Raw genomic sequence first — 72,089 nt, 5'->3', positions numbered from 1 at the left:
ATAGTAACTGCACAATACACAATTAGGGTTTGCAAAAGCATTGTATAAAATGTGTGTACGGCATATCTACTACATGAAAGAAACAAAAAGGCTATATTTCAAAACTTGGCATTTCATTTTAGTAAAGGTGTACACTGCTATTCTTAAAATACTCTGTGCTCCTGATGTATCTTTCATAGGCATATAGTATATGTCGACACTGCAGTTTTGATAGAGTAATATTATTTTTCACTGTTGGTTCACAATGTACACTATTATGTAATTTTCATATTTATATAAAAATATAATAAATACATTTACAGTAAAATGCAATGAAGAAAATTAATCAACTTTTGCTTCATATATACGTATATATGTATATATATGCCTAAATTTTTGTTTAAAAGTTTAAACGTTATTAGTCGTGGTTCTATTCATTAGAGTTCCTTCAGAAACTTTCTAAGGACAATTATAAAAATTATTTTTTTCCTGAATACTATTAATATAAAAATAGTTGGCAGTGTTTTTATACCCTTATAATTTGATATTTTCTCAATCTCTGGGTGGTACATTTATACCATAATTCCCAGAGAAGTGTTTTCAAAATATTTGGAATTATGACTGACTCTTTCCCCACAACACACACACACAGACTAAAAATGTGGTAGATCATTACTGACTCATAAAATGCATGCGTCCTGTAAAGACTGGATTTCTTTGTTTTCTTTGTTTTGTTGTTGTTGTTTATCTTTAAGAGGATAAAAAGTCTTCATTCTTTATTAAAGTAATATTTTTTAATTTTTCCAGAACTTCTCCAAATATTTGGACTATATAAAAACAGGTTACTAAATGTACATATAAATATGTGAAACTTGCTAAATAAGCAAGTTAGAAATGATAGTTATAACCAGATATTTTCTTTTTTTTTTTAATTAAAGTTTATTGGGGTGACAATTATTAGTAAAGTTACATAGATTTCAGGTGTATAATTCTGTATTACATCATCTATAAATCCCATTGTGTGTTCACTACCCAGAGTCAGTTCTCCTTCCATCACCATATATTTGATCCTCTTTACCATCATATACCACCCCTCTCCCCCTTAACCTCTGGTAACCACTAAACTATTGTCTGTGTCTATGAGTTTTTGTTTCTCATTTGTTTGTCTTGTTCTTTTGTTGTTTTTGGTTTATATACCACATATCAGTGAAATCATAGGGTTCTCTGCTTTTTCTGTCTGACTTGTTTTGCTTAGCATCATACTCTCAAGATCCATCCATGTTGTCACAAATGTTCCTATATCATTTTTTCTACTCCAAATTGTGTATATATACCACAACTTCTTTATCCATTCATCTATCGAAGGACATTTTGGTTGTTTCACTGTCTTGGCCACCATAAATAAAGCTGCAATGAACATTGGAGCACAGGTATCTTTATGTATAAATGTTTTCAGATTTTTTGGGTAGATACCCAGGAGAGGGATTGCTGGGTCATATGGTAATTCTATTCGTAATTTTTTGAGGAACCTCCACACTGCCTTCCATAACAGCTGCACCAGTCTGCATTCCCACCAACAGTGTATGAGGGTTCCTTTATCTCCACAGCCTCTCCAACACTTGTGACTATTTGTCTTGTTGATAATAGCCATTCTGACTGGGGTGAGGTGATATCTCATTGTGGTTTTTATTTGCAATTCTCTGATGATTAGTGATGTTGAGCATTTTTTCATATGTCTATTTGCCATTTGTATGTCCTCTTTGGAGAAATATCTCTTCAAGTCCTCTGCCCATTTTTCAATTGAGTTGTTTGTTTTTTTGTTGAGTTGCACGAGTTCCTTGTATATTTTGGATATTAGCCCCTTATCAGAGGCACTGTTTGCAAAACTCTTCTCCCTTTCAGTTGGTTGCATCTGTAGTTTGTTGATGGTTTCTTTTGCTGTGCAGAAGCTTTTAAGTTTGATATAATCCCATTCATTTATTTTAGCTTTTACTTCCCTTGCCTTTGGAGTCAAATTCATTAAATGCTCTTTGAACCCAAGGTCCATAAGTTTACTACCTATGTTTTCTTCTATGCAGTTTATTGTTCCAGGTGTTATGCTTAAGTCTTTGATCCATTTTGAATTAATTTTGGTACGTGGTGACAAATAGCAGTCCAGTTTCATTCTTTTGCATGTGGTTTTCCAGTTCTCCCAGCACCATTTATTGAAGAGACTGTCTTTTCTCCATTGTATGTTTTTTGCTTCTTTGTCAAAAATCGTCTGCCAATATTAATGCGGTTTTATTTCTGAGTTCTCATATCTATCCCATTGGTCTAGGTCTGTTTTTTTCTGCCAGTACCATGCTGTTTTGATTATTGTTGCCCTGTAGTACAAGCTAAAGTCAGGGAGTTTCATACCTCCAGCATTGTTCTTTTTTCTTAAGATTGCTTTGGCTATTCGGGGTTTTTTTTGTTCCAAATAAATCTGATGGTTTTTTCTTCTATTTCTTTAAAAAATGCCATTGGGATTTTGATGTGGAATGCATTAAATCTGTATATTGCTTTGGATAATATGGCCATTTTAACCATGTTGATTCTTCCAATCCATGAGCATGGAATATCTTTCCATTTTTTTATGTCTTCTTCAATTTCTTTTAAAAATGTCTTCCGGTTTTCATCATATAGGTCTTTCATATTCTTGGTTAAGTTTATTCCTAGGTATTTTATTCTTTTTGCTACAATTGCAAAAGGAATTGTTTTTGTTTTGTTTTTCTAATTTCTTTTTCTGAGATTTCATTGTTAGTATATAGGAAGGAATGCAATGGACTTTTGTACATTAATTTGTAGCCAGCAACTTTACTGTATTCCTTGATTGTTTCTAAGAGCTTTTTGGTGGAGTCTTTATGGTTTTCTATATATAGCATCATGTCATCTGCAAAGAGTGACAATTTAATTTCTTCATTCCCAATTTGGATGCCTTTTATTTCTTTCGCTTGCCTGATTGCTCTGGCGAGGGCTTCCAACAACACTATGTTGAAAAGAAGAGGTGATAGGGGACAGCCCTGTCATGTTCCTGAATGTAGAGCAAAGAGCTTCAGTTTTTCACCATTAATTATGAGATTAGCTGAGGGTTTCTCATAGATGGCCTTTATTATGTTGAGGTATTTTCCTTCTATACCTATTTTATTAAGTCTTTTAATCATAAATGGATGTTGTATCTTGTCAAATGCTTTTTCTGCATCAATTGATATAATCATATGATTTGTGTCCTTTATTTAGTTTATGTGATGTATCACATTGATGGATTTGCCTATGTTGAATCATCCTTGTGCCCCTGGGATGAACCCCACTTCATCGTGATGAATAATCTTTTTAATGCATTGTTGGATTCGATTTGCTAAAATTTGGTTTAGGATTTTTGCATCTGTATTCATCAGAGATATTGGTCCGTAGTTCTCTTTTTTTGTGTTGTCCCTACTAGGTTTTGGTATCAGGGTAATGTTGGCCTCATAAAATGAGTTAGGGAGTGCTGTCTCTTCTTCAATTTTTTGGAGGATTTTGAGCAGGATTGGTGTCAGATTCTCTTTGAAGGTTTGGTGGAATTCACTAGTGAAGCCATCTGGTCCCTTTTGGGAAAACCTTTTGGGAAGGTTTTGGATGACTGATTCAATTTCATTGCTGGTCATTAGTCTGTTAAATTTTTCCAGCTCTTCATGGTTCATCCTAGGAAGGCTATATGTTTCTAAGAACTTGTCCATTTCTTCTAGGCTATTTTATTTGGTGTCATATAGTCCTTCATAGTATTCTTGCATGATCCTTTGTATTTCTGTGGCATCCGTGATAACTTCCCCTTTTTTATTTCTGATTTTGTTTATTAGTGTCTTCTCTCTTTTTATCTCAGTGAGCCTAGCCAAGGGTTTGTCAATTTTTTTAATCTTTTCAAAGAACCAGTTCTTTGTAACTTTAATTTTTTCTGTTGTCTTTTTGTTCTCTATTTCATTTAGTTCTGCTCTGATTTTTATTATTTTCTTTCTTCTGCTGACCTTGGGTTTCACTTGTTCAACTTTTTCTAGTTCTTTAAGGTGTAACATGAGGTTATTTATTTGGGATTTTTCTTGTTTCTTGAGATAGGCCTGTAATGATATAAATTTCCATCTTAAAACTGCTTTCGCTGCATCCCAAAAATTTTAGTAGGATGTATTTTCATTGTCATTTGTTTTGTGTATCTTTTGATCTATCCTCTTATCTCTTCTTTGACCCGGTCTTTCTTTAAAAATATGTTGTTTAATCTCCATATATTTGTGGTTTTTCCTGCTTTCTTTTTGCAGTTGATATCCAATTTCAAAACCTTTTGATCGGAGCATATGCTTGGTATGATTTCAATCTTCTTAAATTTGCTGAGGTTAGTTTTATGTCCCAATGTATGGTCTATCCTTGAGATCGTTCCATGTACACTAGAAAAAAATGTATAGTCTGATGTTTTAGGATGAAGTGCTCTATATATGTCAATTATGTCCATTTCATCTAATGTGTCATTTAGGGCTGCTATTTCGTTATTTATTTTCTGTTTGGATGATCTATCCACAGCTGTCAATGATGTATTGAAGTCCCCTAGTATAATTATGTTTTGGTCAATTTCTCCCTTTAGTTCTGTTAGTTGTTACTTGGTATATTGGCGCATAAATATTGATGACTGTGATGTCTTCTTGTTGCATGGTCCCCTTTACTGTTACAAAATGTCTATCTTTGTCTCTTGTTACGTTTTGCAACCTGAAGTATGTTTCATCTGATGTCAGTATAGCTACACCTGATTTTCTCTGGATACCATTTGCTTGGATGTCAATTTCCACCCTTTCACTTTAAGTCTATGCTTGTCCTTGTAGCTGAGAGGTGTCTCTTGGAGATTGCATATCATTGCATTTAGTTTTTTTGTTGTTGTTGTTGTTTTTTTATCCAATCTGCTACTCGTTGCCTTTTTATTGGTGAGTTCGGTCCATTTACATTTAGGGTGATTATTGATATGTAAGAATTTCCTATAATTTTATCTTTAGTTTTCCGGTAAGGCTGTTTCTCCATTGTTTTTTTGCCTTTTTGTTGTCTATTATTTTTGTGTGGTGGTATTCTATGATGTTTCTCTCTGTTTCTTCTTTTATTACAGTATATATTTCAGTTCTGGATTTTTTTTGAGTGGTTACCCTTAAGTTTATGTAAAAAAAAGTTTGATATTTAGAGTATTCCATTTTGTTCAGCATACCTTCTTTCTCCATTCCCATATTCCTGTTCAGGTCTTTACTCTCCTCCGTTTTATATTTGGTTACCACAAATTGTCCCATTTGATGGTGGTCAAATAGCCTCCTTCAGTATTTTTTAGTATTTTTTGTAGTGCAGGTCGTGTTTCGAAAATTCCCTCAGTTTCTGTATGTCTGGACAGGTCTTTATTCCTCCTTCATATCTAAAGGATATCTTTGCTGGGTATATTATCTGTGTCTCATAATTTCTCTCTTTCAATAGTTTGAATATTTGGTTCCACTCCCTCCTGGCTTGTAGAGCTTCTGCTGAAAAATCTGGTGATAATCTAATGGGCTTTCCTATGTAGGTTACTGTCTTTGTTTCCCTGGCTGCCTTGAGGATTCTTTCTTTGTCGTTGATTTTTGACAGCTTCAATACAGTGTGCCTTGGAGAAGGACTGTTGGGGTTGGGGTAATTATGTGTTCTATTCTTGGATTTGAGGATCCAGTTCTTTCCACAAGTTTGGGGAATTCTCATCTACTATTGGTTTGAATATACTCTCTGTTCCCGTCTCTCTTTCTTCTCCTTCTGGTCTACCCATTATTCTTATATTGCTCTTTTTGATGGAGTCAGAAAGTTCTTGTAGAGTTCTTTCATTTCTTTTTAGTCTCAAGTCTCTGTCTTCTTCCACCTGTGTAATTACCAGGTTTCTATCTTCTATGCCACTGATTCTATCCTCCTTCTGGTCAACTCTACTACCTAAGCTGGCTATTTCATTCTTAATTTCTTCTATTGAGTTCTTAATCTCCAGAAATTCTATTTCGTTCTTTTTTTAAATTTCAATCTCTTTCGTAAAATACTCATGTTTTTCTTTGATTGTGTTTCTGAGTTCATTAAACTGCCTTTCTGTGTTTCTTGCATCTCGTTGAGTTTTTTCAGAACTGCAATCTTGAATTCTCTGTCATTTAAGTTACATATATCCATATCTTTACGTTCATTTTCTGGAGACTTTCACTTTCTTTCTGAGCTGTCTTGTATCCTTGGTTATTCATGGCAATTAATGATTTATTATTTCTCTTTTAGACATCTACAAGAGTTGGTTCTGCAACAGATTGATAGGAAGATGTCTTTCTTTTGTTTTCCAGTACGTTTTGTAGAATGTTTCATTTTCTCTCCGACTGCAGCCTTTTTTCTCTCTCTCACACTGTAGTGTTATGTTTTCTCTACACTATTCCCTCTTTTCACACAATGGGGGGATTTCCTGGAAGGCAAGCTTCTTTCTGCTTTCTTAACAGTTCACCTGGGTCATAGGGCACTGGCATTCCTCTGGGGATGCGGAGAATTTTTGAAGTTCCAAAGTTCTTCCTGCACCAGATTCAGAGCTCGTGTATTTCAGCAGTTCTGTTTACTTCTGTAGAAATACACCCAGATAGGTAGAGACGGGCGGGGTGAGTTGTGAGAATTGGCCCAGACCAATGGAGGCGACCACCACCACAGCTGGTCCTGCTTCCACAGCTCCTTCCCCTTTGCTGAAACTAGTTGGGCTGCGAATCTGTGTCTGCAGTCCACAGTTCTCAGAACAGCAAATATTCTGTTCTTTCGATCTGACACTGCTACTGTTCTGCTTCTAGCAACGGGCAGGTGGGGATGGGCGAGCTCTGGGAGGGAGGGAGGGGGCGCCTAGGCTCATTGCCTAAGGCTTCCATTCTCTACTTGGCAGTAATGCTTTAAACCACCATTTTCAGCCTTCTTTCCTCCGTCTTTGCTCCAATGTCTCTTCCATGAGCTTTGGGTTCAGCCATATTATATGTTGTCCCTCAGCCCTGTGGACCATAAACGGAGCTCTAGCAGCCCAAGTTCTTCCCTCTCCTGCAGCTGCAGTCATTCTGGGATGCAGCAAGCTCGGAGCACTGAGCTAGGTCTGTGTCCCGTGCCCGTATGCCTCGGTCTCTGCACTTCTCCTTTCCCTCCTCCCCTGCTCATGCAATTTGCCCACCTTTAGGTGAATTCAGTAGTGAGACTCTTTGTCTTGCCTGTCTGGGAATCCTTGTGGAGTTACAGTTTTTTCAATTTGTTGTAAATTCCAGGGGAGATTTCCAGAGGCTCACCTCATGCTGCCGTTTGGATGACGTCCGACATTTTCTAGTTACTCAGTTAAATGTTTCCTCTTTCTTAATCTATATTGCAACATAATGATAAAATACTACAGTTTCTTGTCATGTGTGAGGTTATGTATCCTAAAGTTGTTTGTCTAGTTATACAAACCTGGATCATTTAGAATAAAGCAGAGCATCTGTTCCCAGATATAGCTGATGATTGATTTTCTCCTATACCATCTTGTGCCTCATCAATGAAACCTTGGTTATTGGGTTAATCACCAGTATAAACCTGTCCATCGCCACTCCCCTAGAGAATAATGGTACTGTTGGGCATGGTCTAAAATCAATTTTATTCACTTCTAATAACACTGACACTTGACAAATATGAAGGAAGTATTTTGTCTCCAATGTTTTAGGATCTAGAGAGGTGGAAGCTTAGAGTATCCAAACAGTTACTAAAGTGTTGTCTTCCAAGAGCAAGGAGTAGCTGAAGCTTTACTTCCTTTGTAGCACAGAAATCAACCTAAGGTCAGTGTCTTATAACAAAAGCAACATGACGAGAGTGTTTGTATGAAGGAAGACTCATTGAAGCCCTACTTATTGGTGGTTCCAGGTAGTAAGGCTTCAGGCACATAAATTTAAAGATGGCAGCAACAGGATGGTCTATCTTAAACCCTTTCCATAAGAGCACAAAAATAGGACAGCAGGCCAGTGTCAAAAGAAGTAACTATCTCAGTTTCTCAAAATCCTATGACAATAAGATGACTTTGGCTTGTTTCCTGGCTTGAAACTCTTGGTTACTTCTGAAGGTTGTGAGACCCAAGGGAGACACCTAAAGAACCAAAAATTGAAATTATATAAGATTTAGGAGGTCTTTGGCCATTAATCCACATTATTACTTGCAAATCTTATATATTTGACTTTTAAACACATTTCAAGCATATATTAAGAACAATCTTGAAAATTTGCAGGAACCTAATATCTAGATATGGAGAAACATAAACCAAATTGATTCCCATAATTTGTTCATACACATGCTTTTATTTATATTCAATAGTAGTAGATAAATTTCCCAAATAATGAAAAATGATGAGGACCTTCAGTCTTTCTGAATAGTAATAGAATTATGTGTCTACAATTTATTCATTTTCCCCATTATATTTGTAAAATGCAAAATGCATGATTACTGGACATTTTAGGCCAATTCTGTTTTCCATAATAAGATATAACATGGTGGTATTATATAATTACTACTGTAAACTCATAGTGCTACGAAAGCATACTGGATGGAAAACGTCCATGTCTTCCTACAATGATCAAACTGCCACAAGGAATACCCACATACCAGTCTCAGCACCTAACATGTTGACATGTTGATGGATCCAAGGAACAGCTCTAGAACATAATGACAAATCAAGGTTTTAAGAAGGTTGGAGTGTTTGGTGTCAAGTCCAGTCAAATGCAGAGAGAAAAGAGTACAGTTAGGGCACACACACAAAACAAAAAAGGTAAAGGAAAGTGAATATCTGTATTAAGTACTAACCCAAAGTTCAGAATACAGAGATATAATGATAGAAAAATGCCAAGTATGGCACAGGGATGGTACAATGTTTGAAGTAATTAGCTATAAAAATATATAGCATCCTTTTCATCCAAAGTAGATAAGATTTGCTCAACTTTCTTTCACCCATATATCACTAATTCCTTTCATTTTTCATCCTCCTGTTCTGATTCTTTACCTTCTTTTTTCAGCTCCTAAATTATTTCCCTCCTCTCTCATACCCAATCTTTCAGTCAAGCAGCATTTTTTATAGGCCCTGCTCATCCCCAAGACTAATACTTAGGGATAAAGGGATTGTTCTTCAAGAGCCCTCAGGAATAGGATGGGAGCTTGGAAATCATTCCTTACAAATTAAAGCTTTCCACAAATCATTTTATAATCTATTTTGATAACAAAGACAGTGTGCCGGAATCATTCTAAAAAAGAAAGTAAACTGTTTCTATTAAAATTGCAAGGAAGATCTGGAATAGACCATGAAATAGAAAGTAAGAATATAATACTTGAGAAAAGTGTAAATTCAAATTATATAGGAAATTGTGAATGAATTAAAGAAAAAAAGAGATAACTGAGAAATGGAAACAAAGGACAAATCCAAAGGCTGAAAACACCACCAGAAAACAAGAATATTGCAGTCATATGAAAAGGAGTACCTCTTAATAACCTTTAGAAGACTTATTTCATGTGAAGAATTTATTTTAAGTAAATATGAAGAATTTACTTCAAGAAATGGATTGTGACTTATTAGTTCAAAAGATTATAGGGATGTTAAATGTGTCCCAGAAATAAAGGTAAAAATAATGGAACCACTACCCAATCTGAGCAGTATTTATAGTCACTCAGGAAGATCACAAAGTAGCATCAGAAGTTAAAAAATGAGATTGTGGAAGGAGCCCAAAAGGACTGGCAAGAAACAGCGAGAATTTAATAAGGTAGCAGGGGAAAAAATCAGACTCTCTATTTCCAGAGGTGCAGTTGTAGGTGTAGCTATTTGGTATTAATCCTCAATTGTTCTACTTCTTGACAGTGTGATATGTGTAGGAATTTAGAAAGAAGGGAATAAAATGTCTCCCTTATGGCTGAAGACTTGTTTTCATATGTCTGAGTTTTATATGATTTGACGGCTCCAAAGGCTAGTTTAAAATTGGCGTAGTCATGTTCAATACTTGACCTTTGCAGGACTTGCTAGTGGCCTGAAAACACAAAACACATTGTATTACATTCTCCCCTTACCCATGCTGTCATCTGTCACCCTGGCACTTGTTTAGAAAAGAAAGAAATAAAAATACAAGGAGCGTTTTTATATATGACAACATCACTTTTCAAACAATAGTCTTTACCACATACAACATACTGTCTAATCAATGCTTTAGGTGTTATGTAGATCAATAAACAATTTTACATTCTTGATTTTAAAATCCTGTTGGCTTATTTGGTACTCTAGACTTATAAATCCCAACTATGCCAAGTTTTTTAACCTCTCTGAGCCTTAGATTACCCATGTATCATACAAAAAATAATCTATCCCTATAGATTTTGCAAAGATTAAATGAGATTCTTTTAACAGAAAGTTTAAACACAAAGTGAGATTCAAAGACAAAGTTTGGCATATTGTAAAACTGAAATAATTGGCAGCATTTGTTATTCTTACTGCTGTTATTGTGGTTGATATTCTTAAATTTTATCCCAGAGAGTACACATGCATATGAGTATTCGTGTGCATTAAGGTATACATTCAAGACTTTACAGGAAAGATTTTGAAATATAATAGGCTAAAAAATGGTCTTCAGGAAAAAAGATGTAATAACACAATGATTTTAAAACTTCCTTAAGGTACTTACTTTGCATGCAGTCTATAAATATGGATGTTTTATTGTCTTTGAGCTTTATTAATTTGGAATTATTACTTTCTATCTTTCTTTGCAAAAAGTGGAAGGGAAAAAATAAAATCATCAAAATTCTTACTTACATCTTAAAGTAAAATATATGAACACATCAATTTATTTATTGGTTAAAAAAATACTTTCACACACACATACCTCACATGTGCACACATTTCTTGCCTTGATCAAATGCAGTTTTATGATCTTGGAAAAGTCTTTTAACATTTAAGTCTTAATGTTTTGACTCATACAATCAAGTCAAACAAATTATTTTTGATGATACTAGTTTGCCACTCAAATTAGATCATATATATACATATATACACACACACACACACATGGCTGTGTAATTTAAGGAAGTTCAATGCAAATGCTTGCCCTTACCCATAACTGAAGAGGAGAAAATAGATTGTCTGTAAAAAGTACCAGATGATCCATTAGATCTGTACCTCTTCTGTGAGGAAATCATATTTACCTATAAAAATGATCATTGAAATAATACAATGTAAGTTTAATTTCCACTTGAAGCGTATCACTCACTACAGTAGTAAGACATTTGCTGTCAGAGAGATCAGTCATCACAAAAGGAGGCCGACCACGAGAGAGAATCACGTTCCAGCACATGGATTCCACTTTATTAGCCCTGTTTCAGGATGTTCTCTCCTCTGCTCCCTCCATCTCCTAACCTTTGTTCAAATCTTCTCAGATCGTTTTCCAGATACTCAGACTGCACCATCCTCTCCTTTTCAGTTGCTTCAACAAAGTACGTACACCATCTGGAGAAGTAAAAAATTATTCTCAATCAATTCCAGGCATTTTACATTCTTTGACCCTTATCTCCTTAGGAGTAATCAGAATGGCCCTGTACTATATGGAAAATATATTTCTACAAAAGACAACTTAAACAAAGATCAATTGTTCCTACACATTCTCCAAAACATTATTTTACTACTGATAGTTTTACATCAAGTTGAAACTTCATGCAGTTACAAAATGGAGTAAACTGTATGTCTAAATTACCTCCAGTAGTTCTATATTCATTCAAATCATACTTAGAATGCTTTAAGACTTTTTTTCCCTTTTTTATGTAGAAACAGCCTGAGCACTGGTATTTTTTTTTTAATTAAAAGGAAATAATCATGCTTGTTCTTAACTGTATAGGACTGGGACATGCGTTGTATGCAGTTCTAAAATAAACAAGATCTCCCACATTCTACATCTCTGGACACTTAAAAATACATTTTCCTATTTGAATAGTTTTAGTAACTCATAGAGAATGTGAAGGGAAACTTCTGCAAACTTTCCTTGGACAACTTTGGCAAGTTTAACTTCTATACCCAAGAAATAGATGCAAATCCCAAAGGGATAGTAATTCCCATAAACCAAATCATTTCACCTAAGAACTGGCAGCTGTTGACATTATACTAATAATACCTTGCAAGAGTGCTTATAGCTTTACATGGTGATCATTGTTAATATACATAACTGCAAAATAATAATGAGTTGCCTACGTGAAAAGGAAAGATCTGGAATAATTACAAATAAATAATGTGAGTCTGAATTGCCAGTTTTAAGATAGGATGGTTCTACTTAATAGAAACTACTTTTGAGAGATGCAGCAGATTATAAAACGACTAATTATCACATCCTATCCTAGTAAGAATGAGTATTTCAAAAACACCCGGCGGCATATACAGTCATCAGCCAAAAATTGATTAGTCACAGGTGGATTGCCCACATTGCAGTCTCCAGGCAGAGCAGGTTTCCTTGCTCAGCTGCTTCACATCACCTCAGGCAATCTGCTCTGCAGTGGAACATTTATGCTGCCTGATCAGGCTGCCCTACCCTTTACAAATTCTGCAAAGTCTTAGATAACCCAATCCTCATGCTCCAGCTTTAAAAATTCCAATCAACCCCTCCAACCTTCCACAGCCTTTGTAGTCTCAGGTGGCCCTCCCAGATCTATATGTAAGTACATGCTCCAAAACATTTCTATTCCATCTTCCATTAGGAATCTCAATTGTTCCCTAAAGAGCCCTGTGCACAAATGTAAATCTTCTAATCCCCTCTTGTTCCAGCTTCCCAGAACAATACCTAGCCAGGGGATTGGGAGAGTGTAAACTGACCTAGAGACACTTCTGGTAATAAGCAATTTTTAGAGGCTGCCCTGCAAAAGACAAGGAGCTCAATAATAGCAAAACAGAAAATCAGAAAGCCTTCATATAATTCCAGTAAGGACCAGGATAACATTTTAGGGACACGTATCCTTGAGGAGTCCTAATATTTACATAATCACCACATAGTCAAGAACTTAGAACAATTAAAATCAAGCAGTCATGTAATTTTTCAAACTACTGCTATATTTAAGGCTTCACAAAGCTAAGAACTATTCATATCTATGCTGCTCCTGTATTTCTTTCTAATGGCTAACATGACACCTAGGGCAAAATGAGCTCAACAAGGAACTATTAAATGCATAAAGACTATTCATGTAGAGAAATGATGTATTCATGTAGAGAAATGATGTGCTTTTGTTGACAGCTTATGAGAAATCCTAATTTGACTCAGTAAAGAAAAAAAAAAATCAGCTGGTTGATAGTAGCTAATGAAACACTTGAAATGGTAAACACCCCCCAAAATACTCCTCCAAATTATTTCCTGTAATTTATGGAGTTGATTGGAATTCAATTTGATTCCCCAATTGGAATGAGAGATTTTTTGGGGAAAAAAATCTTACAAATATCACAGTGAATTTATTTTTCTTATAAGGCTAGGTTCTCTTTTTTATTTCATCACTAATGAGAGCTCTATACTATCTTGTTTAGTCCTTTCTTCCTTCTTTTTGCTCCTTTTATTCATTCAGTATTTACTGGGAGTTAATTCCATACCAAGCACTAAGCAAAACTAAAATACTCCCTATAGCAAATTCTCAATGTTATAAAAACATCACATAGAGAGCATAATTTTTCTGGACATCAGGAAAAGCTGTCCTGAGTAAGTGACATTTAAACTGAGGCCTGCAAAAGTAGTACGTTCTGTTCCCCAGGATCTAGAATAGTACCTGGAAAAAGATAAATCCTCAATAAATATTTGCCAAACAAAGTAATATAGGTCTAGAACTCAGTGGGAGAAAGTATAGATTGAAAAAGGAGATCTGTGGTAGATAGTGATAATAATGGTCCACAATTAGTCTTAATTCCCAGTGTTCACACTCTCTGGTGTTGTGATATCACCACTCTTCTTATCAAGAGGTAAAGCATATTTCCACATCACTTTAAATTTGATGGGCCTTGTGAATTGTTTTGACCAATAAAGTTTGACTAAAATGGCTTTGTGCAAATCCCAGAGCCTAAACCTCAAGATAGAGTTTCACTTTTGCACTGTTGAGGTACAAACACTATGTAAAGTGTGAACAAAACTACTGAATGATAAGAGACGATGTAGAGAAAAATGCCCCAGAAACCCACCTATTCCTGCCAAGCCTCTGGACATGAGAAGGAAGTTATCCCTTACATTATAGGTCCAGACTTCTCAGATGAATAAAGACATATGACTGAGTCCAAGAAATGCATGAGAAAAATTATTCAGTCAACATACAGAATCATGAGAAATGAGTTGTTGTTTTAAGGCATTAAATTTTGTGATGGTTTCTTTTATGCATAATTCAAACAAAAGTTTAGGACAAAGCACTGAGATTCTCCAAAATTCAATTGCTAAACAGAGGAAAGTTAGATTGCATGGGACAGTAACAACTAGCAGTCAGAGAGGTAAAATAAAAGTTAGGATATGTTATGGAATACAAAGAGAGAGAGAGAGAGAAAGAGAGAGAGAGAGAGAGAGAGAGAGAGAGAGAGAGAAAGAGAGAGAGAGAAAGAGAGAGAGAGAGATGTGTCAATGAAAATGTTATCAATATGTCAAATACTGCTGAGAAATAAATGAGGCCTGAAAAATGACCACAGGTTTAAGGGTATTTGATCAATGATGACTTAGTGAGAACGGTTCTAGTAGAGTGATAGAGGGGAAGTCAACTCAGAACAGACGGAGGAAGGGGTGAGAAGGTAATAAATAGAGACAATTAGTACCAATAATTCTTTTGAGATTTCTTACTGTGAAATGTGGGAGGAAAATACAGTGGCAACTAGAAGGACTTACGGACTCAGAGATGGTTCTTTTCAGTGTTTATGGATTTTTGTTTTCATTGTTGTTGTTGTTGTTGTTGTTAGTTTACTATGATCTATAATTTTAATCTACCTAGGATGACCCAGAGAAAGTTTAAATGTATAGGAGAGAGCAGACATAATTGACAGTGTCTGGTTTCTTAACAGGTGAGCTAGATAGAAGAAGCACAGTTAGAGGAAGTGGTGGCAAGTGAGAAAAGGGACTACCTCCATTATTATAAAATCAAGGAAGGAGGACATGATAGGTACAGATATAAGACTATTACAAAAGTTTTTGGAAAGAAAGTTGGAATTTCCAATTAATAGCAACCCCTGTCCATTTTTTTCCCCTGTAAACTAGGACGCATATTCATTTGCTAAAAACTAAAAGAATTGTGGGTGGGAACAGGGAGGTTTGGAGACTAATTAAGAAAGTTTGAAATAATTACCAACCATTTGAGGGATTGAACTGAAATGACCAAAGGAAGATATAAAGACTTCTGAGCAATGTAAAGATTTCAACTGTGGTAGGAAATTATTAATTATTATTGTTAGGTCAGCTACGGGCATGGTCAAAGCGTCCGGGAGCCAAGTCATACCCCTCTGCCAAGGCAGACCCCTCCTCGCATAACAGAAACTGGAGCCCCTGGCGTTTCCCAGAAAAGGCAGCAGACAACTGGTGCCATAAGAAACTCCTGGACACAGCAGCTCGTGCCCGATCTGCGCTGGGGGGCCTGCTCATCTGCCACTTCACTCAGCCAACTCCCTCCCCAAAAATCTCATATATGCCTCTCTCCTTCTACCCTGGACGCGACTTCACCGGACCCATCTGAGGACCGGTGAACCTTCCCCGGGAGCGCACAATAAAGCACTCACTTTTCTCAACCTGCCTGACTCTCTTAGCTTCATTATCTCACCGCAAGCCTTGTTTTTTTGTTTGTTTTTTTTTTTTTTGCTTTTATTTTCCCTTATTAATCTTCTCCAAAAGTATTCAGTGCTCACGTACACACATAGAGAAAGTATAGTTGCATTCAATCAGGATTAGAGTTTTTCCACATAGGTGAGAAGACAAAAGGACAAAGGAGTTTCAAATATTAACAATAACATGGTGAAAGACGCATGAACTCTAAACTGGATAAAAAATATAAAGGGAGAAAGGAATAAGGATGACAATCTGGAAGAAAACCAAGGCTTGAATAGACAGGAGGCCTTGAAAAAGTCAAAATGTTAGTAGGAGAAGCTGAACAAGCAATGTAGAATAATAGTAGGTTGTAGCTAAATAGTGCAAAAAAATAAAGCCCTTTTGGAATTAGAGAAATTTAGTGTTTCTTGTTTATCTTCAGGAGTGGTCGCTTGAGTGAGAAAAAATGTTGAAGAAATTCACAAGAGTTGAGGTTTAAAATACTGAGAAACTGTAAAGTTTATCTACAGGAATATTGAAATCATTCAGCATGAAGTAGGTGCCAGAATGTTCTCAAAAGGAAGGAGAATGCTTGAAAACTATGCATAAAGTGTAACAACTATTTACTTAGTAGTTCTTGGAACCATGGTCTCTGAGAAATGCTGGTTATATAGGAGTAAGAATGAAGCTTCTATTTCTCTACAGAAATCTGGGGAAGAGCTACAACTCATGGGCATCAAGTTAATCTATTGTCATGTAGGTCCTGTTGCCCATAGGTCAAGTTCCTTTCTGTGTAATGTGCAGACTGTCAGATAGACCCACCTTATTGAGAGGACCACTCCTTGGAAGTCATTTTGTTTCTGTTTTGTAATGCTCATTGTAATGTATAAGAAATGTATTTCAAGATTTAATCATTTTTGGACAAACTGCATATTTCACTTCTTCCTTAAAGATCATCACATGATACAAAATTCTGAAATATCCCAAAGACTTTTAAAAAAATCCCCATGTGAAATGGGGATTTAACTCTGGAACCCATTTTTTACCTTATATCTATTGAAATGCTGTAGCAATAAGCATTGCGACAGGATAACAATAAGAAATATAATTTAGTATTCACCTTGACTAGATAGTGTGTTTTACAAAGTATTTCATCAAATCCACACAGTAAATTATAAAGTAGGTGAAATACATAGCACAGAGCAGGCATAATCTTATAGATGAAGAAACGGAGGTTTAAAAGTCACTTACCTAAAATGTGATGGAACCAGAATTTAAACTCCAAATAGTCTGATTCCAAAGCTTTTTATATACTACACAGAACACCCTCCATAATCTGAGGGACTCATCGCAAAATTAAAATGCATGACCTCTAGTTCAAAAAAAAAATTATTAAGAATTTCAAGACAGCAACAGCAGAACAGGAAGCCGTGTATAGCTGAACAGATGGCACCCCCACAAAGCTACCTTTGTCATTATGAATATTGCCTGCAACTGAGTATGGTCACTATAAAAAGAAACAGTACCACTGTAGTGGGTGCCATTGTCATTTAAATTATTAAGCAAGCTCCTGGAATAGAATAGCTGAGACCCTTCCTGTGTAAAGAGTTTGTTCCCATTATTGTGAAGACTAAACTCTGCCACTTAATAAGTATCTGTTAAATAAATAAAATATCCATTTGTTCACAAGTTTATTACCAATAATTACCATGATTCCAAAGTTATCATGACCCTAAATGACATTTCTGTTTATGGCCATAAATTACTATTTGGATTCTGGAAACTATTTTTTCCTAAATAATTAAAATTATTCTAATACTAAATAGCGCAAATCATTAATGGACAAATCAATTTGAAAGATGCTATATATAAAATACTTTTTTAGATATATGAATCTAAGAAGAGCGGATACCTTGTCAGAGCAGAATCTTACTCAGTAAATATTTATTGAGCATCTACATTTCTACAGAAAATTATTAGATATCTACTATTGTTTATAAGCAAGCATGATCTGGCTGAAAAATCTTGTGTGCTAAGGATCATCAGAGTTAATTAAGCATTACTGTGCTAAGTTTCAGGAAGAATTCTGAATTCAGGAACCAAATATAAATGGTTATCATAATCTACTGTAATCCTTGAAACTAATCTTTCACCAAGAACTACCTCATTTGGGCTGTTCATTATTATATAATCCTGTTATGGATTCTAATGTTTTGTTTTTTCTTTTTCTATTAAATTTGAACAATTTTCTAATTTGAGTCATTACTCAAATTTGAATCATTACTCAATTTCTAAATTGAGTCATTACTCCACCTATTTCCTTAAATTGGGTATAGATACCCATAGTTAATGAGCAATGCTCAGTAAATTCTGAGCAGACACAAAATTGAATGTTACAGTCAAAGAAAACTTACAGCCAATTTAACCTAACACTTACTGATTTGCATAATCATTATTACACTATTGGGTAATTAGGCATAAATGGTAGGGAGTTTACCAAAAGGACTGCACTCAGCATTACCTTTACAAAATGAAGGATTTCTATCATCAGCTCTAGGTCAGGAGGTTTTCATGGAAAATACGAAGCCTTCCTTTAGGTATTGAATCCTTACCATTGTGTCTGATTTCTAAAGTCCATTTGGTTGGCTGTGAGTGGAGAATGGCGCGAGTTTGAAGAGTGATATATAAGGTATAAGAAACTTTCCTTGGGGACTTCACTGAATACACACTGCTGGGTCCACAAGGTAAATATACTCAAGTAGCTGGTACCCTCTTCTCTAGAAGTTTATGGACATGATGTAAGCTTTCCTGTTTGTTTTGGCTGGCAGATGTAACCACACACTGATACTGGGAGATATACAGAGCAAACACTAAGATCCTACAAAATACCAAATATACTGGGTTTGATCCATCACCTAGTGATGGGATTTGAGCAATTATAAACCAACTCCCTTTAACAAGAGCTTTGCCTCAGAGCCGGAGAGACGGGATGCAATTTCCTCAGAGCCAAAAGGTAGGAAAGGTAAAGGGTAGGATAATGAAGAAGAGTCTGACAATAGATTAAGGCAGTGTATGACCAATGAGTCAAAACCAGAGCAAGTTAGGGATAAATGAGGAAGGTAATGTATGATTTTTCCCATGACCGCCAAAACGTTACACATACTCGTATGTGTTGGAATGCTTAAATGTATGGAATCAAAAGCCACATGACAGCAGACATATAGAAAATGGAGTGAGATGAGAGTCTTATGGTAATAACAAATGATAGGCCTTGAAAATGACTAAATGTAGAAGGAAAGAGTGTGAAAAAACTCAGCTAGCATTCCAAAATGCTAAATATGTGACAAAAAGAATAATGGTTTATAAATGGAAAGAGGGAACACAAGAAGAGGAGAAAGTTTGTGAGGGAAGATAATAAGGAAATTCAGTTTGTCCGTGTTGTTTTGCAGGTGACGTCAGAGCATGCAGGGCAATTTCAATAAATTCATGTGAGTAAATATGGGTGGGAGTTAAAGAACAGGCTCATGAACAGAGATGAAGATTTGAGGGTTATGTGCATAGAAGTGATAGTAGGAAGTCATGAAAATGGATGGAAAGAAAAGAGGGCTAAGGAAAATCAACTACATGAAAGTGGAAAAAAACAAAAACACAATAGTGAAGATGTGGTTGGAGAATCAAAGGAACCATGAAAATATATTGTCACAGACTCCAAAGGGCAAGAGTATTGAAGTATTTACCTCCTGACAACCCAAACTCAGGATATAAATGACTTTGACTTTACTTGCTAACTTCCAGAATCTCACTCACTGTTGCATTTAATTTGTTAATAAAATTTCATATACAGGTCAAGTGGCTTATTTGTTTCCTCTGCAATTCTTGTATTTAGAGTTGGAAGCATCTCTGTATTTGACAAGGAAAGTGCTTACTTGCTTTTCTTCATTCAACATTGAATTTCTTGTTTCTCTTTGTATTTTTTCTCCTCCAATTACATCTGTAGTAATTGTAAAACATGGCTCTAAGGGAACTATTAATTTTACTATTATTTGACTCTCTTTCCTTTATGCTTCTCTGGTGAGTTTTTTTGTTCATTTGTTTTTTTGTTTTGTTTTTTGGAAAGAACTTGGCAACACTGTCCATATCACTAATATGTTGCTTGTCTGTGTCTTCTTTTGGTGTCTGAAATCATATCTCAAAGGTTAATAGAAATCTCTGTATTTTGATAGAATGCTCTTGTCTACAAACTCGATTATGTATTCTAAAAAGCTATTTACTGTTTTTAACTTAATGCAAATCAGGAAATTTAAAACCTGTGAGTTACTCTACAGTAATACTTTTATAAATAGAAAATGACTTTTTTGTCTAATAGATATGAATTACCTATTTTAAACTTATGCTAATTCTAATAGACATATTATATCATGAAAATGAATCTGGAACCGATGATCATTATCATTGGAGGCATCAAGAAAATTGGTTGTTAACTTCTTACACAGATGAAATGCCTTTGATTATTGCTACATTCTGTTCCTACCAAAAAAAATTATCTACATTCCAGAAATGAGCCATTTTCATGATTTTTATATAAAAATTCAACTAGTGGACAAGAAAGATTACTCCTAAATTTTTTCTCTACTCTAGAAATATTGAGTGGAAAATGAAACTGAAGATATCATAGAGGTGCTTTCATTTTCATTATAAGAATCTCTTTTCTATGTTAGAGAAACTAAAAAGAGACTATCTCTAACATTGAGTGAAAATAAATGCATTATTTTATTATTTTATTGAATGCCCTGAATATTTTAGGTGATTAATTTCTCTTCCAGTTTTATTTTCTTTGCCTGACCCTTTAACTTTTGTGTCTGTATGAACTCACATGTGTACAAATGTGATTTACTTGCTGACATCACATTTGACAGACTGGCCAGAAAAAAATGTGTGGGGAAGATGATCCCCCTCCTTTTAAAGAGATCAACATCTTTATGTCTCAACTAACTTTGGTTTTGATTTGAAATTGAGTAAGTACAGGTTTTTTTTTCTTCTGATAATATTTGCTGTGCTAAACTCTTTGGTAAGGATGAGAGGAGAATAAAATAAAATATGTAGGCACAAATACTGAAAATGAAAAAAAAAAAAAAAAGAAAAACAACTGTTAAAAATATTTAGCTTTTTATAGCAAGAAATTGGAATGAGTTCTCTACTTCTGAAACATATCCTAAGAGCATGTTTCCCCTTTTGGTCTCCTCTTCTCTGGTCTCTGAGTCTCTCTCTCTCTCTCTCTCTCTCTCTCTCTCTCTCTCTCTCTCTCTCTCTCTCTCTCTTCTCTGTGTCTCTCTCTCTCTGTCTCTCTCTGTCTCTGTCTCTCTCTCTCACTCACCGGAAGAAAGCAAAACATTCCTATGTCCTTCTAAAAAAAACAACAAGGAAAATTATCACTTAAATTAAGTATTTTTAGGATAATTACTTGGCTAATATTGATGTATTAGGTAGCAGTGAGACATCTTTTTCAATTATCAACCCATTACAGAATAAAGCTCTGTTTTAACAAGAATATAAAACCATGAAGTTGGTGTCAGATATGGAATCAAAAATCATTTCTATTAAATACATTATAAAAATATATTTTATATATATATATATATATATATATATATAAAATGCATTTATAAAATTATTAAGGTAAACTTAGTTTTGACAAGACAGTTGGAGACTGTAAGAGGACAGAAGGAATGGTCTGTAATTTTGCAATAATATATTTAAATCAAAGAATATGCAGGCAGAATTTTCTTCTGTAGTGAGCTTCCAAGGATAACATATCTGCTTTGTCTCCCATGGAACCCAAGCGTAATGAAGCAGGACAGTGATGCTCACATAGGAGAGTGCCAGGGACCAGGATGGAGGTCTCCAGTCAGGTTTCCCTTGGACTGAGAAAACTGTGTGAACAGCTGTCCCTAAAGGGATGCCATAGGAAAATAGAGTACACACCAATGCCAGAGGGTTTCTTCTGTAATGCTGGGTTTTCCTAAACTGAATGGTTTTTCTGTTCAGTTCCTGACCTGGCAGAAAAAAAAATGTCTAAATCAGAAAGATCACGATGAGCTGTTCAGTTCTCTCATCCGCCATGGACATAAGCTTTAGCGATCCATACTCTGTGCTTGGACATTGTGAGTGTATATTTACAAACTGGTTATCAAACTCTCAAAGACTTTTTTTTTTTTTGTAAGTCACCATTTATAAGTTGCTCCTAAAGAAATAGCTAAAATGATGAACAGTATACTATGTAATGTTAGAATGGCTTCCAGGGAACTCAATAAACCACATTTTTTTTTTCAGTAATACTCTGGATCATAAAATCTTAGATTCATATAAGATCTTAGAGATGAACTCTTTCATTTTACAGGAAAGTAAATTAAAGCCAAATGAAAGACATTCTCTATTATATACCTGAGGGCTTTAGAATAAGCCAAAATTTAATTCTCCTGTTATACTTTTAATTTAGGTTTAAAATAATGATCTTGATGAAAGCCTAATATGTTAATGAAACACATACATATTAATGAGTAAGCCACTCAAGACAACCAATGCCGTTTCAAATAAATAACTTACCGAAATCAGCTCTCTAATAAATATCTAGGGGCAGATGGAGGCTTTAGTTTTATGAATAACATATGTCTTTCTTTTTTAGGTTACAGTCATGATAGTTTTGCTATCCATCATAGAATTCCATGTAAATGCCTGAAAATAACAGATGGTCTTTTAGACAAACATATTTCACACTGTAGCATCAGCATAAAGTTAGACACAGATTGCTTAAATTCACTCTGACACAGCTTCAGTGAGCTCATCATTAGCACGTCTTTGTTAAAGTCAGTGTTAATAATAACTGTATCTTCAGAGTGTAATGTCAGAGGTAAAAATGTTGTGGCTTAAAAAAAAGCATTAATAAGCCAATTATTTTTCTTCACTTTGTCAAATTTGAAACGTAAATTCTGTTTTGATTAATGCAGCCATTAAATTTATTCAAATTGTAATCCAGATACGAAGGTGCTTCTCTGTGCTTACCCTGACAAAGAAAAGTACTAACTAAATGATAAGAGTGAAATGTAACTCAGGATTCCCTGGAGACCATTGCCCTGTTCTGCTGACAGGGCTGTTTCTAGCTCTGAAGTTATTTGGGAATTTAACTGGGTGCCCTCAAGCCCTCAACCCTTAGCACTTACACACTGTAAATTCCAGTTTTTCATATCATGCTTTCAATATCATACGTATCACTAAACTATAGATTATTTTACCTAAAAAAGCATTTTTTTAATTAAAAGCAAACAAAAGACAGCATTTCTAATCCCTGAAGCAATATTAGAAAATGTGACACAGATCATGCATGACACCTGCGATATGACTCAGCAATAGCTATTGCCAATGGATTCATTTTAAACTCAAAACTATTAAGTGGGTAGAACGAGTGAAAATAGAAGTTGGAGACAAACAGTGAAAGCGGGTTAAAGGCTACTCAAGGACACTTAACACACACAATTGAAAACAAAACAAACTACTATATCACTTGCCTTGCAAGTATATTGGTAATTAATGTTTTGGTAATAGAGTATACTTGTGATGCTCAATATCACTAATCATCAGAGAAATGCAAATAAAAAACACAATGAAATATCACCTCACCCCAGTCAGAATGGCTATCATCAACAAGACAAATAGTAACAAGTGTTGGAGAGGCTGTGGAGAAAAAGGAACCCTCATACACTGTTGGTGGGAATGCAGACTGGTGCAGTCGTTATGGAAGGCAGTGTGGAGGTTCCTCAAAAAATTATGAATAGAATTACCATATGACCCAGCAATCCCTCTCCTGGGTATCTACCCCAAATAATCTGAAAACATTTATCCATAAAGACATATGTGCTCTAATGTTCATTGCAGCTTTATTTATGGTGGCCAAGACATGTAAACAACCAAATTGTGCTTCAACAGATGATTGGATAAAGCAGATATGGTGTGTATACATACATAATGGAATACTACTCTACTATAAGAAATGATGAAATAGTGCCATTTACAACAACATGGATGGATCTTGAGATTATTATGCTAAGGGAAATAAGTCAGGCAGAAAAAGTTAAGAATCATATGATTTCACTGATATGTAGAATATAAAACTGAAAGCAACAAAGGAAAACAATTCTATTTTATGAGATTTTTGCCTACTCCAGATATATCAAACAAAACTACATGTTTGTATATTGGGTGTCTGAAAACATAAACTAATAATTTTTAATTAGTTAGTTTTTTAAAAATTATGTAGAAAACAAAATGTGGGGTTACAAATCAATGTTATAATACTAGTTTTCAGACAAGTGTGCTTGCGCATGTGTGTGCTTGTGCCGTGCATGTGTGTGTTTAATGTATTAGCCTCTTAAATGAAGAGGAGTAACTAGCCATTGTAACATTAATACTAGCTTTTATAATTGCCTATGTATTTACCTTTCATGAGACCTTTATTTCTTCCTATAGCATTGAGTTATTGCCTAATGACCTTTCATTTCAACCTGAAGAACTCTCTTTAGCATTTATTTTAGGGCATGTGTAGTGGTAACAATTTCTGTCATATTTTGTTTATCTAGGATTGTCATAATTTCCTCCTCACTTTTAAAGAATGGTCTTGCCAGATATAAAATTTATAGTTGATACTTTTTATTTTGAGCACATTGAATAAATCATCCCACTGCCTTCTCACCTAAAAAGTTTTTTTTTTAATTTATTTATTGGGGTGACAATTGTTAATGAAATTACATAATTTCAGGTGTACAATTCTATATTACATCATCTATAAATCCCATTGTGTGTTCACCACCCAGAGTCAGTTCTCCTTCCATCACCATATATTTGACCCCCTTACCCTCATCTCCTACCCCCCCTACTCCCCTTACCTTCTGGTAACCACTAAACTATTGTCTGTGTCTATGAGTTTTTGTTTCTCATTTGTTTGTCTTGTTTTTGGTTTATATACCACATATCAGTGAAATCATAGGGTTCTCTGCTTTTTCTGTCTGACTTATTTCGCTTAGCATTATACTCTCAAGATCCATCCATGTTGTCACAAATGTTCCTATATCATCTTTCCTTAACGCCAAATAGTATTCCATTGTGTATATATATATATCACAACTTCTTTATCCGTTCATCTATCGAAGGACATTTTAGTTGTTTCCATGTCTTGGCACACTGCCTTCCATAGCGGCTGCAACAGTCTGCATTCCCACCAACAGTGTATGAGGGTTCCTTTTTCTCCACAGCCTCTCCAACACTTGTTGCTATTTGTCTTGTTGATGATAGCCATTCTGACTGGGGTGAGATGATATCTCATTGTGGTTTTTATTTGCATTTCTCTGATGATTAGTGAGGTTGAGCATTTTTTCATATGTCTATTTGCCATTTGTAAGTCCGCTTTGGAGAAATGTCTCTTCAGGTCCTCTGCCCATTTTTCAATTGGGTTGTTTGTTTTGTTGTTGCTGAGTTTCATGAGTTCCTTGTATGTTTTGGATATTAGACCCTTATCGGAGGAACTGTTTGCAAAAATCTTCTCCCATTCAATTGGTTGCCTCTTTATTTTGTCAATGGTTTCTTTTGCTGTGCAAAAGCTTTTAAGTTTCATATAGTCTCATCTGTTTATTTTAGCTTTTACTTCCATTGCCTTTGGAGTCAAATTCATAAAATGTTCTTTGAACCCAAGGTCCATAAGTTTAGTACCTATGTTTTCTTCTATGCAGTTTATTGTGTCAGGTCTTATGCTTAAGTCTTTGATCCATTTTGAATTAATTTTGGTACATGGTGACAGATAACAGTCCAGTTTCATTTTTTTGCACATGGCTATCCAATTCTGCCAGCACCATTTATTGAAGAGGCTGTCTTTCCTCCATTGTATGTTTTTAGCTTCTTTGTCAAAAATTATCTGTCCATATTTATGTGGTTTTATTTCTGGGTTCTCAATTCTATTCCATTGGTCTATGTGTCTGTTTTTCTGCCAATACCATGCTGTTTTGATTATTGTAGCCCTGTAGCACAAGCTAAAAAGTCAGGCAGTGTGATACCTCCAGTATTGTTCTTTTTCTTAAGATTGCTTTGGCTGTTCGGGGTCTTTTGTGGTTCCAAACAAATCTGACGATGTTTTGTTCTATTTTTTTAAAAAATGCCATGACACAAAGAAATGGAAAGACATTCCGTGCTTATGGATTGGAAGAATCAACATAGTTAAAATGGCCATATTACCCAAAGCAATATACAGATTCAGTGCAATCCCCATCAAAATCCCAATGGCATTTTTTAAAGAAATAGAACTAAAAAGTTTTTTTTATGAGAAATCTTACTGAGGATCCCTTGTATATGATGAATCACTTCTCTATTGCTTCTTTCAAAATTTTCTCCTTTTCTTTGTCTTTCAAATATTTTCTTATGTGTCTTGATGTGAATCTCTTTGACTTCAACCTACTTCGTTGTGCCAGTAGCACTTGTATATCACACACACACACACACACACACACACACACACACACACATCAAAAGTATTAGAGTAGTTAAATGACTTATTCAAATAAAAGAAGCTGAGGAGCAAAACAGAAATTTAAGTCCTAATTTTTAACCTAGCTCTTCCAACTGGAAAATCTTGAAATTCCATTATCATATTATGCTTTTCTTTCATTCTACATGACTTTGTTCATGCAACATATCAGCAAATTTATACTTATTCTTCAAGAGCAATTAACATCATGACCTCCCCTGCAAGACCCTCCACACTCTTTCATGATGTTTTTTGCACATATTTCTGTTCATGTTTACCATGTCATATTGAACTTGTTTTCTTATTACACCTCACACTATTGGGGAAAAACAAAAAAGTATTCCTTACTTATTGAGTTTGTGGTGCTCAGCACAATCCTTGAAATGGGGCACGTTCCCAATAAAAGGTGAGGAAAAAGGGGTGGGAGTTAGAGTTGGGATGAGAAACATTTGCTCGGTAGTGAAGTAGTTTCCAAAGCTTGAAATTACAAATATGACTATAGTGTTTAAGGACAGTGATGCCAGTCTGTCTGAAATAAACAATTTAGGAAAACAACATATGGTTTCATGTAATATTTAATTCAACCAGCAGAACTGAGTAATATAGAAAGCTCTAGTGAGTGTCAGAAAAATTGTAATTTATGATTTCAATCAGTTCCAATTACTATATTTAAAGCACTGCCAGAAGGAAGAACGGTATGTATTATGTGAAATCCAGACATTCGTCTCTATATGTTTAAAATTATGAATAAACTGATTTCAACAAATTCTAGGCCATTACATTCTAATGGTTACCACAAAATGGACAACCATGTCATTTAACTCCTTGCCCATCTTTGGAAGTATTCTAATAAAGTCTATACAACTCTTGTATGGGCAGTTCTGTGAATAACTGGAGACAGAACCATATATACTTCATTTTTAATGGCTCATCAGGAAACACTATTTTCTCTAAAATAAAATACCTGTAAGTTAGGATGTCAGGATTTTAGGCCACAGGGTTGCTCATTTTCCGGTCATCGTTATATGTTCTATGGACAGTAGCTAGCAAAAGCTCTTCAGTGTGAATTTGAGGTATTTACATAAACATGTTTGAAATAGTTAATCAAAAAAGCTTCCTTTGTAAAGGAAAACATGACTCAGATTTTAGATGTGTTAGTTGTCTCACTTTTCTGAATCTATGATATGTATTTAAGTTCTATTCTTTACTGAATAGAAATTAAACCATTTACTCAAATACGTGTGGCATGAAGTTTCACTTTTCAAAAAAAGTCGACTTTGTAGGAAAAGAATGCTCCTGGATATTTTACTTTAAAATATTTTTTAATATATATTTTAGAGAAAAGATCAACATACTGTAATCAGTGCACTAAATCAAACTTACCTCCTGTTTTTATAAGTAAAATTATTGAAACATAGTTATACTCATTCATTTACATAGTACGTATGGCTAATTTTACAGTTCAATAGTAAAATTAAATTGTTGCAACAGAGGCTATATGAGCAGCCAAACCAAAAATATTTACTACTTGTCTCTTTATAGGAAATGTTTACTGACCCAAATTTCAGAGCTGTTGTTGACCAATAAATGTCAGAGATTCATGCCTTACAGACTGCATCAGATTGACATGGGAAATGTAAAATGTTACAACTTCTATGGAGAGAAAGTTGACATAAAATAATAGCCAAATTACACATATATGTACTTTTTTATTTAGCAATCTCACACCTCAGAATCTAACCTAATGATATACTACCAAAGTATGAAAAAGCTGTGCTATTCACTACAGCACTATTTGGATTAGTGCAAGGCTAGAAACAATCAAGTTTACCTAAAGAGGGTACTGGTTGGATAAATCATAAACATCCACACAATGGAGTACTATGCAGCAGTGTTCAAGAATGAGTACTAACTTTGTATACTATGAAGGAGTGATACCAAGATACGATATGGAGTAAGAAAATGTTGGGTAAACTGTGTATAGAATGTTACTCTTAATATGCATATATGTACACACATATATATACACACATATATATACATATATACACATATATATAGTGATTATATATACATTATATATATAGTGATGAAAAATTATTTTATCAAAAAGATGAAATTAAATGACTGGAGTCTATGCATTTACTCTTATTTGTACACATGCTTTTGAGTATCTTAATAGAAACTCTTCTCTTTCATTCTTTTTATCTTCTTCAGGACATTTATATTGTACATATCATTGTTGTTTTAATGCCTCTGTAGTAATTCAATAAATACATTACGCAAGGGAATATAATACATTTGACTAAATTATTCATTCACAAATGTGCATTACACACCTGTTATTGCAACATGATCACAACATACAAAGTCTGTGCCTTCACAGTTACAGTTTTATGGGTATATAGAAAAAAATCAAGAAAAGTTCAATTGAAAGTGATATGAAAGAGTGAGGTGTTTTGGAAAAGATGAGACCTCTGACCAAGATCTCAGAAGTCAGGAGAAACTTCTGGAGGAAATTAAATCTGAGACCAGAAGATTCATAGACATTAGCCAAATTAAAGAGTGTATGTGAGAATGTTTGTGTGTGTGTGTGTGTGTGTGTGTGTGTATGGGCATGGTGGGTAGTGAGGAGAGTAGTATTCCAGGCAGAGGAAACAGGATGTGTAAAAGTCCAGAAGTCATGATATCCTCAAGACATAAAAGTTCAGTATGGCTGGAAGGTAGAGACTGTGTGTCAGATGAAACTGGAGAGTTCCTCAAGGGCTTTGTGGGCATGTTAAGGAGTTTAGACTTTATCCTGAGATGGATGAGAAGACATCAAGGTATTTTATGCACTACAGTGATTTTTTAAAAGATTTTTTAATTAAAAATACAGTTAATGTACACTATTAGTTTCAGGGGTACAACATAGTTTTTCAGCATTTATATAGTAAAGAAGTTATCACCATGATAAATTCAGCAACCACTGACACCATACCATGCTAACACAGTATTATTGCCTATCTTCCCTATGTTGTATATTGTACCTCAATGACTTACTTGTTTTATACCTGGAAACATTGGCCTCTAATTTCCCTTCACCTTTCCCCCCCTTTTTAAAAAGTGTTCAATTATAGTTGACATTCACTATTATTTTATATTAATTTCAGGTGTGCAGCATAGTGGTTAGACATTTCTATAATTGAAGGAGTGATCCCTTGACTAGTCTAGTACTCACCTTGCACTATACATAGTCATTACCATATCACTGAATATATTCTCTATGCTTTACTTTACATCCCAATGACAATTTTTTAACAACCAGTTTGTACCTCTTACTCCCTTCACCTTTTTCACTCTGCCCCAAACCCCTCCCATCTATAACCCCCAAAATCTAGTACCCATCTGACACCAGACATAGTTATTACAATATTATTTGCTATATTCTTCATGCTATACCGTATATCCCCATAACTATTTTGTAACAACAAGTTTGTATTTCTTAATCCTTTCCCTTTTTCATCCATACCTCCAACCCCCATCCCATCTGGCAACCATCAATATGCTCTCTGTATCTATGAGTTTGTTTCTGTTTTGTTTGTTAATTTTATTCTTTAGATTCCACATATAAGCAAAATCACATAGCATCTGTCTTTCTCTGTCTGACACTTCACTAAACACAATGCCCTCCAGGTCCATCCGTGCCGCTGCAGATAGCAAGAACACATTCTCTTCCATGCCGAGCAGTATTCAATTGTATATATGTACCACCTACTCTTTATCCATTCTTCCATCGATGGACACCCAGGCTGCCTCCACATCTTGGTCATTTCTAAACAGTCTGCAATGAACATATGGATGTACATGTCCCCTTGAAGTTGTATTTTTGTTTTTTTTCAGATAAGTACCTGGAAGTGGGACTTCTTGGTCCTTCTTTGTCTCTTGTTATAGCCTGTGTTTTAAAGTCAATTTTGTCTGGTATAAGAATTGCTATCCCAACTTTTTTTTGGTTCTTTTGTTTCCATTTCCATGAAATATCTTTTTCCATTCCTTTCCCCTCCATCTGTGTGTGTCTTTCAATCTGAAGTGTGTCTCCTATAGGCAGCATATGTATGGGTGTTTTTTTTTTTCTTATCCATTCAGTTCTTCTATGTCTTTTGGTTGGAGCATTTAATCCATTAACATTGTAAGTAATTGATGATAGATATGTGGCTATTGCCATTTTATTATTTATAATTTTGACTTTTTTTCCTTCTTAAAGAAGTCCCTGTAGCATTCCTTGTGATACAAATTTGGTGGTGTTGAACTCCTTAGCTTTTGTCTGGGAAGCTATTTAGGGCTCTGCCCTTTGATTTTGAATGATAGCTTTGTTGAGTAGAGTACCCTGGTTATGGTCCTTTTCATTACTTTGAATATTTCGTGCTTATCCTTTCCGGCTTGCAAATTTTCTCTTGAGAAATGAGCTGACAGTCTTATAGGAGCTCCCTTATAAGTTACAGGTTGATTTTCTCTTGTTGCTTTTAGGATGATCTCTTTGTCTTTAACCTTTGCCATTTTAATTATAATGAATCTTGGTGTGGGCCTGTTTGGGTTCATCTTATTTGGGAATCTCTGTGCTTCCTGGGCTTGTATGACTGTTTCTTTCACCAGGTTAGGAAAGTTTTCAGCCATTATTTCTTCAAATAGGTTCTCAATCCCTCGCTTACTCTCTTAACTTTCTGGTACCCTATGATGCAAATGTTGTTATGCTTGATTTTTGTCCCAGAGGTCCCTTAAACTTTCCTCTTTTTTATTGATTTTTTCTTTTTCTTTTTGGAGTTCTGATTGGGTGTTTTCTGCTATCTTGTCTTCCAAATCGCTGATTCAAACCTATGCTTCAACTAATCTGCTAGTGATTTCTTCTAGTGCAATTTTCATTTCAGCTGTTATTTTTTCACCTCTGGTTCATTTCTATGGTTTCTATGTGCTTTTTCATGCTTGTTATCTCTTTGTTGAAGTTCTTTCTAAGTTCCTTGAATATCCTTATAATCATTTTTTTGAACTCTGTATCTGGTATGTTGCTTGCCTCCATTTCATTTAGCTCTTTTTCTGGAGTTTTCTCCTTCTCTTTCCTTTGGGACATATTTCTTTGTTTCCTCATTTTGGCTGCCTCTCTGTTTGCTTCTATATATTAGGTAGACCTGTTAGGTCTCCCTTTCTTGACCAGGTGGTCTTACATAGTAGGTGCCCTCTGTGGCCATTGGCACAGTCTCCCTGGTCACCTGCACCAAGTGTTCCAAAAGTATCACTTGTGTGGGTCATGTGGGTTGTGTGTGTCATCCTGTTATAGTTAAGCCTTGATTGTTATTGGCACATCATTGGGTGGGATTGGCCCTTAGGCCGATTGGTTATAGGGTTTGGCCATGTTTCTAGCTTACCAGATGCTGTGCAGGGGACTTACCCACTGAGTGGGATTTGTTCCAGCAGATTCTAGTGCCTGTTGAGACTGCCCTTTGTGTGTGCAGCTTGTGGAGTTAATTGGGTGGTGCTTTGCTATGGTCTGAATCCAACCTCCAATTATATTGGTTCCGGGGCCCCTTTGGAGGGGCTTCCATGCAGGCCATGGTCACTCACTGCCTGTGACTGTCCAGAGACTACCTGCTAGGAGATATGAAGTGATCCATGGTTGTTGACTGCCTGTGCTAAACCTGGAGGCATATGGGAAAGGCCATGCTATGAACCAAGGATGGCTGTCATGAGTACCAGGACTGGGGAACTTTGCAAATAGCAAGACAGCCCAAGGCCTGCTGCCACCCGCCATCTCCCTTAAGGTTTAGCCACTGATAAATCCTCATGCAGTACACAGGTTGGGTGAGGTAGGGTCTCAGAAAGTCCATAAAGTGGGAAGAGTACTGTTCAACAGGTTAGTATAGATTCTGGTTTGTGCCTGTGCTCAGCCTAGAGCTTCTCAGCAAAAGTCTCTGAGCACACCCAGGCCACTGCCATCCACCTGGGGCCTACAGATTCTGATAGTTTTCCAAGGAAGAGTGCAATGTGTGCAGAGCTGCCTCCTTGCCGAGAAAGTGTCTCCAGTGTTAGGGGAATTGGTCAGGACAGGGTCCCAGTGATTCAACATGGTGGAACAGGGGAGCTCACCAGACCCATCAAACTCAGATTTGGCCTGTGGGGGTGTGTTCAACACAGGAAAGGTGTTGCCCGCCTGCTGGCTGTATATGAGGAGGACCCCACACAGGGAAAATGGCAATGTTTTACAGACCTTGCCTAAAGCCACAACTTCAACCTGCCCCTCATATGTCTCTGAGGCCCCCCAAGTCACCATCCCTCCACCGGATCCCAAGGTGAGTGCTTTTAAGTGAATGAGTCTGTGCATGGGCCATATATGAGGACATCTGGGTTTTCTGCAGCTTTCCATCCCACCTCGATGGTCAGAATCACCACTGTTTTTCACAGCCAGAAGTTGTGGGTACTTGTCTTCCTGGCACCAGTACTCTAGGCTTGGGAGCCTGGCATGGGGCTAGGGTCCCTCACTTTTCCAGGAGGAACCTCGTTGGCTGAGATATCCCTTCTGATTTTCAACTGCTACATGGAGGTTTGAGCCCAGCCTGTCTCGTGTCTCTGCCTCTCCTACCCATCTTGACGTGGCTTCTTCTTTATATCCTTAGTTATGAAACTTTTGTTCAGTTAGACTTCAGATGGTTCTCCAGGTTGATCATTCTATAATTCAGTTGTAATTTTGATGTGCTCATGGAAGAAAGGAGGCACAGTGTTTATCTACTCTGCCTTCAAGGATCTAGCTCTTCTTTCATTCTTTAAAGCTAATCTCAAATAATACTCTCATGACTAACCTACCTCTTCATCCAAATAATTACTAATAGAATACAAATGAAATTAACCTTCTATTTCCATCATAATCACTACAATTTACATAAAATTTACATAATAAAAATTATAATTAAGTAGCATTATAGTAATGATTATAAAAACAACCTCCATAAATAGCATATGCTGATATAAGTATGCTGGAGAAAGGAACTTTAAGCTATCCATATTTATTTTATTGTCTCTTTTTACTGAAAATGTATTCATGCCACTAAATGTTGATAATATTTGTGTTTAACTTTAACATAGAGCTATAGGGGTATATTATTTTACTTTTTATTTTTTTGAGAATAATATGATGTATTCTGATTATCTGAAAACCAGGAATGTATTCACTACTTTTCCATTTGTAACCAACACATAGCGACAAAGTCTAGGTGAAGAAATTAAGTAATACAAAAAAAAATTTTCTTTTGTTTCTCTACTATCATAATATTTTTTTTCTTCCTTTTACTTCCCCCAGTTCTTCTGTTATTTCTTTTGTGTCAGTTTTGCCTCTCATCTTTTCACCTCCCTATTCCACAAAAGTTCTTCCACTCTTTATTACTTTATTCTGGATATTTCCCCCACCAGGATGATAAAGTCTTCCAGTGGGTATGCAAACATGGGTTTAATGAGTAGATGGCTATACATGTTGTGAAAGGAGTCTTTCCCTACACCAGATATAGTAATTAGGACATATTAATAATATCAGTAAAACCTCACATTTAGGAAAGAAAATAAAGGGAAATAGCAGTCACAAGTTCATTGAAATTATGAAATGCCCATTCGTAGGAATTATAAAGACTATTCTCTGACACGTAAGTAACTTTTTTGATTTTTCCAATCTGGTATTACCTGATTCTGATCTGTAGGAGGAAATGTATTGTCTGTTTGTTGTCCTTCTTGATGGAATTGGTGATTGTCATTGGAGCTTTTGCTGGGGTTTCAACTTTCATAGCCTATCTCTGTAGGTGTTGTCATCAGGACCTATGAGTTGTTTAGTTGAAGAATCACAGACTCCATTGATTTCTTTGGCAATATGATTCTCTCAGAATCTTAGTAAGCTGCTGCTTAATTTCATGTGTAAGTAACCATAGCCACAAATCCAATCTAGATGTAGCCTTTATGTTTAAAGCCTGGTTCTTTTTATTATCCTCTGTGATTTGCTCATTCAACTGTTTCAACATAATGATGGCTAGTCAAAGCCATCTGTAACAATGGTCCTTAGTGTAAAAATGACACTTGTGATCTCATCTCTATCAATTGGCTGTTGACCTATATATCACAAAGGATTTGACTTCTCTCTTGCTAAGGCTTTCATTTGGAGGTTATTTTCAACTTGGAAAGTGTCCAAGTTACCAAAATTTTTACCAACATGGAAGCAGGCGACAGGCAGAGTATGCTATCTTCAGTGGAACTGTGTTTTGTTTGTTTGTTTGTTTTTCTACTTACATACACACTGTATTTCACTTGTTCAGAATTTTGGGAAAGTGACAAAAGTAGCCAAAACACACCAAAAATTAAAATATTTCCTATTAGCTCCCATAACACTATAGATATATCAACCCACAGCCTTCTAAGAAAATTCACAAAATGTATTGCAAAAAAAGAATGAGGTTGCTTTTCATGCCTGTAATATGAGTTGTTGCCACATGAATCATTTTATTAAACCAGTGAGAAAGGTTCAGATTTCATTAATCTAAATATATCATTGCTATACCAAATTCTTTATTTCTTAGCATTATATTTAGCAGCTAGTAACATAAAAAGCCAGAATAAAAGAAGTTTAAATAAGAGAGAAATTTATTTCTCACCTGTATAAATGTCATAAACTTAACAGTTCAGCAGTGGAAAGGTGGTTTAGGGATTCCAGATACTTCCAGTTCACCTCTCTGTCCAAATTCTTTAACATAGATTACAAGGCCTTTTCCATTTCTGGACTCTTATCTTTTATACTGGAACCACATCCTACTATTCTGTTCTTCTCTTGCTCCAAAATCTATGCTCATTATACTGAAGCCTTTAATATAAGAAATACTTCTCTTACTTCCACACCATTTCTAACATGTTAACTCAATGAGATATATTTTTCTTATTCATATGGCACTCACAATTCCTTTGTCTAGTTTATACCTATTGTTTTTTCTTCAATTGAGCTATATCAAACATGCAATAGCAGGCATAAAGCTTACTAATCGTTAAGTGTACAGCTTGCTAAATTTTTACATCAATATACCTGCAAAACCACCAGCCAGATCAAGCTATAAAATATTTCCAGCACTCCAGAAGCATTCCTACTCATTCCTGGTCAACAGCTATTCCCCTACACAAGGAAATAATTTTATGACTTCTATTACCATCAAAGAGTGTGACAGCTTTGTGGGGTGTCACACAATTAAACAGAGTCTTGTATTTCCATCCCTGGCTCTGGGCCTCAGGACTCCAATGTCCCTGACTTCCACTGAAGCACAGGACAGAAGATGGAACCAATTAAAAAGCCCTGCTTGGATGGCTTACTGAATGGAATTTCATAACCCACACCATGTTTGATTTTTAATTCTGCTACTTACTAGTTTTGTGACTCCACACAAGTTATTTAAACAGTCAAAGCCTGAGTTCTCACATTTAAAAAATGAGGCTATTTACATCTGCCTTGCCGGGTTTTATCAGGATTAGAGATAAGGTGCTTATTGTTTAGGACAGTGGCTGGCATGAACACAGACCCCCAGTAACAGGCAGTAATTCTTAATACTGAAGATAATCCCTCTTGGAACACTTTCTAAGAATATCTGAATCATTTTCAAATCAGGATACCTATTCATCTTATGGATGATTATTTTAAACTGATCCTACAAGCGTATATGTATTCAAAGTATATGGGAATTATGATTACATAGATAGCGTAGAAATGATGACTAATTTTTAAGTAATACAGTTTTAATACACTCCAGAAATATTATTTGTTTTTGTTTTAACACAAGATAGATTTCCCACTGTGAATTGTTTGACTTACAATTACATATCACCCAATTAACTGGAATAAAATCTTCTAATGTTTGTTTAAAACAAACATGAAAAAGGTCATTCATTGCTTAGGAACATAAAGATGTTGGAATTGACTAGGGTAAAAATAGGAGATTATGCTTCTATGGATACATGTGAGGACAGTTTTAGGATGAGTGGCTTTAATGACCAGGGTAATCTGTCAAGTGATGAGAGAAAATAAGGATATCTGCTCAGTCTTCTTCTCAGATTTAGGATATAGGAAAATTTACGCTACGTCTTTGACAAGAAAAATGAAGCAAGTTTTTATGAAAAGATCATGAGCTTTGAAGTCATGTGGACAGACTTTTAAGTGCGATACCATCACTTCCTTCTAGGTATTGGTTTCCTTGTATGTAAACCCATGATTAGTAATGTCCACCTCACAATGTTGTTTTGGGAATTAACTGAAATAATATGTGTAAAAATATATGATATAAAATTGCTACTCAATAAACACTAGCTCATTTTATTTCTCCCCTCAGTTTTAAGAAATGTCCTATTTATGCTCATTTCAAGCTCTAGATGAAGTATTACATCAGGTATACATACAAATTCTCCAGGTATGGGTTAATGCTAAGATGACTAAACTATACATAAGAATGGTAACCTCTCTGATCTGAAAAGCTCATATAACAAAACAGTAATACTCTCCTACCAAATTAGAAGGAAATTTTCTAGATACCTCCTGTGAATTTAAAGAGACATTTATGGAGAGCAAGGAGAATACACCAGACTGGGAAATAGGGGATTATAACAATTAGGAACACAGAGAATACTGTTGAGGACAAGCCTATCGCTGTGAACAGATCACCTGGGCCTAGAGGTCACACCAGGCATTTGCCTCATGTACCCATTCACTCTGATGGAAAACAGAGACAGTGCAACCAATCTTGTGCTACAGCTCTGCCAACAAAATGATGTCCAACAGAAGTTTTGCAGTGAAAAGATCCTTCCTCCAGGAATTGTTAAGGTTTGCTAGGCAATGCTCTGTAATAGAAATAATGGGGTTTGGGTTAATGATAATTAGTCTTTGGACTCATTTTCATGCCAGAAGAGAAAATTGTTGTCAGTCCCTTGGCTTGTCCTCTGGAAAAATATTTGTAGATTCCCAGGTGGGAAACGTGAAAGCCCTAAAAGTAACTGAATTTCAAGGTGAAATTGTTATAGTTCCTCATTTTAAATGAACAGGTATTGAGATCATCTCTAACATGCGAGAAGAATTCATAGAAATGTAGAAAGGTCTTATTGAGAAAATGTGGGCAGGGCGAGGACATGTCGGGAAGGGGTTTCTGGGTAATCCCTGGGTCCCCCACCTACTGAGGAGATGGATGAGGACAGGTTTGATCTCATGGATTCAGGAATAGAACTGACCAAGGTGCCAGCTATTCAACAGGAAAGAATGGTGGTCTTTCTTAACTAGTTTGTGGTGCATACTACACAGGTCCTTAATTACTTTTCTATAATTTGTGAGGAGAAATTAGCACCTTTTTCTTCGTATCCAACCAATTGAAACAACTGTCAGTATTTTAGATGCAAAGTTGTCCTCTATCCCAGGCCTAGATGATGTACTTCCTCATGGAAGTGTCACTAGCATCAACAAATGAATCACATTCTGAAACCACTTCAGAGAAATCACAGCAGAATAGTTTACAAGACTCATGACCACAGGAAAGTGAAGTAACAGCAGAAAATATCTTAACTGTAGCTAAGGATCCAAGATAAGCCAGATATCTCAAAATGGCTCAAGTGGGTGTCCCAGTAAAGGCAATAAGGAACAAAATGATATAGGAAGGACTTGACCCAGATCTTGAGCAGCCAAATGCTCCAGGGCTTGAGGGTGAAGGTGAAAAAAATGCAAAAGAAAGACCAGATAGTGAATGTTCTCTTAGTGGCTAAGCTTAATTTCAATAAAAATGACACATGCATATGTAGGTATATATTTACATTCTATTAGAAAAAGAGCCTTAACTTTATCTCTCAGTCATAAAAGTGTTAAGTGGCCAAATTTCCACCACCAAGCTTCCTCTGTGTTGAAACAAAAAGTTTATAACCTAGCCAAAAAAAAAAAAAAAGTGTGGAAATTATAGTTCTTTAAAAAGAATATAGGTATGGGACAAATAAAGAACATAAAATCTTAAGAAACAAAAAAAATTCTAGAGTAGATAAAAAAATTCAGAAGGAGTATGCTATTCTCCTTTGAAAATTAGACTGGGAATATTATAGAACAAAAAAGGAAAAGCCTCTTATTAGAAAAATTATCAGGAGATTATAAGATTGAAAAGAAGAGGGAAGGCAGAAAATGTGAACCAGCAGGACCTAGTTTACTGATCAGTTGAATTAAATCAGCTACAATATGACACATCTCTAATAGAATATGTCATAATACATGCAGCTTGGCTCTCTGTGCCCTTCTCTTGTTTGTGATAAAAGCAAACATCTTATTTCCCATTGTTCTTTAAACTATAAACAGAGCTAGGACTAGAACCAACATTACCAAAGAGACTGCCAAAATGTGCTGATAACAACTAGTATGTTTCATAGCTGTCACATTTAGACTTCCTTTACACAAAAAAATCCAAAACAAGCCGATAAGCAACAACAAATTATGCCCACGTTATGGAAATCCAAACTAGTATTGTGTGTATATAAGGCAATGCATAAAATATGGAAGCTACTGAGGAAGTTCTAAGGTCTCCATTCTAAGTACCTGATAGTTCACTACTTATTCCTTCATAACACTCCTTCCTTTCCCCCTAAAAATGCTCAAAATTAGCCTCTTAAATTCAGTTAAAGAATGATAATTAAGCAGGGGTCACAGTATGGGGAAATTATGACCAGCTTTGCCATTCCGTTCCTAATTTTAGTGTGAAATAAAATATCCAAGATATCTTCAATGGAGAAGGCATCATTTTGTTCAGATAGTGCTGTGCTTAGATGTATGTCCCATTGGAACTGATTTAGTAGAAAACAGCTGTGATTCACAGAAATGTTAGTTATACACTTGAAAAAGCTTCCAAATTGATTTTGCAATATAACCTAATTCACCATAGTTTGCATAGATATTATTGTGAATTACCTATTTGTTTAGGAGCTAGACTGACATGTTTAACTGAAATAGAACCTCTGAAAATCAAAAGTGCTATCTTTCATTCTTTTCTTTTTCTCTGTTTAGCATTTTTCTACCTGCCTACAAGGAGCTCAAAAATTGTGATTATTTGGCAGAACTAATTATTGTAAATTTAAATATTAGCTCTGGAGAATCTAAGTGGCCCAAAGTCAATTGTTATTGGTATTCCCAAATATAATTGTTTTCTCTTACTTCCAGTCTTTCCTTTCTACCAACCTCTTCTCATTTTGTGTCTTTCCTTCTTTTATTCTTATTTTATAACTGTCCATTTCCATGGTAAAACCAATGACATCAATGACCATTTTGTAGTCCTACTGATGGCACTCATAGCTAATGGGGTTACTGACCACTGTTCTATTTCCTACGGAATGAGAAAGCGATGCTGAATTGAGTTAGATTCAGCTGAAAATGTACACATTAACCCCTGGCCAGAGTGCAGGTAAAACAAAAGCTACTGCTAAAAATAGCTCTTTTTTCCACTGTTAGTGTCATTTGCCATTTTTAAGAAACCAGGAAAAACTATTCATCAATATCAGTGTCTGGAGTTCATTTTATGATATTATCATTAATTTATTTAATTTTAACATATAACTAAATAAATTTATTTTTACTTAAAGCACAGTTTTTAAACACAGGTATATTTATATTGGTTCTCTTGCTAGAAACTCATTACTTGAAACAAAATACCTTTGTTCTCCTCTTATTCTTACAACTTATATGGAGCTATATTAAACTAGGTCTGTACAGAGTCTTTCATACTCTACCTACTTACATCTGTCCAAAGGGAAAAGAGGTACAATTTCTTTTTTTTTTCAGAAAATAAGAATTTTTCTGCACTGAATGTTTCTTGACAAAAGGAGAATCTGTTAAGTATTCATCATTTTAAAGCATAGAACAAGGATTTAATTAAAATCATAAAGAATGCACTCTGTAGAGTTCTCTTCTAGCATGCCTTGGTTTTTAGACATTGATTAAATAAGAAGAAACATTGGTAGGGATGGAATCTCTGACACATTTGAAATACTCAAGTTTTAAGGAACCTATTTTAGATAAAATGAGAACCCTTGCTGATCTTGGCCCAGTTTTAGAAATACATTGAAACCCTAGGCTTTTGTTATTTCTAAAATAGGTTAAGTGATTTTCTTTTCTTTTTTCCCTTTCTGCCTGAATGGACTAACATCTAAACACCCACATAGGTTTGTGAGGGCATTTTTTGAAAAATGGAGATCAGTTATATATTCCCTAACTCTTTTTACTTACAAAATAGATCTTTATGGTTTATTATTATTATTATTATTATTATTATTATTATTATTCTAGATTTATATATGTCAAAATTCTAATTGTTCAAATGAGTATAAAATACAAACACTGATCAAACAAACTAAGTTTTTGGATGGTAATCAAATATAACACTTGAAATGCTAGGGTGCACATTTCCTTAGATATTGGTACAGACTTCTGGATATTACATACTTGTTTGGATATATTGCAATGAGAAACAAGAACACGCTGATCATGGGGAAAGGGTCATTATTCTGTTGAACTAAATTTACTTTAAGTTCCACTTCTTTGCATAACAAACAATAGATTTTTTAGTCCAACTGTGCTAATACCTCTGCTGTGCATGTGCACTTTCCTGTATGAAAGTAATCACAGGCAATTGGCATGGGGTGGCTTAGAAGATAAGCATGTACATATATGCAGCTCCAACTAAATCAGGGAAGAAAACTTGCTTTGATTAGCAGGATAATCATACACATCTTAGGTGTAATGCGAACATCATGACTTTCTATCAACATTAATTATTCTTTTTCTTCCAGACAATATTATTGTAGCTCAGCTAACAGGATGAATCATCAAAACTTTCAGAGATAAAGAAAGGAGTCCAGTAACTAAATGTTGAACTTTCTTAGTATTTTTAGAATAGAACTGTTAGAAGAGGCAACATGATAAATCAACATATTCTATTAGCCATTCATATTCATAAGGAAAAAAATAATCATTTCACACTGAGAAGTAAGTATCCAAGGCCTAATAATGCATTAAACATGTATTTGTTATAAATGCTTTCAACCTTAATAAAACTAACCTTCACTTCCTTTTCTCAACTAAAATAAGTATGGAAAGCATTCCTCTAATAGATTTCCATGTATGTTGTTTTTATTAAAATAACATTTTATCTGATGAAACGAAGTACTAGTCTATGTAATTAAATAAAAATATGTAGGTCATTAGTAAACCAACTTATTTTGGCCTTGAATAAAGTGATACTGCATTTAGGTGTTTTCTTTTTGTTTTTAGTTTATAGATTTTCTAAATATCCAGATATATCCTCTTGATACATCCCTAGACACATTAAGTTGTGAACAAGAGACTCCACTCTTGGAAAGTGCAAGACATATTAATGGGTATAGACACAGCTCATAGGATCAATGGGAGAGTTAAAGAAATCCTCCCTTTGGCTAGGCTTCCAAAAATGACTTTTAATACCACAGTGGCACAGAGCCACAAGAAGGCTCACTGTCATGATCCATGCCAGTAAATGGGGTGCCCCCTACATACCCTTTCTTCTCTCATGACTCCGACCAAAGTATTATGTGAGTGTATCTGATATGCCAAACCTAAATCACATCTGGAACTCTAGCCACAAGGAAACTGACAATAATCAATGTTAAATTTCCAGCCTCAACATTCCAGAAACAAAGACTTGGAATGGGTTTTGAGAGAACCAACACACTTTCTAAATGTATTATATTTGGAAATGAAAATGTTTATGACTAGGGTTAAGTAGACCAAAATTGAACCCCACTGAAGGCAATTTTGTTTTACCATGGAGCACTACAATATGCTATAAGAGAATTCCATTTTTACATGATTTCTAGCTAAAAGAAAGGAATAAATGAATCATCAAAAATCCATCTCTTTTCCTTGGGGAGAAAAACCTTAATATTTCTGAAGTTCCTATGTACTGATGGAGTCAAAATGGTCATTTTCATTTATAAAGATGTGAAAGTCATGTTCATGAGACAGAGCGTTAATCTGAAGTTAGTTGTAATTTTCTTTATTTTCAGTTTTACTGAGATACAATTTGTAAACAAAATTGTAAGATAAAGTGTACAATGTGATGATTTGATATACATATATATTGTGAAAGGATTTCCCCAGTTACCTAACATACCCATCACTTTATGTATTTACCCTTTTGAGTGTGAGAACATTTGAGTTCTACTTTCTCAGAAAATTCTAATTATACAAATATAGTGTTATTAACTATAGTCACCACGTTATATATTAGATCCTCAGACCTTATTCATCTTATAAATGAAAGTTTGTACCAACCTGTCCATATTTCCCCCACTTCTCAGGCCCTGGCAACCATTTCTTTTACTTTCTGCAAGTTCAACTTTTTTTTTTTTAAGAGTTCACATATAAGTGATACTATGTGGTATCTGTCTTCCCCATCTGACTTATTTCACTTAGCATAATGCCCTACAGATTCATCCATGTTGTCACATGAGAAGGGAGGATGGGTAAATGTAATGTTCATTTACCCATACACAGGTGGAATGACCGTTTTGGGTCTTTTTTTCATGAGGGGCTCTCTTAGACTTTATCTCCAGCCTACCCCATTATAATTCCACAGTCTCCACAGTTTCAAAATTGAAGCTTATGAACAGTAAAGTTTGGCAGAAAACTTGTGACCAAAAGTAATCTTTAACATTCATGTATCTATTTCCCAAGTTCCCCATTTTCACAGTGTTTTAGATCTCTGTAGTTACTTCTCAGCTCAGTGGTATTTTTTAACAGTATCTTTTAGTTTTGTTTTTTTTCAGAGGGGTTATTTATGCCATCTACTCTAATATACTGCCAGAAATGTGAATCTATCTCCTAACTTATCTATCAAACTATTCATATCTCACTTTCCCAGGTATGTTTATCCTGCTCAAAAGACTCTGCGGACACAGTATAGCCAGTGAAGCTCTGTCATATGGAAAAACACACACACACACACACAAAAAAAAAAAAAAAAAAAAAAAAAAACTAGATTTATGGTGTGAAACTTGAAAAACAAAGTGAAAACCCTTTTTCCGTGGGTAAGAAAATGTTTGAAGTTCACATACAATAATACCCATGATATTGTGTGTTCTAGTGAATAAATAGTTATAAGTGACAATATTTAATGTCAACTCAGTATGAGTAAGAACATTTGAACAGAGCTTTCCTGAGAATAGACATAACTAGAGGTCCCCCTTTCACTGGAAATATTCCCAAAAGGGCTGAATGATTATTTTTCCATGTGATAAAAATAAAAATATATTATTCAGTGTTTGAATAGATGACATCTAAATTTCCTTGCATTTTAACATTCAAAAAATTAATGAATCAGTAATTTTAAGTATTGCAAAAATTTTTAAACCTAAAAAAATGACTACTCCTCCTTAGGTCCCAAATATCTGAAATATTTTCCAAGTTATCTTTAATCATTTCAATTTGTAAATCAGGCATCTCATCAATTAAATTATTCTCAAATAAAATACATTTTCTAAACATATCTTGATTTTATTTAATCTTGAATTTACTCTAAAAAACAAAGAAAAACATGTAATAATTTCATCATTTTTATTATATTTTCCCAAATGTTTCAATACTTATCAATTTAAAAATTTCCATAGTTAGGTTTTTTTTTCTTCTAACTTATATATCAGAAAAAAAGTATGATCACAAATTAAAAAGAAAAAACTCCATCCTATTAATATTGAGAGTAAATTTAGAGTTTGATTACATGGAGGAATCAGTACTCAGTTTGAATAACAGAGTGTTATAAATGAAAGCACAAATCATATCAAATTATAAGCATACATGAAGATACAACATAAAAAAATAGCCCAAATTCACAAATTAATTTCTTAATAACTTTTTTTGTATAATTTACACAGTAACCACATGAAATTGTCACTATCTGTATAAGTCAGACACCATTTGTTGCTCATAGACTTTTTCTTATTTGCTTGTTTATTTATTTTTTTTTACATTTCAGTGAAGCCAATGTAATGCTTCTTGCCATAATGTATTTCTAGAAACCAAGTCATAAAATAAGAATATTATAATCATATGTTATATTCTTTACCAAGTACTCAGCAGTGAATAAATCTTACCCTGAACCAGCATATGTCCTAAAGGCAAGATAGGATAGCCCATATAAGTCTATAATCATAAAAATAATCAAAATGATATTTAAACCACATAAAATAAACATGAATGAAATATGCACATAGATTACTTGGGGGGAAAACCTACAGGAATATAACATAAACTATCGTATGGGAAATTTGACCTCAAACTATTAGCTTAGCTAGAAGAGGCATCCAACATTTAATTAAGAGTGATTTTGCTTTATCATTTTAGAATTTAGAAGGGTATATAGAGGGATGATCCTGGTGTTTTTAAGAAGGTATGAAAGAATCTCTGAGTCATGCTCTTTTTTTTCCTCCGTAGTAGGCATTTTGCTCAGTAGTAGGCAGAAACTCAAAAACCAGCATGCTGATCTTGGAGGTACACTTGAAGGAGTATATTTAGTGCTTCTAGTTTTGTTTTTCCAACTGACAAGCATTTAAAATGTGAGGTGCTACCTTTTACCCAGCTCCAGCAAGAAGGAAGCATTTTTGTCCATCATCTTCAGGATTTAGTCTCTTCTGAGAGTTCACAACACTCCCTGATCCGAATGTTTATTTCCCCATCTTCCCTTCATAGCTTTCAACTTTCTCACCTCAACTTTGCTCTCATGTATTTGCATAACTAAGGAAAAAGAGAAAAATAAAGTATAAATGACTTTTTTAAATACCCTGCTGGATATGAATTGGTGACTTGGTCATTTTGAAAACTAAAGATGTGAAGATTGTATCTTAATAAGAGATAACATTTATGGAATAGCTTCTATGCATCAGAAACTGTGCTTAGCACTTTATGTTACTTATCTCCAATCTTCACACTGATTTGCAACCAAATTTTATTATTTCCATTTTACCGATGAAGAAATCAGGTGCAGAGACTTTAAGGAATTGTCCCAAGGTTGCACACAAAGTGAATGGAAAGCTGGGATTTAAACAAAGTCAATCTATCTCTAGATAGACCGCCTTTTTTTTTTTCTCTTACATTGACCTTCTAGGAACCTCGAGAATGATAAGGAAAGTCATTTGAGTTTTAATTTACAGAAAGGTAGATATGATCATTAATTTGTTTTCATGCAATATTACAAACATTTTTAAATGGTTATTTTGTGAGTCTTTATTATGTTGATTTTAGGAGTATTCAAAAAATCTTTAAGACAGTATCATAAGATCAGGGTGCTTACAGTCTAGAAAATAAAGGAGTTTCTTCCTGTAACATAGCATACAACCTTGCTAAGGTGATTTCCACAGTCTATTTTTCCCATTCAATAAATTTGCAAAGAATCATCAAATAGATAGCTTTGGCTTTAGCTGCATAAAAGAGGTGCTTTGATTTATGTTTTAAATAAACAGTAAAAGGTGGAGGGGTGTGGATTATTGTTAAATGATGCCAACCCTTGAGGTTCCCTTCATTCACCAACCTACACAGCTTAGGCAAATTCTACTGAGAACATTTCCTCTTGGGCATGCACATACTGGATCACAGATACTGCAGGGATTTCCCCGCTGAACTACAGCCACTAGATAAGCTCCCACAAGTTAACTAGTTTCAATCCAGAGATTTTGGAGTTCAGCATTTGGAAGTGCTTGAACGCTTCCAAATCTATTCTGGATGTTCCATCTGGCATCTGTATTCAATGACTCAACCAAAAAGAAAATTAAAAGCTGAAATAAACTCAGTATATGTGTTGAGCTCTTTACCCCTAACCAAAGCAGATGTAAAACTGTTTACTAGGCCATTAATTGAATTCCAGTTTTATGTAGGTTTATTTGTTTATATGCTTGTTTGTTTTTAATTCAGCTAGCTGGGTCAGTCAGTAAATAAATCTACATTTCTCTATGAAACAGATACAAAAACAATATAAACTATTATTCTGAACTAAACTGAAACCAAACTGGTGTTTTATTGAATCCAAATTCATAAAAGGAAAGGAGAGAGGAAGGTCCATGTTGGCTTCACAGATTGCATTGTGGTGACTTGAAGATCCTCTTGTGATACTGAATTTCAGTAACTCATCCCTCTCCTGCTGTTCTGTCTGACTTCCTTTGATATTATGCCAAAATTCTTTCCATTTGATGTCTTTGTTCACTATACAGACAGCCAAATCTCATACACACACACTCACACACATAAACATTACAGATATAATCTACTTTCATAAAGAAGAAATGATGGGAAGATGCAAATCCAGCATAATAAAATACTTTAAAATAAAATTTTTCTATTCAGGATGAGACAACTGGAAATATCTAGTGCTTAAATGTTGAAATTGAAAACTAGAAGTTGTAGAAAGACTTAGTGGGCTGGTCATTTTTTAAATCCTCACAATATCTCTAAGTACTCTCTTCTCCCAGCACAAGGTTTGCACTTGAAAATATTTGGTGATGGTACTCAATAAATTTTTATAACTAACTAACTAAATAAATAAATAAATAAATACACCTATAATTCCATTACTAAAGAAAAAAAAAACACGCAAAAGTCAATTGTCACTGCCAGTTCTACTAATTACACATTTCTCACTGGTTTTCAAGAAATTGTGTCATATCTTGGCCTTAACATATCTTACCAGCATTATTGCCTAAATTTCTCCTTCAGAATTTCTAAGTGACCACAAAATAGAAATAATTCATTCTGGTTGAACCAATAATTATCTCAGTGACTTTGTTAATGCTTTTCCTTTACTTATATAATCTCCCTATTGTTATGGAAAATTCTACTGTTATGATTTTATTAACCCAAGTGTGTTCCGTGGACCAGTAGCTTTAGTATCACCTAAGAGATATAGTTGGAAATTCACCTCATGCCTGCTCTGGATCTACTGAATCAGAATCTGTATTTTAATGAGATCCCACATAATGTGTATGCACATTGAAATTTGAGCCATTTCAAATGATAACTTTCCTGTGTTCCAGGCAAAACTAAGGAGAGCAATTTCAAATTGTGGAAATTTCTCCTTCACAGACATAGAGCTGTGGAAATAAAAGGAGTTTAATGTGTCAGAAGGGTGAGTAGAATGTGAAAAAGAAACAGTAGAAAGCAGGAAAGCTAAGCAAAGGCCAAATCATTCAATGGCTTGCTAAGGAGTACTATATATAATATATCCTGAAGCATTTGATGCAAGTAAATGATTGGCATATTTGATAGATTATTTTCCCAAAAAGTAAAAGGGAATTAGATAATATAAATAAGCATTAATAGTAAAGAGGCTAACTAGTAGGCAAATACAATAATTCTAATAAAGATTAGGGATTTGAACTAAAGATTTATGGTGGAGATTCATTCATTCATCCATTCATTCAACAGGTGTTAATTTTTTTTTAATTAAAGTTTATTGGGGTGACAATTGTTAGTAAAGTTACATAGGTTTCAGGTGTACAATTCTGTAATACATCTTCTTTATCTCACATTGTGTGTTCACCGCCCAGAATCAATTCTTCCATCACCATGTATTTGATCACTTGTATGCTCATCTACCACCTTCCTCCCCCTCCAAGAGGTGTTTATCTAAAAAAAAGTATTTTTAAATGCAGATAATTATAATTCAGGCACTCTAGCTAATGCTACTCGTTTCTCAATCTTTGAACTTAAAGCCACAAGTTTATTAACTACATGACTTGCTTTCTACACTATCACAGGAGAGAATTTTATAAAATGCTTTGCCACACATAAGTCACTATTTTTCCAAAACCCTGTAGCAGTTCCCTTGCCACTCACTACCAGGATTCAGAGTCATGCCACTTATTGTGTATATTTTGTTAAAGCCACACCCAGTCCTAGTAGAAATTTCTCCACAGAGATCAGCCATACAGTTCATCAGTGTCCCCAACCCTGGTCATGCTCAGAGTTTTCTTCAAACACAGCTCTACCTTTTCCAGAGTTCTCCCAAGCAATGACAAGAGAACATTTTCTGAACAATCCTTTATCTTTTCCAGAAAACATCCAACCTCATATGTAGAAGTTACTCAATAAATTCTTATTGAACCAAAACCATATACTTATTATACATATTTTTTGTTATATTCTTAGCTCCAAAAATATTTACAGTAATCTTTACTTGTGTGTGTGTGTGTGTGTGTGTGTGTGTGTGTGTGATTATCCCTCTGTTCAACAGAGAAAATTTTCACTTTCACTCTCTTTAAAAAAATGAACTTAAGTGTCATTTACCATTGAATATGTGAGATAATGGATAGTTGTTTATCATCGTTGCAACGTCTGAGGTTCACTTTCAACCTTCACAAAGAAACAAGTTCAAGTATCATATAAACATTTACTACAGTTATCCACAATTTTCACCAACTTTTACTATTCTAACATAATAATGATAAAAATAATAATAACAACTACTATTATTTACTGAGTGTTATTATGTGCCAGGCACTTTTATGGATTTGACTTAAATTTATTTTATCTTCACAATACCTCTATGAGAAAGTCATTGTTATTATTCAAACGTGCTGATTAGAAAACTAAGGGGTAAAAAGAAAAATAACTTGCCCAAGGTCATCCACTTTAATATAATCAGAATTTGGAAACAGAAAATTTGATTCCTGAGCGCACTCTTAAACACTGTCTAATATTATACTGATATTTTGGACTACAAAACATTTGTTGTGGGGCTTGTCTCATGCACTGTCGGATGTTGAGCAGAATCCCTGGCCTTTACCCACTAAATTCAAAAATGTTTCCAGGTGTTTTCAAGTGTGCCCTGGAAGGGAAAAATCACCTCCATTGAGACGCACTGGTGTACATTTAAAAAAAATTGAAACTATATTTAAATTCTCATTAGTCATTGACATGCCCTCACAACACAGTATGGTTGGATGATCTCGCTTCATCAAGATATAGACTAAATTAAGCACATTTTATTCTGGGCACTCATTGTCTCATTTTCACATCAGGATGTCTTTTCAGAGACAAAAGGTAATTTTAAAAGTTGGTCTTTGTCAGTCCTTTCACTCAATCTTTCACAATACCAATCAACTGAAAAAAAACACACAAAAAAAGACCATAATGGACTAAAATATCTGATGAGAAAAGATGTCTCAACAAGCCCCACACCCTTCTTCCCAAACTATTGTAAATGAGCCATTATGTGCAAGCTCTCAAGAAATACCTCTTAGGTAATAATGACTTATTTTAAAAGTGAATGCTTGACATTGACTCATGAGAATATAACCAGATGCAATTGCTCTTCATCAGCTCTTCAGATAGCCAGTTTTATACAGGAGATCAATTATGTTTAGAAAGTTCCAAGGCATTCTAAAAGATTGTTAATAACTTTTTACCCCTCAAATCACCATGATTTGAGAACCATGATTCTCTGGTTTCATTAGTGTCACACTTGCAGCCAGATTTTCATTATTTCTTGTGTGACACTGTATCACATTATTGTCAACATCAAGTAATGTAATCATAATCAACAACCACATCATCATCTGTTCAAACATAGTCATGTGGGGACTAGTGACATGTGTAAGTGCAGATTCTATGGAGAATTAGATAATTTTCTCTAATGATTGTTCTAATTAACAAGCCCTTTTACAAACTCCCAAACTGGTGCACCGGAGCTTTGTGTTCAGCAAACTGTGGGAGTAAGCACTTACAGAACACAACACTTATAATTTTCCATCGGCCATCTAAGCCACCTACCTAAATGGCATGAACATTTCACTGTTGAAAGAAGGTTCATATGCTATTGGTAAGATGTGACATTTTGCATTTTAATCCAAACCAGCAGACCAAAGTTCTAAGTGGACGTTTTACATTACCAGGGAAAAAATTTCTTCTCTAAGAGTATCCTTACCTTTTACTAATTTATTAGGCAAACACAGTACTGTTAGAAAACTGGTCAACTTTTTCATTGTGCTCTTTTCCTCTCATGTTTTTGTGGTTATTGCATAAACTGAAAGACATCAGTTTACTTGCCATTTGTATTGACTACTTTCAAAATATATAAATTACCATTCTTAACCACTATTTTGTTCACACTTAAATTTGTCAAACCTTCAAGTTTTTTCTTGATTTCAATATTTTTCTTGTAGAAAATGAAATTTCAGTCATGATGTCAGGATCATGTGGAACAACTTTTCCTAGATAAATTATCAGTCCTTCTATATTAGTTATCCATTGCCATAAGAAAACACCCCAAAACTCAGTGGCTTATAACAAACACCATTTTATGTGGCCCGTGAGTCTGTGCGTTGACTTGCTAGCTCTGCCGATCTTGCTTAGGCTCACTCAAACAAGTGCAGTCAGCTCATGAGTCAAGTGGGAACTGGCTGGTCCAGCACTCCCTCAGCTAGGACAACTCAGTTCTAATCCACATACTTCCTCATTCCCCAGCATGCCAACGTGTTAGTTAAGCAGTGTTCCAAAATATTGAGCAGAAGTGTTGAAGGTCTTGAGGACTAGACTTGGAAATGGTACATCACTTCTGCTTCTCTCTGTTGGCCAAAGCAAAGTCAGTGTAGAGTTAAGAGGAGGAAAACTAGATTCTACCTATTGATGAGAGGAACTACAAAGTCAATACAAAGAACAGATGTAGAAAGTAATGACTGTGGCTTTTTTTTTCCCTATCAACCACAACTCCAATAGTGGCAATTTTGAAATTTTGAATGCAAACAGAATGAGCTTTCTGTGTGTACAACTATGTTGTCAAAATATGGTCAGAACGGACTGATCCTGTCCAGCAATTTCATAGCTTACTGTGAAGTTGATTAAACTACCAGTTTATAGATGTAATAGGGGAGATGGCTCTTTATAGGAATGGTTTGAGAATTTCATGATATATGCTAAAACTCTTTCTTTACTAGTAAACATTACAACACAAACACAGTAGCAGAGAAAAATGTTAATAATGTCTTTACAGTTTAGGCTTATTTTGGTAAAGTTCAGATAATGCAGAACCCTATGGATTATTATTGTTTTAAGTCAGTAGGATCTCTGTGCATAGATGGGATGTGAAGCAGATGAAAATGAGGCAAAATGTTTTGTTCTTTAATGTGGAAAAAAACTGTAATGTGCACACATTCCATTTCAATAGAAAAACCCCATGCAAATGTAGTATTCCAAGCAGAACTAAGACTCACTATAATATTGCCTCGTAATGTTACTTCTAAAAAGCTATTATAAAGCTTAGTTGGATTTCAGTAGTCTTGTTGCTCATGAATGTTCAAACACTAGGGAAAACATATATAGAAAAATTATCTGTTTTCAGCCACAACAAAGATGGTTTCTTTTGTTCCTACTTACTGCGGACTATGCACAGAGGTTTAAGTAGAAGAACCCAAATTTGGGAAGTAGAAGAAAAATATCACCTATGTTATAAAAAAAAAAATGTTAAGTGAAATAAGTCAGAAAGAGAAAGACAAGTACCATATGATCTCACTTATATGCGGAATCTAAAGAAAAGAATATGTGAATGAACTAATCAGAGACAGTTTTGAGGACACAAAGAAAAAACGGAGAGTTGTTAGATGGGCGGGGGCGTAGTGGGGTTTGGGGATAAGGGGAAAGGTGAAGGGATTGGGAGGCGGCTGGTGGCCGCAAGATGGCCTCAGGGTTTTCTGGAAATTAATTTGGGGAACTTATTCAATAATGTTGTAGGGGTTTTGTTGGGTATCCGATGGGCATGCGTCCTATTTGGGAGACCACCTCAGGGATACTGTGGATGTCTGATCGTGGCGTTGTGCACCAGAGGCTAAACATTAATGAATGCCAACTATAAAAAAAAAAAAGCGAATTATATGTGAATTATATTAAAGGCACACACATTTTTCTGACTTACTCGAAGGTGGCAGACTGCTTCAATCCTTTGAGAGAGCATCTGCTTGCATTGGCACATGACTTCTGACTACACCTGAGAATGCTGTGTGCTAAAGTCAGCAATAAAAAATGTGTACGTGAATATCACTTTGCAAAATGTGTTCACATAATTTGCGATCATGTTATTTTTATCACATCTATAAGCAATACAGTACATTATAATTATGCTTTTTAGATGAAAACACTAAAGCTCAGGGAGATGGATAACTTGTCAAATGTCACGCTATGTATACATACAAGAACACAGAAGAAGTGTGGTTCTCAAATTCAATGGCCAGGGCTCTTCTCCATACACCATGACACCTTGTTCAGATAAAGATTGACTAATGATGCTGTCGTGTAACTCCAAACACCAAAGAGAAATAGAAGTGTGCCAGGGGTCATTAATTAAATATAACTAGGCTCCATGTCTAACTAACTCAGAAGATGGTTTTAAAAGTCTCAAGGATGCACTCCCGATCCTACTCCCCGGGAAAACTCATGTTGGGAATAGAGGCAGGCATAACAGATTTTATCGAGAAAGAAAGTTTGGTGACTAGAGAAATAATAGTTCTAAATGTTGTGGCAGTCACTTAAATTCATTTAATGGATGCATGGATAGATGCCTGTGTCCTAGAGAGAGAATAATAGGGCTGTGATTAATTTTTTAAAAAAGTAGTTTCACTACATTCTGTAAACTTTGCATACAAGCAACCCCATAAGATTCTTTTATCCAAATATAACCTAAAAGAGAGATAGGTATTTGCCTCCACTCTGCAGTGACAAAGAGCCCCCCAGTAGATTTATGGTAATGCTGACTTTCACTTAGTGGGTCACTGGTGACTGGTGGGAGACTGATTTCTACTTGGACAATTGTGATGCCCAGTAAGAGATCATGGTGTGAGCAAAGCAATAGGATAAGAAGATGAATTCATAAGCACAGTGAAACAAAAATGTATATACTTCGTCTCAGATGTTTTTGTTTTTTTTTTAAATATAAGTGTTTTCTACTTCCTAAAAAGGAGTACAACTTTGCTTTTTAGCTTCAGGTTGCCTTCCCCAGTTTCCTCTGTCCTATTCCAGGATACTCAATATTATTAAGTGATTTGTCAAAAAAATTCAAGTCCCTGTCCATTTAAAATTTCAAGAACTAGGAGGAAAACCCTTAGTGATTCTAGGGCTTTTCAACCATCTATTCACCCTTTGCTATCACTCTTCAGGATTGTGTACATTCTGAAATCAGGGAAGAGACATGGAATGCATGATAACCTCCAGGCAAGGTACTTCATTCCATGCGGCCTGTGAACTCCAGTGTCTATCTCTGCTCCATTTGATCATATGTGTAGTTTGGCTCACCTGATATCCGTGTGTATGCTAATATTTGTTTTCATAAGCGTAGACCTGGCCATTTTCTCCATTTGGAGGTACCCTCACTTGACGGCCTCCTGGCCCCAAATCCAATTTTTTATTGACTGGCTTTCTCCACCCTTCCAAAACACCAAGAAAGCGCAAAAACTCTGGATTGTCTTCACTGCAGACTGAGGAGTTCAGGACCCCATCTGAATTTGCCAAGAGGCATCCATCTACACTCCCCACAGAAATTGGTCCTCTGCTCCTCCCATGACTAGGCAACATGAAACCAATGAAATCTTTCTCTAGGTTTGTAGTACCCCAAGAAAATACCCATGGAACTAGGACACTGAACCCAATATGAGTGTTTTGACACTTTTATATTCATGTTTGCTCTCTATAGTCTCTTTTCCTGATTCTTTCTACCAGAAATTTATCCCAGATTAAAGCCTCATCCTTCCTACTCCATGGTTCATTATAATATTTCTATGCTGCAACTATTTAAGATTAGCTATTGATACTAAAACTTAGCTTTGAGATTTCTAAGAAAAAATATTTTCTTTCTCAACAAAGTCTAACTTGCCCTTCATGGGACTTAAAATCTTAAGTTTTGCCAAAGCAATGACATATTTGTTCTGGCACTATCTTCCTTTGCCCCGAGGCCATAAATGACTCTTCCATTTTTTTTTACAATGTCAGTGTCTGAAACTTTATTATTTTTAATAGATGCATTTCAAAACCAAAAACCTCCTAATGTCACACACAATTCCATAACCAAATGTTTCAATTTTATCAACATTCTTTAACTGCTTACATGTCTTCTTTCAAAAAAGTACAATCTAAGACATCTTGACAAGAAAGCTTTACTGACAAGAAGATATTTTGAAGCTGATTTTAAAGCTGCCCAATCATTATATTTTCTTGCAATTACCTGGAATAATAATAAATTCAACAGAACAGAGAGATAAGCTGAGTTAGGCAGCATCTGATTATAGGAACCAAAACACTGAACAAGAGCATTGTCTTCTCACCTCCTCCTACCCCTCCAAGATTACTCAACAGCTGCTACATGTGACTAAGGAGAAAAACAAACTGGAGTAACTGACCAGGGTACAGGAGAACAGACTGGATGGTAAGCATTGGTCTATAGGACAAAATGAAAGATTTCAGCAAATTAGTTTTGGTGGTCTAATAAGTTATGTATCATATATCTGTTAGTTTTAGGGTTTAAACAGATGCTTTATGCCATGAACAAAAATTAACTCAAAGTGGATTAAAGATTGAATGTAAGACCTGAACCATAAAACTGTTAGAAAAGAAACAACAACATAGGGAGTAAGCTTTTTGACATGGGTCTTGGCAATGAATTTTAAAAAAAAAAATAGGACAGCAAAACAAAACTAATGAAAGCAAATATAAGCAAGTGGGACTGCATCAAACAAAAAAGCTTCTGCATGGCAAAGAAAATCATCCACAAAATGAAAAGTCAACCTCCCGGAATGGGAGAAAATATTTACAAATAATACATCTGATACAGAGCTAATATCATGTATTAATATCATGTATTACATATATACTCATACAACTCATACATATATGTATTTTATATATATAAATATATATATTTATATTTTATATTTATATATATATTTAAATATATATATATTTATATTTTTTATTTTATATTATATTTATTATATATATAAATATATATTTATGTGTATGTATTTATTATATATAAATATATATATTTATGTATATATATTTATATATATATATATTCTCATACAACTCAGACACCAAACAAACAAGCTAACAAACAATCTGATTAAAAAATTGGCCGAAGATCTGAATAGACATTTTTCCAAAGAAGACATACATGTGTCCAACAGGCACATGAAAAGATGCTCAACACCATTAATCATGAGAGAAATGCAAACCAAAACCACAATGAGATACCACCTCACAACCTGTTTGAATGGTTATCATCAAAAAGACAAGAAATAACAAGTGTTGGTGAGGATGTGAAGAAAAGGAAACTCTTGTGCACTGTTGATGGGAATGTAATTGGTGCAGCTTCTATGGAAAACAGTACGGAAGTTCCTCATAAAATTATAAATAGAACTGCCATATAATCCAGCAATTCTATCTGGGTATTTATCTGAAGAACTACCATATAATCCAACAATTCTAATTCAAAATTACATATGCACCTCTAAATTCACTGCAGCATTATTTGCAATAGCCAAAGTATGGAAACAACCTAAGTGTGCAACTATGGATACATGGATAAAAAAATTGTGCTGTGTATATATACACAATGGAATATTATTCAGCCATAAAACAGAATGAAATCTTGTCATTTGTAATAAAAATGGATGGACTTTGAAGTCATTATGCTAAGTGAAATAAGTCAAACAGGGAAAGACAAATATGTGGTCTCATATATGAAATTTTTAAAAAAAAGAAAACAAAAAAGAAAATCAAGCTCATAGATACAGAGAATAGATTGGTATCTGCCAGTGGGGAGAGGTGGGAATGGGAGAAGTGGGTGAAGGGGTTAAAAGATACAAACTTCCAGTTATAAAATAAAAGAGTCATAGGGATGTAATATACACCATGGTGACTATAGTTAATAATACTGTATTTGCATATTTAAAAGTTGCTAATGGAGTTAATCTTAAAATTTTTCATCGTAAGAAAAAAATTGTAACAGTAAGGTGATGAATGTTAATTAGACTTATTGTAGTGATCATTTCACATTGTATACAAATGTCAAATCATTATGTTAGACACCTGAAACTAATATAATGTTATGTGTCAATTATGCCTCAATTAAAAATATATATGTCTATTTAAAAATATAGATGCAGAATGCAAGGCTGCTAGAAAATATTAGTGTGTTATCTGGAATAACACTCTATTTATTTATTATTTTTATTCCAGCTTTATTGAAATGTAATTGACATATACCACTGTATTAGTTTAAAGTATACAACATAATACCATGTTACAATACATATTGTAACATGATTACTACAAGAAGTTTAGTTAAAATCCATCACCTCACATCACATAGTTACCTTTTTTTCTTCTGATAAGAATTTTAGAGATCTACTCTCTTAGTAACTTTCAAATATATAATACAGTATTGTTAACTATCTGTAGATGTAAATATGATTTCTTATTTTAGAAAATAGAATACCCATAGAATTATCAAATGTGATTTATTCCTGTATATACATAGAACTTCATTAGGAGGGTATATGAAGATATTTCATTTAAAAAGTTGAATGACTGAGCCAATAAAATTTGTGCCATTGTTGATAATGTGGTGTCAGTTGTATGTACAAGCAGATGAAGTCTGAGACACTAAGGTTGCAGGACTTAGCTGCATTGGGATGGATGTAAGACCCATAAAGCTTTTTCAGCCCAGTGGTTTTCAAACCTTGCCTCACAGTGCCATGTGGGTCTGTGAAGCTGCATGCTTATGGAAAACAAAGTAAAACAAACAAACAAACAAACAAACAAAAAACCTGTTGTCAGTCAGAGCATTTACACTGTTTTACATACTAACGTTCCAGTTGTTACATACTAACAATGTTACATACCTTTAAAATTTTCCTTTAAAATTTTTATTTGAAGGAATTTTCCATTATTACAAGAAATTGAAATGATAAATGATATAGTGACAGAGATATAGAGGGTTAGATGTTGGTGATGATAATGTGGATAGATAGATGATATAAGATAGATGATGGTATGATGGATAGATAGATAGATGATAGATAGATAGATAGATAGATAGATAGATAGATAGATAGATAGATAGATGATAGATAGATAGAGATGGATGGATGGATGGATGGATGGATGGATGGATGGATGGATGGATGGATAGATAGATAGATAGATAGATAGATAGAGATGGATGGATGGATGGATGGATGGATGGATAGATAGATAGATAAGTCTATGAAAACCTCTACTTTAACCTTTAAATTAAATGTTTTCCTAATCAGCAAGTCCACCTTGGTTTATGGTGATGCCTTGCAGTTGCTGGGCAAGGAGGACTAATTTGGTTTTCTTTGATGGAACGCTTAACTATTCCAAGCACGGTGCATGCTACCTTCATCATTTAATTCATCCTCACCAGAATCATCTGAATGGTATCATGATATCCATTTTATTAATGAAAATAAGCCCAGTAAAGTTAAGAAACTAGTTCAGAGCCAGTGAACTTGAAAGACAGAAGTGCTTTTCAAAATTAACTCAGGTCTGACAATTCAAAGTCCATACTTTTGCCCTACACCTATATTACCACGTTGCCTATAACATGGTGTTAAGTGGTAAGTAGTATAGATACATTTGCTGGGCATGTAGTTATATTTGCTACTGTAGTCTTCATGGTTCAAGTGAAGGGAATCTTTCATCTAAACTGAGGGATGAAAAATCACCAAATATTTTGTAGCATAAAATTCTAATATGTATGGCTCCACGTTAAAAGTCTTTGTCTGATTCTTTAGCTTTGAATAAAAGTCTGTTAATCACAGCTTTTGTAGCTACAGATATTATCTTATACCTGTTCTTCAAACATTATACTTTCAACATTGATTATTTTATCCCTCAAATATGCATATTTTGAGATAATTTATTGCCAAGCAATCAACTACATAATGTAATTTTTTAAACAGACTTAATTTTCACTTTCTTATATCTCCATATTATGCTTCAGTACATTATTCAAGAAACACATTATTCTTCCAAATTTACTCTCTAAAATGATGTTTCAATAATATGTCAAGTGTTTAAGTATGTTTATTCCATTATATGATCAATTCCATTTAACAAGACATTGTGACTGAAAAGTTAGCCAAAATTCATTAGGAACAGAAACAAAATTAATGAAACAGAAAAACAAATCAAAAGCTGACTACATATTTTCACTAATGGCAGGCATTATGAAGACATCCTAGGTGAAAACAGTAAGTAAGAAATTAATCATGAGAGAATCAGCTACATTGCAACTAAGAAATAGAACCACAGGACTGACAACAGAAGATGTAAGTTCAAATCCCAACTATGTCACATACCGACAAATTTAGCAAGTAACTTTATGTGTATAATTCTCTATTTTATATCTCTCGATGGAGGTTGGATTTATTTTATGTTTGATGAGTTGTCTTCAGAAAGATTTAATGAGGGGACTGAAAGATTACATTTGACATTAAGAGGCTATCATAGAATCCAATGCTGAGGTGATGGTGCCTTGAAGTAGAATAATAGCAGTGGCGGAAGAAAATAGACACACTCCATAGCAGAAGGGAAAGTGCCAAAAATAGAGAGTAAGAACGTGGTGTAAAGGAGGAAAGAGGAAAATTGTAAAACACGATGTCACAACAGTCAAGGAAAAAGTATATTTAAAGAAGTTGGAAGTATTAAATGTTGCTGAGAAAATGAAGACAAGATAGTGACCACTGGTCATTTAATGACGGTCACTGAATATCTTGAGCAAAATAGTTTTAGAGAAATACTGTAGATAAAAGACCGGGTAGAGTAAGGAGACAATACGGTGAAGACAGCAACTATAAAGCTACACTATTCTCAGAAGCTATAATGTGAGGATTCTTGCAATGATTTTGGAGTTCTTTGGGCAAAACAACTACAGTATAATAAGATAGTGAATATTATCAGCATATGTGTGTAGATAAAATTTCTAAATATGGACAGTAGCATAAGAATGGTTTATTATTCATATTTTATTTAAAGTTATTGATTAGAAATTTTCTAACCTTCATGAAAGTTGCAAAAATGGTATTATGAACATCTGACTATCTTACTAAATACTAAGTGAAGGGGGTTGTTAGTTCAAAGAGCTTTTGTATTTGGTTGTGTTGATATTATTGTTTTTAATATGAGCAATACTAAAGTATCAGCTTTCATTTTAGAACATTATTTGTAATCTCTGGTCAACAAATACACACAACAGCCATCCATCCCATCCATCCTCCAGCTTTCTCTTTTCCAGGATTGTTCTGAGTTTGAAACATTAAATATCTAAATATTAGCTACAATTTCCAGAAGTTAGGGGCAGGAAGAGGAAGCAAACATTTGTGTTCACTATCTTGATTCACTCTTGTATTTGTGATTATCAAAACACCAGAGTTAAGATGTCAATGGTGGATGGAGTCCAGCCCATCTCAATGGGTTTAGTTAGACAAATTAAAGTCCAGCTCAGAAGATTATAAAGTTTACATTGCATTTGTCACTTTGGTTTGGGTGGATTTCACATATTTAGCAATTTTAATATTGGTTTCAATGTTGTCCCTCCATTAATCTACCCTTTATATCCAAACACTCATATGTCCAAATAACTCAGTAATGTATGTCATACTGTGCACTGAATCAGACATGACCCCTCAGCCTACCGAATCTCCTGTTTCCCAATGCTCACATATTTACATCCACAAAGCACTTCACAACTCGCGTGGCATTTCACTAGTGCATCATAGTCCAAATAACAATATCCCCTAAGAAATGTTTCCCTTTCTTAATGTTTACCCTGAATCTAATCATGAGGAGACAATCAGAAAAATCCAAGATTGAGAGTCATTTAGCAAAACAGCTAGCCTTTGCTCTACAAAGATATCAATACAATACAGACAAAGAGAAGGCTGATGTACTATTCTAGACTAAAGGAGATTAAAGAGAGGTGACAGTGAAATGCAATGTGTAATCGCTGATTTGATCGTGGATTTTTTTTTTTTTTAAATAGCTGAAACAGACAGCATTCAGACCATTGGAGATATTTGAATATGGACTGCATGGTAGATAGTTTTATATCAATGTTAAATTCTGTGAATTTGATCATTGTATTGTGGTCATGAGGAGAATGCTTATGTTTTTACAAGCTAAATGCTGAATTATTTATGGGAATCATTTTATCTTTCTACGACTTGTTCTTAAATGTTTCTGAAGGGGCAGATGGGTGGCCAGAGAGACAAGAAATAATGCAAACAAAATGGGCAATTTTTACATTTGGTGCATCTAGGTAAAATATACAGATGTTCATAATAAAATATTTGCAACTTTATAAGGATTAGAAAATTTCTAAACAATGATTCTAAATAAAATATGAATAATAAATACATAAATAAACCACTCTTATGCTACTCTCCATATTTAGAAATTTAATCTGCACACAAACACTGACACTATTCTGTCTAATAATACTATAGATCAGTTTTGCATACAGAATCCCAAAATACTTCTAGGCAGGAAACAAGTTATATTCATCTTTATCAAAAGAGTAAGCACTAGAAAAAATGATTGCACAAAATTGAGATTCAATAAATGTTTGCTAATGCAGAAACTATAAAAACGCTAAAAGTATTGAAGCTGCTAAAGAAAAACATTTCAATGTTATAGTGGAATACTCATTTATATTTGAAGGTTCAGTAACTGTTTTAGACCATAGGATTACTGAAGGACCCAGCTCAGAGGGAAAACAAGCATCACAGCCTTAGAAATGAAGCCATTTCTGAGTGATTATGCAATTCATTAAGATCATTGTTCTATTGAAATCATTGCTCTAAAAACAATAATTAACAAATATTAGACTTAGAAATTAAGATCATAGGAAATATATCAATAGTGATCATCAAAATTCAAATAAAATTTTCTGAATCAAATTCACTTAGGTCCAGAAAAATGAACTATTTCATTTTCTACATGATAGAAGAATTTACAAAAATATGTAATGTCCAGGCTTTCTGTTGTCAGTAAATAAACTCTTGGGGATTTTAAAGAGTTTAAAAGATTAGGAGTCATTAATTTGCATTTTTTTTTCTTTTGTCGCTTAGGAAGGACTATTTATACAAGTACATTTTGTAGACTTTATCAAGAATTTTCTAGTTTCTTTCTCAAAGAGCCCTGTATTGTGTGGGAAGGTTGGGAGAAGGTTAGAACCAATCAGTGGCATTGATTTTAACACCTATCGTCCTTGTCTTCATCTACTTTTAAGGTTCTACAAAATAATCATGTTAAAAATTTTATTCTTCTGCTTTCAATAGGCAATTTTTCTGTGATTCACCCTTTGATGTTACAACATGTAAAATAATGCAGAATTAATCAGAGTGCTCCATTCATGCATGGTAGAAAAACAAAAGTAGAAAAGATAGGCAGTGACCATCTGTGTGAAACCATACATTTTATTTGGCCAAGTTATATAGAATTCTTCATCATTCTCTTTATTGTATATCTCATTTCCCCTTAACGTCATCCTTTCCAATATCACCCCCATTTATCATTCCCGCCAGTAAATAAATATTGAATGAAAAAAAGAAGTTAGGATTCCCCCATCACCAAAAGAAAATTAGAAAACATACTATACTTTTGTCTAAAATTGAGAAATAGCTCTGAATTTTACAAAATAGATTCCTCTGACATTTTGTTTTGATTTGAACAAGCTCCTGTGAGTTTCATTGAGCAGCTCTATATTTTAGAAGCTGTATATGAGATGTACTTCATAAAGCACACTATTTCATCCTCTTGCTAAAATCAGGCTCAAAGATACAGAAATGGGTGGGAAGACTTAGCAATTGAGGCTCTGCTGACTATGCTATTTTTAAAAAAATGGACTGAAACATACGGCATATAAGCGAATCTTTGTTTAAAATGTATTTCTCCAACCAAAAATATGTTAATGTTAATCTAGGGTTAGTAACCCAAGAAAGGAAAGGAAAACTCTTCCGCAACTTAGGTCATCTTGTTAAAAAATTCCCAAGAACTTATATATTGTAAAAATTCTCTCCTACATTTTTAATCCTTTCACATATTTAGAATGTTAAAAATAATTATTTTTGAAGTTATCTTTACTTTCTATTTTAATTCTACATATGCCTTTACTATCAGTACTTTTTAAAAACTGCCACCTCAGCCTTCACACTGAGATTAATTTGACTCTTTTTAGAAGTCATTTCTAACCTTTTAATTATGTATCTTATAAAATCTTAACCCTTTTTTTCTTATTTTACCATTTAAAATAATGTTTCTTTTAATTTTGACTGATGCTCATAGATCAAATAAATGAAGGTCAAGAGATAACTTGATAGGCCTCTCCTTTTTCACTATTGCTCAAAAAGTTGCTCATCTAACCTTGTAAAATCCACTTACAGAAGCCTGATATTTCCTTCCATTCTTTGAATATAAGACAGGCTTCACATTAGGCATATTTAGGCTCACTTGTATAACAAAAGCTAGCAGGAAGAGAGTGGAAATTTCAGTAACTCAACTGTTAAATAAATTCATATGTACAAAAGTATACATATACCACATAATCAATTTGTCCTTACACTCTATATCAAAGTGTTTAATATATTTTAATTTCTCTTTAGAATATGACTTTATAGAGGGTTAGAGTTTTATTTCCTAAAAGCTAAACTAAAAATTTATGTGAATACATTTTTCAGATTTGATCCACATCAGTCTTTAGATTCAACATACAAAGAAATTTGTGTCTCCAACATAAATTCTTAAATTAAGTATAAATTCATTAAGTAACTCCTTGATTACCTATTTGTTTATATCTTGCTTCACTGAGTTTTTAACATATAAGCTACTTTCTTGAAGATCCTGACCCCATACACACTCACACACCCACACACGTGTTAGTATTGCTAACAAGGATTTAAATTCGGGCACATCACTCTAACTGCTGTCCTAAAGACACCCACACGGCATTGTGGCTGCATGTTCAGATTTCAAATATCTTTAACCCTGCTATGGAAATCCCCACACTGCCTTTGCCTCTGTGTAAATGAAGGGTCCCATCATTACGCAATGGACTATAAAGAAAGTGCAAGCCTTTTATTCTTACGGGTTCTTTTATAGTATCTGATATTATTGGAACAGGGACTGCTCAAGGCAAGGAGAACTAGGCCAACTTTGGAATCAGCCAGTTTATTCATTTCCCTTTATATTCACTGATGAGATCATTTTCAGTAATAAAATCTTTATTATATGTTGCGGCACTCAAAGTCATGAAATTAAAAAGACTATAAAGAAAACATCACAGGCTGTTTTTCTTTGTGAGGTAGATGATTTAGAAATGTAAGTTTTGTGTTTAAACAAAGAAAATTAACAAAACAGTACGCTTCTTGATTATTGTTGACTTAATTCTGGGTTTATGATATTTATTGAGAATTTAGTTTTCAGTAATATATGTTATTTTCAGTTAGAGTATGTATAAATTCAATGTGGACACAAAACTATGGAAAGAAAGCCAGTAGCTATGAATCTCTATTGAAACAATATAAAAAGTCTTGCTCAGACCCTACAATTTCTTTGCCATCTAGACCATTGTTTCTAATCGTTTTACCCTTTTGCTAATTTAGACTATTTATAACCTCCTCCATATCAGGGAAAACTGCAAAAATTGTGCTCTATTTTTCACCTCAAAAATACATACACTAACTTCCAGTTTTAGCTCAAACATGTAAAGAGCTTGGAAATAGTCAGTCCCATCTTTGTAACTAAAAAAAACCTAAACAAACTGTAAACTCAACACGTTTTTTTAATTTTTGAGATAATTGAGTTCACAGGGCAAACTGCCACCCCAAAATTAGGAGAAGTAGGCAAACACAGATAGTTACAGGTAGATCTGCTTACCTAAATCAAAAGCAACTGAAAACATAAACTGGTAGGAACACATAAATGATCATTTTGATGAACTTCTGCGGGAAGATTATGGGCTAGCATGCTAGTGAAGAGTCCTGGGGGCACAGTCTTGGAGCGGGTCCACATTCTTTCCTGGGTTTTACCTTAAGGAACCACATTAGGTTCTCAAAGGGAAGAGCCAAGAGAGATCCTTCATGTCTTTGAAGGAAAGGCAAAGGGAAGAGTCATCATTGTGATATATAGCCAGAGCATTCTCCAAATCAATAACTTACTCTCTAGAGGAAAAGACTTTATCAGAGTCTTATCCACCTGGAGGAAGGACATTTTATAGACTCTGTCCCCCTCCAGGCTTGCAGCCTCACCTGAAAGGAAAAAAAATAAAAGCTAAAAAACACGTATATCCCATGATAATTAAAAAGGATAAAAATTCTACCAGTTAATTGTTAAGAAATAAATACCTACCAATTCATCACAATCTTCCAGAAAGCCAGAAGAAACTATTCTTTATTTTATGACACCAGCATTACCTAATACCAGAACTAGATAAAGATTTAACAAGAAAGGAAAATTATAAATCATTATCTCTTTTGAACATAGATATAAAAATCCTCAATGAAATATTACCATCTCTTATCGAACAATCTGTAAAAATAAGTATATGCTAAAATCAAGTCAGATTTATTTTGGGTAATTATGCCTGGTTCAAATTTAAAATCATTGCAATCTACCACATCAACAAACTGAAAAAGAAAAGTCATATTTTGGTATTAATTGATGCAGAAAAATGTTTGACTAAATCCAAATAAATTCATTAACAGTTTGCAGCAAACTAGGAATGAAAAGGAATTTCTCAACTATAAAGTTGAGAAGAACATCTACAAAAACTTACTCCTAATGTTATGCTTAATTGTGAGGATCTGGATGCTTTTTTCCTAAAATCATTAAAAATGCAAATATACCCTCTCTCATCGCCCCTATTCAATTTCATACTATCAGTAAATGCAAAAAGATAACAAAAAAGAAATAAAAGCTATAGAGAGTGGGAGGAAAGGAAAAAAACCTGCTTCTGTTAGCAGATAACAGGATTGATTATGAGGAAAATCAAAAAACATCAACAAAAATTCCTAGAAATAATGAGTGTAACATGGTCATAGGAAACAGGTTAACATACAAAATCAATTGTTTCCCTATATGCCAGTAATAAACATTTGGAATTTGAGATTAAAAAAAACATTATTTGCAATAGCACCCCAAAAATAAAATATAATAAAATATGTATAAAAATCTGTGTATGGAAAACCACAAAATCCTGATGAAACAAATAAAAATTTAAATAAATGCAGGATATTTTATATTTATGGATTGGAAGACTTAATATCATTAAGATATTGAATCTTCTGATCTTGAATTATAGATTCAACAAAAACTCAGTCACCCTGCAGGAATTTATGTGTAAATATTAAAAAACTGATTGTAAAATTGATATGGAGAAACAGAAGATCTAGAAGACCCAACACAATAAGATGAAATTTGTACAACTCACATTACCCGATTTGCTATAGAGTTATAGTAATCAAGACAGTGTGATATGGATGAGAGAATAGATACACAAATCAATGGAACAAATTAGAGACCCTGGAAATAGACCCATACAAATAGTCAAGTGAACTTAGACAAAAAACAAATGCAATTCAATGGAGAAAGGATATTCTTTTCGACAAATGCTGCTGAAACAACTGGACATCAATGTGCAAAAAGTAAATCTAAACAAAGACCGTACACTGTTCAAAAAATTACTCAAAATGGACCATAGATCTAAATGTAAAATGGAAAACTGCAAAACTTCTAGAAGACAATATAAGGAAAAATCACCAATCTGGATTCGGTGACGAATTTTTAGATACAAAGCCAAAAACATAATCCATGAAAGAAAAATTGATAAGTTGGACTTCACTAAAATTAAAAAATTCTTCTCTGTGAAAGATATTGTTAAGGGAATCAAATGATAAGACAAAAATAGTCACAAAATACATAGCTGATAAAGGACTTGTATCAAAAATAAAAGAACCTTTTAAACTCAACAGCAAAAAAAAACACAAAAGAGCCACATAAAAACTGGGCAAAAGATTTGAACAGCCACATTATGAAAATAAGTTATGCAGAGTAGTGTCAACAAAAAAAAAAATGGTGCAGTAGGCAACTTTATGGGCCAATCCTTCCAAAGAAACTAAAAATCAAGTAAAAACTGTCAGAACCAATATTTTCAGAACTCGAGAAAATCATCAAAGGTTTACAGCAACCAAACAAATGCTAAAACAAGAGCAAGGCAACTTTAAAATAGTAAGAAAGCTTTGCAACATGTTTACTTGCCCTTGACACTCTCCTTTTCAGCTCAGTGGCTATCTTGAAGATGGCAGCCCACATTGCCAGGTAGAACCCATTTCTCTGGACCTAGAGAGAATAAAGTTGTCTGTTTTGACCTGCCTGGAAACTGCCTGAAGGACTGACACAAGGTGCATGTCTTTATTCGTTCTAACTCAGAATTTACTCATGACAGACTAACTAGTCATTCCTCAAAAACTTATACAAATGGTCATGGGGATGTAAAGTAGAGCGTAAAGAATATAATCAATAATACTATAAAAACTACATGGCATCAGATAGATACTAAACTTATCTGGTGATCATTTGGTAAGGCATATAAATGTCCAATTACTATGTTGTACACCTGGAACTAATATATATTTTTGTCATTTATTTTTTTTTTATGTTTAAAATTAAAAATAATACAAAAATAACTCATAACTTAGATCAATTGTATTCTTTGACGTCGTAAGTCCATATATGGTTTTATACCATGATACACCATAACACTAGGACAATGAAACTAAGAATATGATAGTTGAGCAGCAGAGATATTCCTACTACAGAGACACCAGAAGGATGTATTTATATGTATGAACGTTATTTCAAGTTGTAAAGCAAATCTCTGAGCCTGGCACTATTTGAAGTGTGAAAGCACATAAACAGGATACTTAATTTCAGGAAAAAAAAGTGTATTGGCACCTGCTAACAAGACAAGTTGCATTGTGTGTATGTTTTTAATAGACTGTTACTTTATTCCAGTTTTGTTTTTTGACCGGTGTCCATTTAAATACATGTGTTAACTAAATGCTATTTTATAAAATATTTATTTGCTCCTCACCAAAGACAATGTCCCTTGAAACCCCGCACAGAAAGGGACAGCTTAGAGGGGCTGAGGAGTGAGGTCTGGTATATTCTCCCTTTAATTTATCAGTACTGGTGATTTTATGGTTAGGTTTGTGTGCAGAGAAAACAAAAGGAGAAAGTCAGGCAAAACAAATGATTACCTGTTAAATTATTTTTCCTTTCCTTTTTAATTTAACATTAGAGATTATAGCCCCAACAAAATGGGTCTTCCCCCTTCCAACTTAAAAGCACTTTCTCCTAATTGATGTTTTGTAGTTTCAGTGACCACAAGGGACATGTTTTGGAACTAATATAATATTGTATGTCAACTGTAATTGAAAAATAAATTTAAAATAGAAAAAAATAGATATTTTAAGATGAATGAACTACTTGAACAACTTGCTGCCGCCTAGGGCAAAAGGTTGCAGTGGAGGCAAACAAAGGAGTGTTGAAAGCCTGGGAGAAAAAGCTGGGGAGAATGTTTCTTTAGGAAGTTAGGACATTTCAAAGAGCTGGTATATTTGGCAAGCCATGCACATGTTCACGTCAAGGGCAGGATGTGTGCTCAAGAAAGACCTGTAAAGACCCTAAATTTTCAACTCTGGGTGTATTTGTAGTCTCAGTACAAGCAGGAAATGAAGTTTGAGGTAGAGTTGTAAATGGTCTGCCTGGCAAGGTGCTGAAAGCATGCCACTAACACAGGGCCAATGTGCAAAACACAGGAGTTTTCCTTTTTCTTTTCTTTTTTTTTTTTTTTAATGTTGTTTTCCACCATTATTCAGTTAAAAATATTTTCTAATTTCCTGTGTGATTTGTTCTTTGACCTAAGAGTTATCCAGAGCTGCTCAATTTCTGAATACTTTTGGATTTTCTTGATATTCCTATTGATTTCTATTTAACATAATTGCAGGCAGAAAAAAAAAAACAAAAACAGCAACAACAACAAAAAAAAAACCTGTTGTATGTTTCAATCTTTTGAAATGTATTGAGATGTGTTTCATGGCCCACCATATGATATATGTATAAAGGTATGAGTTAACAATTTTAATACTGTTATACATGTATACTGAAATTGAACAACTAAATTAAAGGATGGTGAATGATGGGACCCCATTTTCTCACTGCTGGGATGAAGTTTATAGATAAGCAATAGGGAAGATCAGGAATAGTTCATGTGGTAATGGATTAGAGTTGGAGACGTCAATATGAACTCATATTTAGCTTAATAAAAATAAAATCGGTTACATATAGAAATATATAAAGATATGTGTGTAGTACATACATATACATTTCCTTATTCTGTCAGCTGATAGGACCTAGAGATAAATGACACAAACCAGTAACAATAAACAGTACAACTAGGCCTTGGTTTCTTGGTTTCTAATATCATTCTTCGTTAAAAGAAACCAGGAATCCTTGGCAAAATGGCTGACTAGGAATGGGCAGGAAATTACAAAATGAGGCTTGAGCATCTTGCAATGTGTACCAAAAAAAAAAAAGAAAAGAAAAGCAGAAGTCAAAGGAATACAGGAGATAAGTGAAAGAACTTCCAATGACCAAAGATAGAACAATTTGAGCAACAAAATATATAAAGTAGTATTGGATTATAACTTGAAGTTTCAATAAATACCTATCAGCCCATACTGATATACATAAATGATTGAATAAATAAACAAATGAGGGATAAGGCACAAATCTCAAGAGGAGAAGCATAACTTCCAATACCTTAAAAACGGGCTGCATATAGTGACTTCCTTCAAAAGAATACAGACTATAAAGGGGGAAAAGGATGAGTAACTTTATACTAGTGGAAAAACCTGATCAGGGTCAACATCATTCATGATAAGTCAAATTGATAATATGTATCCTTGATATGATGAAATTAGAAGTGTACTTTTCCTCTGGGATATTCCTCCACAAAACCTATAACCACAGTCTAATCATTGAGGAAAAAAATCAGACAAATTTCAATAGAGGGATATTTTCAAATACACCCGACCAATATTCAAAACTGGCAAGGTCATCAAAAACAAGGAAAGTCTAAGAAACTGTCACATCCAAGAGGAACTGTAAGGAGACATGACAACTAAATGTGGTATCTAGATGGAAATCCTAGAAGAAGATTTTTACATTAGATAAAAACTAAGGAAATCTGAATAAAGTATGGGCTTACTTAAACTTCTCTTTCTAATAAGCATCATACTAATATAAGATGTTAGTAGCAGGAGTGACTCGTTTTAGGGTATATAGAAACACTATACTTAGTCACAATTTTTATATAAACCTGAACTTTTAAAAATAAATTTATTTTTTAAAAAGATATAAAACACATCCCCTTCCAAAAATGTATACTCACACATGCACACTCTTTTCAGTAGCGTAGGGGTGGAGAGAGCTCCTAAGCACTAGGAAATGCAGGCACTTGAGGAGAAAGGAATTGAAATCAGCATCCAAGTAAAAGATCATTATTCACTGAGTAGTTCCAGGACTGAGTTGAGTGGTCATTGTCACGCTGTGCATTTGTAAGAGTGGAGACTGTTCATTATTAGGGGCTGTCATTTTCTACCACCTCTCCCTGGGTGGTAGGCACACAGAAGGAGCCAGACGTTTAAAAATTCTAAACAGAATATTAAACAGATATTGTTCTGACCTTTATTCCTGTTCACATCTCTGCAGAAACTCATGCTTTCATCTCTCCCTTACTGCTCACAGACTACTGTTCATATAATTCTCCTTGAGGCTGATGACACCAGAAGCCTTAGGACCCATGACTGATGCAGTAAAAAAGCAATATGCTTGATTAGTCAAGCGAAATGACTTGCATAACCTGTGATGAACCCTGGATGGTACCGCAGAAGTAGCTCTGAGTTAGATTGGTAAGGTCTTTCTATAGCCCCGATTCTTCATCCATGCCCCAAACACAGTTATTCTACATAAATATGTATGAAAAGAAGCCTAGATGTAGAAATGTTTTATTTGTATATGAAATAGGTTATCTACAAATTGTCTGATGATATCTGCCAAAGAGAAAGATGTTTTAAACTATAAGAGGACTTTCACTTCCAGTTAGGATTTAAAATACAATAATGTTGGTCCAATTATAAAAAAGAAAAGTAAGCTAAACAAGTTACCAAACAACATTTTAAAAAATAAATTCAGAGAGCTAAGAATGCTAAGAAATCAAAAAGCTAATATCTAGAAAGGGTAGACCCCTTAGTATAGCATAAGATGTCATCACTGCTTTCAACCCTGGTGAAGCCGGAAGAGAAAGAAGACAATGCCATACATTGAGGAATAAAAATAAGACAAATATCAAACTTTTTATGGCTACATGTGTGCTGTCATGGTGAATCAGAATCCAAAAGGGTCATGCTAAGCGAAATCAAGCAGACAGAAAAAGTCAAGAACCTTGTGATTTCACTGATATGTGGGATATAAAACTAAATGCAACAAAGGAACAAGATGAAGAAATGAAGAAACAAAACCTCATAGTTTAGTGGTCATCAGAGGATAAAGGGGTAAGGGGAGTGGTAGATGAAGGTAAAAGGGATCAAATATATGGTGATGGAAAGAGAACTGACTCTGGGTGGTGATATATAGGTGATGTATTACAGAATTGTACACTTGAAATCTATGTAATTTTACTAACCAGATAAATTTCAATTAAAAAAATGAATCCAAAAGGACCCCAACCACAGAGCAATTCATATTCACCTGTCAAATCTTTTTGTAGACATAGAGCAAGTTCAGGAATAATAACCCAAAGGCTGAGTTCAAGGAAAAACTAACTGGGAAATCTTCTCTAAGCATGTGGGCCTTCTGCTAAGACAAAACAACAGCTGACTGAAGAATGGTGTCAGGACAAGAGAGATAAAAGGAAACCCTAAGAGGCCCTCTGTGCCTTGCCCAAGGTTAAGGCAACAGATGTAGAAGGCTGGAATCCCATTTACATAAATACATACACTTTAAAAGACTATTGGCCATTTAGGATAAAATAATGACAATGCATTGTGAGGTGTTTAGCATAGGAAGAAGTATACAGGAAGAAGTATGACAGGAGCAAAAAGGGACAAGAAAATAAATGGAATGACATTGTAAGGTTTATACACTTGCCATGAAGTCACATAATACTATTTAAAGTTAGGTTGTGATGTTATAGACAAATATTATAAATGTTATAATAACCACTAAAATATAAAACAAAAAGTATAGCTAGTAAACTTACAGTGCAGATAAACTGAAATATTAAAAAAATGTTTGCTCACTGAAAAGAAATCAGGAAAGGAGAAACAGAGAAACACAGAATAGATGGGTCAATGTGAAACAAATATCAAGACAGCAGACTTAAATATAAGCATATTGATCAAATATATGGTGAAGAAAGGAGAACTGACTCTGGGTGGTGAACATACAATGTGATATATAGATGACATATTCAGGATTGTATACCTGAAACCTATGTAACTTTACTGACAATTTTCACCCCAATAAACTTTAATTAAAAATATAT

The 72,089-nt window shown here is 34.5% G+C and overlaps 1 pseudogene across 1 annotated transcript; it reads left to right on the top strand.

Moving 5' to 3' along the window:
- The first annotated feature begins 37,561 nt into the window (after positions 1-37,561).
- On the top strand, positions 37,562-38,133 carry LOC308501921 (WASH complex subunit 3-like; annotated as a pseudogene). Its single transcript has one exon. The product of its transcript is annotated as a WASH complex subunit 3-like (transcript).
- The last annotated feature ends 33,956 nt before the right edge of the window (positions 38,134-72,089 follow it).

This window comes from Rhinolophus hipposideros (assembly GCF_964194185.1).
Source record: "Rhinolophus hipposideros genome assembly, chromosome: 9".
Taxonomy (NCBI): Eukaryota; Metazoa; Chordata; class Mammalia; order Chiroptera; family Rhinolophidae; genus Rhinolophus; species Rhinolophus hipposideros.
The sequence above is the reverse complement of the archived record's forward strand: the minus strand, read 5'-3'. Positions and strand labels throughout refer to the sequence as shown.